Source organism: Ylistrum balloti, unplaced genomic scaffold (assembly GCF_031769215.1).
Source record: "Ylistrum balloti isolate Yb309-2 unplaced genomic scaffold, AGI_CSIRO_Ybal_v1 Utg370240, whole genome shotgun sequence".
NCBI classification, from domain to species: domain Eukaryota; kingdom Metazoa; phylum Mollusca; class Bivalvia; order Pectinida; family Pectinidae; genus Ylistrum; species Ylistrum balloti.
Window position 1 is genome coordinate 1,032,716 of NW_026782195.1, and position 72,089 is coordinate 1,104,804.

At 36.0% G+C, this 72,089-nt stretch overlaps 2 protein-coding genes across 3 annotated transcripts; one reads left to right on the forward strand and one right to left on the reverse strand.

Moving 5' to 3' along the window:
• The first annotated feature begins 1,000 nt into the window (after nt 1–1,000).
• LOC132552191 (tubulointerstitial nephritis antigen-like) lies at nt 1,001–31,908 on the forward strand. 2 transcript variants are annotated; one of them, XM_060216339.1, is made up of 10 exons: nt 1,001–1,569; nt 19,994–20,060; nt 20,569–20,679; nt 21,876–22,108; nt 22,336–22,489; nt 22,782–22,950; nt 24,296–24,341; nt 24,977–25,100; nt 25,429–25,477; nt 27,685–30,317. In XM_060216339.1, the coding sequence occupies exons 1-10, from the start codon at nt 1,254–1,256 to the stop codon at nt 27,952–27,954; spliced, it is 1,539 nt and encodes a 512-aa protein (XP_060072322.1). In that variant the 5' UTR covers nt 1,001–1,253; the 3' UTR covers nt 27,955–30,317. The 2 variants fall into 2 exon arrangements, with proteins under 2 accessions (XP_060072322.1, XP_060072323.1); XM_060216340.1 differs by having other exon boundaries at nt 1,004–1,569; nt 30,247–31,908.
• A 7,242-nt stretch (nt 31,909–39,150) lies between these two features.
• LOC132552159 (E3 ubiquitin-protein ligase HECTD3-like) lies at nt 39,151–62,961 on the reverse strand. The gene is made up of 18 exons (XM_060216301.1): nt 62,517–62,961; nt 61,212–61,357; nt 59,683–59,914; nt 58,805–58,923; nt 58,414–58,527; nt 57,607–57,695; nt 56,708–56,873; nt 56,194–56,275; nt 53,839–53,915; nt 53,190–53,348; nt 51,996–52,164; nt 51,324–51,446; nt 50,528–50,617; nt 47,729–47,932; nt 47,311–47,440; nt 46,267–46,420; nt 44,052–44,120; nt 39,151–42,754 (listed from the first exon to the last, which is right to left on the reverse strand). The coding sequence occupies exons 1-18, from the start codon at nt 62,805–62,807 to the stop codon at nt 42,670–42,672; spliced, it is 2,499 nt and encodes an 832-aa protein (XP_060072284.1). The 5' UTR covers nt 62,808–62,961; the 3' UTR covers nt 39,151–42,669.
• Nucleotides 62,962–72,089: the final 9,128 nt, after the last annotated feature.

Below are 72,089 nucleotides of genomic sequence, written 5' to 3' on the forward strand. Positions count from 1 at the left end.
ATGTACAGTATATATAACACAATGTAAACATTACTGTGTACAATATATATAACACAATGTAAACATTACTATGTACAATATAACACAATGTAATCATTACATATATATGTAAACATTGTACATATATATAACACAATGTAAACATTACTGTGTACAGTATATATAACACAATGTAAACATAATTATGTACAGTATATATAACACAATGTAAACATTATTATGTACAGTATATATAACACAATGTAAACATAATTATGTACAGTATATATAACACAATGTAAACATTACTGTGTACAGTATATATAACACAATGTAAACATTATTATGTACAATATATAACACAATGTAAACATTACTATGTACACTACATATAACACGTTATTATACAGTACACTTTGACTTATACATACTATACTGTAATTCCGTTATCTCGAATTTTATAATGATCTCGGCGACTGTATCGAGAGGAAACATCCAGGTATTGAGCTTCAGTACCCTATACCTGACCGAAAGTTTTACCATACAAATATTGACTTGTCCTCAGGCCGGAGTGATTAGAGTGTCATTTTAACCTTACTGGCCAATGTCCGGTGTCATTTCTTTCTTGACACAATTTATGATACACACACAGCGACAGTGACGTAATTAAGCTAAGGTATTAGTTATCAGAATGTCAACCTATAATTTTCACATGATCTAGTGTACCTGTGTGTTAGTGATTTAAATATTAGGTCAAAGGCATTTATAGCTAACGTGTTTGACATATATGAATAGGTGTTTAGAGTTACCTCAGGGCTACGCTACAAATATAACAAATATGATAAAATTTTTCATAAATCTTTTATGCATACACAGAGAACGAAATTCATTTTAGCATGTTCAGCGGTTTATGTGCGCCCTGTAATACACATGGCCATAGTACGCAAGTAGGTGACCCCCGGATTGTGTTAGTGTGTATGTACATACGTTGGGAACGGACTCAAGCTCCTACGTGCTTCAGGAATAAGCAATGGATCAGTGTACCTAACGTTAGGGATGACCACAGCATTGCGACAGTCAACTGTCCATAAGTGACCAGTGTCCTAGAACAGAGATTTCGCAATGGAAATTATTTATAAAAAATACGCACTAACATATGGAATTTATATTCTAGTCAACGTGAAAAATATTTAAATTGTGATTATCTAAGAAGTAATCGGATTCCTTTGGATTTACACGTATTTTAAGTTAATTATCACATGAATTTGTAAACGATGGAGCGCATGGTTTTGAAATGTTTTTTAGCGTGTGTTGTGACTATACTTATCTCCGATCCGACCCTAGCGGACGAAAGGGTGGGGCGGAAATTATCCCGGAGTAAGAGGTTTATTGAGATGGCTGATGATGTGAGTGGACCATTCTGCGCCACCCGCCCGGATGGTCAGTGTTGTCCAGGGAGGGACGACACGTGCACTGTTCCTATACTGGACTCGACCTGTTATTGTGATGTGTTTTGTAACGAAACAGCATCCGACTGCTGTCCGGATTTCTTCAGCTTCTGTCACGGTATCAATCCGGAGCCCATCACTCGTGAGTATACAAACAACAAATCCATTTAAACAACAGCCCTTTATTGTCAGAATAACTGCTCTATTTTCATGATTGTTCGAACGGATGAAAGTAACCCAAATTCAGAATGAAGTCCCTTACAAAGACTGCCTCTATCTCTCATAGATCAAGGTTAGGTACTCCTATGTCACTTAACATTGCCATCTCTTCACTCCATCTATATAGGACGCCATAACGTTTAAGTCTACATTGACGGCAAGGAGGACATTGTTCTGCTGTAGTATTCCCCAGCCTTTTTTACAAGAAATTTTCGTGTCCAATTTGAAATGTGAAACCCATAACACTTGATGGTAATCCGTCGACAAACATGGAGTGATCCACGAAACATTACAGACGTTTTATATGAGGTCAGATTATCAAGACCACCGATCATTGGCCACCATCTTAGAACACAGAAAAATTTTGATCAAGGAAATATTTATTAGGTATTAGTATGCCAGCGTAGCCTTGGATGAGAGCTCTAGAACAATTATTGCTCTAGAAGACTCATTATCAAATAACCTGTTCAGAAGTCACGTTCTAAACATTAGCTTCTTGCTATAAAAATTGATAGGTTGAGCACAGTAACACCATCTCTGAAGTGAATCCTGGTCTTACGGTTTTTCTATAGTAGAAAACAGTATAGCTGTGAAGATCATGTAGTAATGTTTGTTTTGCATCAAACATCGCTTTAATTTTAAATCAAACATTTAGATTCTCAAAGTTTGTATCTGGCGTTGGTGTATTTCTGATGATTTTAGATGTAGTATTGGTGTAATATGTGTCACAGCTATCATAGTATATCATCTGTGTTGTGATGTATTAGTGTTAGTATAATGTCTAGTATTGGCGCAGCATATTGTATCATAGCTAGTATAATCTCTAGTTCTGGCGCAGCATATTGCATTATAACTAGTATAGTTTCTAGTATTGGCGCAGCATATTGTATTATAGCTAGTATAATGTCCAGTATTGGCGCAGCATATTGTATTATAGCTAATATAATGTCCAGTATTGGCGCAGCATATTGCATTATAGCTAGTATAATGTCCAGTATTGGCGCAGCATATTGCATTATAGCTAGTATAATGTCCAGTATTGGCGCAGCATATTGTATTATAGCTAGTATAATGTCCTGTATTGGCGTAGCATAATGTATTATGGCTAGTATAATGTCCAGTATTGGCGCAGCATATTGTATTATAGCTAGTATAATGTCCAGTATTGGCGCAGCATATTGTATTATAGCTAGTATAATGTCCAGTATTGGCGCAGCATAATGTATTATAGCTAGTATAATGTCCTGTATTGGCGTAGCATATTGTATTACAGCTAGTATAATGTCCAGTATTGATGTAGTATAATGTATAACTACTAGAGCTGTGTCTTGTATTCGTGTAATATAATGCATTAAAGTTAGTATAGTATGCAGTATTTATGCAGAATAATGTATTATTTTTAGTTTACTATATAACATCAGCTAGTATAATGCATTATTCCTGGTATGATACATAATAATGGTGTAACATGATGCATTATGAACAGTTATTTTATCTATGTACATATAGACTGATGTAGTTTACTTAATCAAAATGCTGTCAGATTGGTTCAGCAACTTTACTTAAACACATAGTAATCTTAGATTTTATCACACAGTGTGTTAATTAAAGACGACGTGTAGAAAGGATATCAAATATGTGTTAAAAGGAACCAAGTTGAGTTGTACGATACAGGTTGCCACACACCTCTTTGTAAATGTACTGGTTCTGCGATAAAGCTGATTCTGCATGTGTCACGTTTTCTATTTTTGAACAAAGATTTGCATTACATAGAAATGGTGTGGTATCATTTTTGATATCAACGACTGAAAAATGAAATTTAAATTTAAACTATTTGTAATGTACATTTTATGAGTTCAACTGTATTTTATCGCCGTAACACGAATTTAATGTCCCCAACAACCCCAATCTTTTAAACGTAATTTAAAAGTAATCTTTTACAAGAAACATTACCATCGTAATTATTCCTACTAAGTAATCTAGAAATGTGTTCTGCATATAATATTTCTAGTGCTGTTTTGATATTAATATGGTTTACCTGATAATTCTTACCAGTTTTCACTATTCGGAGAGCGATTCCTTTATCAAAACTCAAGTTCTTGACATATGTCACTACTGAACCAACACAAAAGTATCTACTTGTCAACAGAACCTTAACTTAAGCTTAGTTTCGTCGAATATAGTACAGATAGTATGAATAAAGGACAGATTTACAAGAATAACCCTGAAATAGTACACGGAGAATAAAACACCAGGTGTTCCGAAAGAGTAAGCGTCATTCTTCTTCATTCGCTATTTCATCGTGGTCAATCGAAGTAAAGAATGTCACGTTCCCAAATGAGAACAAGATCAACAACAGCAGAACCACAACCATGAAACGCCCAATTTCACCTTGTACATGGAGTTATGTCCACTGTAAAATTTGAACACAATATTCATCAACCCGCATCTTTCGTCGAAACCCCATGTTGTAATTTAATCCGTCAGTTAGCGACACGATAACCGACATACTTGAAGCACTACTTAGAATATCGAAACAACTGTGACGTGTTAACAGCTTTGGTTAGGCAAGCGCGGTGGTTTTTATCCAGAAATGGAGAATTCACAAAAACGGGAAATTTGAATTTTTACCCTAATTATACAGCTTGCTGAAAATCAGTCGTTGTTAGTTTCGTTGTAGGAAAAGATCGTAGTAAATGGCCAACAACTGCAGGAGAGTCTGTCGTGTACTTGACTTCTAATTCTGGTGAAAATTACGATGGCCATAGTCATAAGTTTCGTTTGTTGTCCGAAAATGAAATTGAAGTACAGGGAAATGCTGAAATTTTTTGTGGTCTGCTTTGATAACCTCTTCAATAGATTCAGCCTCCAATGAAAACAAAATTCGAGAGAGAGAGAGAGAGAGAGAGAGAGAGAGAGAGAGAGAGAGAGAGAGAGAGAGAGAGAGAGAGAGAGAGAGAGAGAGAGAGAGAGAGAGATATCTCCCATATTTGTTTCAATGCTCTGTTGGGAGATCATGCTAATAAAACTTAACGAAGATATACTTCCTTAATCAGATCAGCTTTTGCTCTTTGTCAAGAGAATGTTTACGAATGCATTTTTGTGACATGACTGTTGGAAGCATTAGCACATCACGATTCACCACGTTTAAGACAAAATATTTTTATTATCGTAAGGCTACCTTTATTATAAATGCATAGCCACACAGTCGTCTATGAAAAAAGCATTAACATGTATCAAGTTCCTTTCGGAAAACGATAATTTATTAAGGACTAGGCGGGCCATTCTTTCTCCTTGCATTTGGTGGTCAGAATATGTTGTCAAAGACATCCTTATTTCTAAAGAAAATCATCTTAAGATGTAAGCAAGGGAAGAGCATTAGAAATTGAAAGATAATAACGTAAATGGCAGATTCATGTTCAAATTTAATCATCAATATTTAGTATATGTCATATATATATATATAAATCTGCGCAATACAGCAGTTTTTACGGCCTGGGAGTGTTCAAAAATATTGGGTGTCGTAAGAGCGGAGAGAAGAAAGTTTTGAAAATCAACCCAGACTAAACGAATTACAGCATACAGAAAGGGCATTTTACTTGCCCAATTGTTCAGTCAAAGTGATGTTTGTTTGATATAATGAATTTAGAAGAACATCAAATATGTGTGCATAATTACAATCGGTGCGTTTAATAATTCAGACGCGACATGCAAGGTTAAGAAAAACTTCTGGGTCTGAAAAACCAAAAGCGGGTCTAAATACCATATTTTCTTTAAAAGATTTTACAAAGAAAAATAAACTCACATACAAGGATCTAAAACATCCACAAAGTGTGTCCATAGAACTCAAACAATCGTTAGGCCTACGTGAAATAGTAAGGATGGTGTTTCATATCTAAATCTCATTACAATAGATAACTTAATAAGTACGTAATCATTAATCGGAATGATTTTAACGCCTATTTTTAAAAGTGATGCCACAAATTCTGACATATACTATCATTTCAGACTTTGATAAGAGGATGTACCTGATATGAACGAGTGAAATCCAACATATGTGATGTCAATCATTTTAAGATGCCGTTAATATGAATAAGCGACATGTAATATGAAAAGTGGCCCATCGTGTGGTTTCTCCCGTTTACACAACAGTGACAAGTAGATATCGTGGGAAGCTCTACAAAGTTTCGGGCATTACTCGTGTTTGGGTGGAGCGCTTTCGTCAATCTAAGCACGGGATAATTCCGATGTTCGCTGTTATAACACGCTCTCGACTTTAACAACTACTTAAAATAGATATTTAAAGGTTTCTGATGAGATCAGGTTCGGAAAAGTGATCAGTTAACAGAAATAGGAAATGGTCCATGACATGATTTATTGAAAGGTCTTATTTTAGACTGTGTTTCCCATAAATAAGCATTGGTAAACTCGGCGCTGGCCAGAACAGATATATCACACAGTGGCGTCTTCGTTCCGTCTGACAACAACTGTCTGTCAATAATAGCAATCCTTAGCAACATCAGAAAAGATATTGCATAGCAGCTAACGGGGATTGCTGTCAGCATCCGCTTGGTAACGTCTCAAATTGAAATCAATTGTACACCATGTAGGTCCTATTGTGAGACTCTAAACTCATTAGGGAAATGGAATCTCTTGTATGGACTACTTGATCTCGGGACAAAACTTAAAAGAGGCAAAACTGAACATGTATCTTATATACGGGTATCAGCATATATGCTAATTTTTTTTTGTTGGAAGAGGTTAAGAGTCACTTAAGTATTAAGATTGCTTGATCCTTCAGATCAGGGCAGTTACTGAGATACTTAGGTCAAACAACGCCATCATTTATAAGTATAGAGGGAAACTATGTCAGTGTACTTAACACTGGACAGCTTGTGATTTTAGCAAACTATTTCATCAGCTGCGGATAAACTAGACCGTCAGACGGTCACAGCCAAGTTAGACAATTTTAGGAATCCATGTACCTTCGATAATTCTTTAATCCTTATACAGACTTTACTGAAATCTTGCTATACAGCTATGTTGTACTAGTTATATCACTGTCAGGAGTTGAATATCCTATAGATATACAATGATATCGTATCTATGTGCTACCTAAATAACCGCATTGCTGAGTAACAAACATTGTCGGCGGTATTCAAACTTACGACATAATTGTCATATCTTCACCTTTTTACATACTTAACTCTAAGTATGTTACGAACCGTTTAAATGTCTATATCTGTGTTATAGATGATGTACACCGTAGCGTCTAAAGAATGTATACCCCCTTACTCGGGTAGCGATCACGACAGTTTACATTCTCTCAACGCTTTGTACAAAAGTAAATTTGCTGAACATCTTGTCTTTTATCCTTGTACTTTTCAAGGGTGTCAAAATAAATATGCCTTTTGTTAAAATTTTGCCCTCGGTTTTATAGATCTTGAGTAAGAATAAGGATATGTTTGCTCGTCGGTAGTCTCTTAGTTTATACCAATGGGTGAATGGGCTTCTTTAAAACAGTTTTGTCCTCAAAGACACTTTTCATCTTTTTGCGTGTAGCGTGATATGGCATCCAAGGACTAATTCCTAGCCACCTCTGCATAGACCGAATGACATATGTTTCAATGGAGATTGTATTACAGATGTAAGATCAGTGGATACGGCAGTGTTTCAATAAGATCAAGGCATGCGTGATAACCATAAAATTTAAAAACACTCTGTCCACTTTCTTACCATGACGAACAATGTGATCTGCAATTTGTATCAACATTCATCGACATCCGACTATTGTGTTAATAGTAAAGAAGGTTGAGGAAGCTGACGAGTAAATTTGTTATCATGGTATCATTTATAACTCATAAATATAATTTCTTATGAAGTTTGACGTGTTTGATGGTGGTTGTCATGACGTCGTTGTTGCTACTTTAAACTGATATTACTTTAAGATTTCGTGGAAACCTGTTTGATCCACCAAATTGAAGTATTTTTAATAATTATTCATTGATAAAACCGAATATGCATTGGTATTGATGATATCTTTCAAATATTGTACACAGCATATAATTTAAATACAGTAGAGAAAAAATGTATTTTAACCAAATAAAATCACGATGTTATGTGTCATCTTCGATCTTACTGTTTTAGATAAGTCTTAACTAGAATTCATTTTCACCTCTATTTCCTTATCAAATAAGGAACTTGTGATGAACAGGACAAAGCCAAGTGTTGATTCTTTGACATTATAATTTGATCACTGCACATAAACGTATCCAGGTCTATATTTTGATTACACGTTTAATTGTTATTAGTTTTTCAAATTCATTTATCAGTTTACTTCATTTAAGTTATTAATTTCAAAACGTTCCCATTCCTATTTTGGAGGATAAATTTTGCAATGTCATTTATTACAAACGAAAAATTAAGTTTAATTGTTCATAATTACATCGATATTGGTCGTTATTAGTGCCTATGACGTTGTTGTATGCTTAACTGAAGCAGATAAATGGCCGATTTAGAGAATTAAGGTAACTGCCATCACTGTGGTTTCTAATTCCTGGTGCGATGCTATTGTCGTTTATTGATTGTAATCCCAAATGTTTCACGTAAAATATTGATTCTGAAATCCCAATGAAAGCATGTTGCATTTACATCTTACCTGGTAGGTTTATCAAAGTCCAGGTGATGTAAACCATCTATTCACTTATTTAAAGATAGGTTAGTTTTCAAAGTATTTGTTTCATACCTTAGATATTGTTCTCTCTATTCTTATATTCTTACTTTCTGCCATTTCAATAATTCTAAAAAAAACTGTACTCAGTGTTAAAAAGAACAGCGTCTTCATCCCTAACTTTCGATATAAGATTGTTTTGTCCTTCGTCATTAGTTGCTAAGTACCCTCTTGTAAAATCATTGTCTCACCACTTGACAACTAACATTCGCTTCTATCGGGTCTGCCGGATGTGACCAAGTATAGTGATTACTCTAGGTCTCTATACAAACGCTTGTTAGTTTAGAATTTAATACCGGATGGCCTGCTGTTACAATACAAAGCTGTTTCATCACCAATACATCAGGGTTCTCTGTACATGGATTAACGGTCAACCTCTTAGTTAAAACATCCCCGGCGCCAAATTCTACTCAAACGGGTTGAATTTGTTTAAAGAGTCAGACCCACTCCGTTATATATATTTTTTCATATTTTATTGACTGGAAATGTTGTTGTATACTAATAGATAATATATAAATAAAGACTTGTATAAAGTTTCGAACTTGGAATTGAAAGTATACCGGAGATATCGGTGCCGGAATTAGTCTCATTAATCAACACCAGGATATGAATATTGATGAGAAAAGTCACGTGATACGTTCAGACGCGGTCAGAACGAAAACAAAAATGGAGGAAGAGGTGAGCAACACGTCCATGTGGCATCGCTTGTAAATAGATTTTACCGATAAATGCAATCAATACTCTATATGTCCTGTATTGAAATCATCTAGCGTATGTATAGGTCACATCTTTCAATGCTTAAGTATGACACAAAAACGTGCATATTACGAGAAAAACTACGATTAATTGCAAAGAGGCCCTCAAATGGGGGCTGCGATACGGCAACGAACATGTAGAACATCACGAAATGGATCTATCTAAGGCAAATATTCGATGATAAGAGTATTTGTGAATATTATTTTAGAGTGGAACTACACGAGAGAGCCAAACAGAGAGCGATACAGAGTATGAACCAGTCGGTCGGGGCGCGGAGCAAGAGGAAGAACGTCAATACACGTTTTCTTCCCCGCTTCTCTCGCATGCTTTCTGCTATGTTGGAAGACGGCATATTTATTTACAGTTCTTTGCGCATGCATCCGAGGTTAGGACTTCCCGCATAATTATGAATTAGCACTGAGTCGTTTAAAATTCTTTTTAAAAACTGTTTATTACGTTAGATTGGTAGCGATTTACTTTAAAATTGTGGTATTACAGTGTTAGAACTACCCGAGAAAATAGAAAATCAATGATTTTTTTAGATATGAAATAATATCGGTCGAGGAGTGGCTCTTTGACTCCCAGGTGACATATCTCAAGTCACGTGACACCTTGCTTAAATCAGGGTTAGGATTGTCAATCAGGGTAGTTCCACAGATGTTGACCTCAGACACTGACAGAACTTCAGATCATTAATCAGGATAATTATTGTATATATAATTCAGCATATTAACAGCCTACACAGGTGGTAACATATATCGTCTTTAAGTTATCACTTTGTATCGGACTACTCGACCTAAACGATATATTGGTGATTAGTATGTGTGTCTGTGACGAGTGAGCGTGATATATACTTGTACATCGGAGACATCTGTATGTGACAACTCAATTAGATATTCAGATGTTATCAGTGTTGTTTTGTGAATTCTGTAAAAGGATTAAGTAAACGCTAGATACTGAGCTCGGTAGACAAGTGAATTGAATCAGTGGCTTAAATTCTGATACACAGGAATAAGATACTGTATGAACAAGTAACTGAATTCCTATATTGAAGATCGTAAAATCCTTATTGCCAAACTTAAAGGTCTGCATTGAGATAAGCAGATTTTTGTGTTTCTGTTAAGTGCAGTGATATTAAAGAAATACATCTTCAACCAACTGCGTCCTGACGTTCTGTATACATAAGTATAGAATCGACAGCGGTAAATCACACGAGAGCACGCGAGGAGCACTGATAATGAAGTAGATAGGGACAAAGTAATAGAAAGTTATCAGTCGTGTTCAATAAACACGGTCTTTATATACATTTTAACATAAGTTGGCAGCAAAGGACCGGGCTAGTCCATCTAAAGCTACCAAGGTCAAACAGATGATAATGGAAAATGGAACAGTCCATATTTTCCGTAACGAATAGTTTAACTCATTTGTTTCACAATGAAAGGTTGAATTCAGTGTTTTCAGATGTTGTCATGCTTCCAAAAGGCGGTTTTATCGCGATATGACGATCATTAATATCTTATGATAGAATTATGGTGTATTTACATATTAATTATAGAGCGGCGTAATGTTGAACAGGACACTCCGAAGGTTAGTACAGGATACAGGGATTACAAAATTAAAAAATACACCAGCACCAGAAAATTTCGCTGGTAAAATGAAAACAAAGATAGATAATAAAATGTCCTTAATAAGAACAGCTACAACTAGGGCACTTACCTAACATATACAGCAAGTTTTACGAAATTGAGTCAAACAGTTTTAAAGTTATATCCCGGAAAAGCCCTCGGATGGACACACGCACGAAAGGACGGACGGAGCCTAAATTAATACCCTCCACAAACGCGTTTCGAGGGGGTAATTATGATATGGCATATCATTATTCCGTAGATATACATCTTTGTTTTGATCCCTGTGTGGTGCAGCCTTGTATATGGTAACAGTTCCTCATTTGTACTCCAATGGGAAATAATGATCGAAAGAAACTTAAAAAAATATTCATTTATAATCATTTTACCATGTCACGAGGGCCGATAATAAGATGTGAATCTTTTATTGAAGAAAAAAGGCAGGGATGTCCTATTTCATCACTACTTTTCAGTGATTATTTAAGGCTGTGTACCCGAAGACTGGTGTCATTTCGTCAGTTTATGTTTAAAGTAAACAAGTGAACTGACTTTTGCAAAATTGACAAAATTGTTGAATGAGCAGTGATTCTATATTTGCATAAGAAAGGTCTAGCACCTAAATATATTCGTACACTTTCATCAAAAATGCACAGGTAAATATTGCTAATTTAAATATCTCACAGGTAAAGAATAAAAAGAAATATTTCTTTTTGACAATATTGTTGGCGTGTTTCTGATTCTATATCTTTGTAAACAAAGGCGCAGAGATGTGAGCTATTTCTCTCTCGCTAGACTTATACTGTACATATATATCGGGTTTTATAGAAAGCATTATCACATTCAACAGCTCACAGTCATAGAGCGTCAACTTTTTAGTATGCATTAAATATTGTAATAATCTTATACATTCCTTGGAATGCAAATATCCATTAACCAGCCTCCAAAACCTGCATTTTATCTTCTTATGAAATCTGACTCGGTACAATGCTATCACTTTATCTGGACATCTACACGTAAAACCCCAAGTATTTCTGGTAATCATAATTAAAGCTATCAGAAATGTAAATTTTATCTGTAGACATACTTCTGGTATGTAATTAATGAAAAAAATGCATCAAATTTGATAATACGTATAAGATATATTTTACGGAACTTGAGTAATTTCTAATCTAAATAGTTCCGTCAGCTCACGTACACGATAAATTTCTGTATCTTCTGACAGCATCAACAACTCCCTTTTTGAGGTTAAATGAATTTGATTCATGATAAGTATATAATCTAAACGATAAAGTGACCAGGTTTGCATTGGTATAATGGTATAATGATTGTACGAATACCAGTTACCACATTGGAAGTACGACCCGGGTAATAATGGAAAAGGCGTTAGAGTACTGGGCACCATCGCATTGTAAGCTTTGTAAGGATATAAGTTACCATGGCGACAGCAAGCGTTGCAAGGTGCTAGTTAGCAAGGTGATAGAGTGAGCGTTGTAAGTTCAATAGTTTCCATGGTGACATTGTGAACGTTGTAAGAGTCCTAGTTACCATGGTGATGGTTTGGCCCTTATAAAGGTACCAGTTACCATAGAGACTGTGCGAGCGTTGTACAGATACTAGTTACCATGGTGACAGTGTAAGGATACTGGTTACTACTAGATACGAGCCTTGTTAAAAGGTTACGAAATTAAAAGTATTTATCATGTCTCCATGCTGTTGGTATGTCTTACATATTGTTCTCGTGAAATCGGCTATTTTATACAACTTGATGGGCATATCCTATAGTACATTGTTGCCATGTGTAGCAGGATTTACTAGAAAAATACCAGTGTGACACTTTTCAAATTCCGCTGCCATGTTATATGGGATTAACGTGTCGGACTTTTGCTCAGAAAAAATATGTGGTATTGTATCATGTCTGTCGGTGGCCTTGTGTCCTGTCATATCAGTTCTGCATTTGTCTTCTTCTGTTGTCGCATCATGTAACCCCAGTCTTGTCAGCCACGACCGACACTGGTCACATGACTGCTGACCCCTGCTGGTCACATGATAAATTAAAGAAAACACGGGGTTATATTCCACTTAATTATATGTTACAGACGTTCATAGAATTTAAATTTGTACCTTGCCAGCTGGACAAATAGATCGCATATCTGCTATTTCTGGAAGTTATTTTGGAGGTATGAGTAACACTTAGATAGATAAAGGGTTAATAAAACCGCGTATCTCCCTCAAATTATGCTGTTTTAGTGGATTACCTTCACATATCACTTACAATTCTTACATCTGTTTAAACACTCTCCATAATCCTTGCCTAAACGTTTACACACTTAAACATAAATGTTAGAATTTCTCGCAAGTTATCCTCTGAAATGTGTGCAGGGTCTTTTGTAGCTTAAATTGTAAGAAACATGTAAATGATATAATTAATCAATATTAGGTACATAATAATATAAATACATACAAAATGAAATAAGAATGAGTCACGTGCTCACTATTGTGGCATCACCGATTTCATGCTACGTTGCTGTCGCTTTCTATTAACACATTTGTCTGATCGATATGGGTTTCTCGTCCTCGCAGTAATTTACATGACATGAAGACATCGTACATTATGGCATTGCTCAAGAAAATCTTATAGCGCAATCATACTGAAATTTTGAGCAAAATGCTCTCGCCAGTGCTATGGATGGATGATGTAGCAATGGGTACATCATTCATATATTTGTTATGTATTGATACTAGATACAATTCTTAAATTATATTGTCATTGCGATTTATGAACTGTATTCTCTATCTTTAAAATACAACAAAAACAGACATAAAACAAACAAAAACGCAATATATTGACAATAAAACTGTTGTTTTCAAGACAATGACACTTTTGGGATATTTGGTAAATCGGCATTGTTCTTCAATTGGCATTGCTTCAAATTGCGAGCCAAATATCATATTTGGACTGTTGATTCCAGAATTCTAACAAGGGTTATTGTTTTGAAGGAGAACGTGTTTTATAGGACATCACAGCTAAACGTCTGTTGCTTGACCTTCAGTTTAAATAAAGTCAATTCCTTTCGCACTGAAGTTTTCATATAGAATAAAGGCAGCAAACTTACTGCCTAGTTACAAATCAAATCTGTACAAGGGAAAATTAATTCGATGTTTAATCAAGATTGTGATAATAACGTGTAAGAAGAGACACTATGCCTCCATGCTGTTTACTGTTTACTCCTAACAACAATAACAAAGACTTTATTACATACGCCTTTGTGGATTATGTTACATGATGGTGATAAGCACGTGTAACGAAGGTAATCAACCCATTAAAGAGCTTGATGACGTTAACCAAGCAAGACTAATTCATAAGTAATCATATTATCATTTAGAAGTCTGAAGTGGCAGACCAATTCTAAATCTGCCCTAAAACAATTTTACCTCGTGCTAAATTAGACTTGTATGTCTGTTGTCTCGTTCTACGCTTAAAGACCAGCATATTTTCAGTAGTCTGTTTATGTATGGTGTAAGATAAGGTAGATCAAGGCTTACGTAAAATAGTAAGTGTGGGGCAAGACGGAGCCATGTTTAACGTCAAGTGTCGTATCATTGTATTACGGTGTACCGCTGGGGTCACCAGGTGAATCCCATTAGTGCAACAACACGATTGGTGTTTAAGGATGGATCAATATTATCCCTTTTCTAAAGAATCACAGATGTCAGAGTCTACCCCTGTGGGCTAAATGATATATAATTACATAGTTTTAGGCAGATTATGAATATTCACAATTATCTTGTTGTTTACACTGATATATTTATCTTTTACTTAAACAGTCTCAGTTAGATTATGAATATTGATTAATTAATTACGTAATCTTATTTATCATTCAATTATGTACTGATATGTCATATCTAATCTCGTATATTTTTTATAATTATCTTAATATCACCGAATCTTCATTGAAGGGACATTTCTGTAAAACATTAATTTTATTATTTTTTTATATATACTTCCAGTTTCGTTTCAATTCTATCCCGTTATTCACAGTCGATCTCAAATGTCCAGCTTGAATACTTCTTTGGTTCGGGAAACTCCGATCAAACATAGCGCTGGTAAAGTCACGCGGTAGTTTAAAAACGAGACAGTTCATTTTGTAAACACGAACACATGATGGCGGGCAGAAATGACAGCGACAGTACAGACACAGTCAGTAAAATCCCGTTTTTCAGCAACGGATTTTTTTATGGGTATGGAAAATGTTATTTTATAACTCTAATTCAATTCTGAATTACGAACCAGATGTCATTAATCGCCATTTTCGGGACCGATTCAGACAGATAGCCATTTTAGCTTACAGGATACGGTTTTGTGCGCATGCGTTATCATATATGACGCAAAAAATTAACATATTCAGACTGTTGATCAAGAGATAAGGATTTTTTTTCTAGAAGTTTTAATTAATTTCTTTCTGTGTATATTTCAGTGAAAACTGTCATTGTTCTTAAGGCGATACACTTGATACAGATATGCAATGATAAAAAAAAAATAATTTAAAAAATCGTTTTACCGCGATGTTGCTTTCGTGTTTTCGTTTGATAAGCAAAATTACTCTGAGACATGAGCCCATTCATGTGGTAACATACTCATCATGGTTTGTGATATGTTAAAATTGACAGCGTTAAGAAGTCATAAAAACGGACCTTCACTTTCGAAATAAAGCAGATGATGGTGAAGGCGTGGAGTTGAGTTTATCAAACATGTAATACTTGATGATAAGTTACACAACCCATATTATGACACTTATGTCAAACTAAAGGTTATCTGCTCGACGTCATCGTTCATTTGGGGGAGTGGGAATTTTGTCGCGAGCTGGATGACGTATTGGGTAGAGGAGGAAAAGGATAAAGTAGAAAAAGACATTTCCAAACGATGGTTGAAACGGAGAATGAAATGACACGTGAAGGAGGAATAGGTACTTTAGGGAATGAAAATATTGAAAAAAAAATGTTATTAGAGAAAAGAATGAGAAAACGTTGGGTGTTGTATATGAGCGACTTATGCTAACATATCGATTCGAGACAGGATGCGCACAGGAGGGATGACATTCATTTCAGGGAAGAAGAGAAAATGGACTGAAAAGGCTTTACTATTTAGGAATTGAAATACTGTTTATTACAGAACTTGACAAAAAAGAAAAACAGATGTATACTACTTAAACTCACGCACGTGAAAAACAGGTTCACATCAGCGTTTATGTATTCGACGGCGACTAATCTTAAAATTTAATAGCATTGTACAAGAAATATTGTAATAACTGGGGTTTTTTTTCTGTGTCACATATGAAAACAGCTTTCTTTATCAACATTACAAAACCTCTTACATTACATAATGAATACAAACTGTAACCCGAGACCGTGATGTGAATTAACACACGCCGTCATACATATTTATAGACCTCCTAACGGTTCTTATCACACCACAGTAATATGTAACCATCTTAAACATACCTTTTTTGATGTTATCACCATAATGTCCTCAGTCTGCAAGACTTCACACGTAGTAAATAGAAAATGTCTGGTGACAGATGATGATGGAGAGGACGCAAGATGAGAGATGACTAATAGAGGATGTCTGATGAGAGATAATTATATAGAGAATGTCAGATGAGAGATGCCTATATAGAGGATGTCTGATGAGAGATTATTATATAGAGGATGTCTGAGGAGAGAGATTATATATGTATATGAGAGGTATAGAGAATGTCTGATGAGATGATTATATAGAGAATGTCTGATGAGAGATAATTATATAGAGAATGTCAGATGAGAGATGCCTATATAGAGGATGTCTGATGAGAGATTATTATATAGAGGATGTCTGAGGAGAGATGATTATATAGAGGATGTATGATGAGAGATGATTGTATAGAGAATGTCTGATGAGATGATTATATAGAGAATGTCTGATGAGATGATTATATAGAGAATGTCAGATGTGAGAGATGATTATATAGAAGATGTCTGAGAGATGGTTATATAGAGAATGTCTGAGGAGAGATGGTAATATAGAGGATGTCTAAGGAGAGATGATTATATAGGGGATGTCTGATGAGAGATGATTATATAAAGAATGTCTGAGGAGGGATGATAACATAGAGAATGTCTGAGGAGAGATGGTAATACAGAGGATGTCTAAGGAGAGATGATTATATAGGGGATGCCTGGTGAGAGATGGTAATATAGAGGATGTCTGATGAGAGATGATTATATAGAGGATGTCTGATGAGAGATGATTATATAGAGGATGTCTGATGAGAGATGATTATATAGAGGATGTCTGATGAGAGATGATTGTATAGAGAATGTCTGAGAGATGGTTATATAGAGAATGTCTGAGGAGAGATGATTATATAGAGGATGTCTGATGAGAGATGATTATATAGAGGATGTCTGAGGAGAGATGATTATATAGAGGATGTCTGATGAGAGATGATTATATAGAGGATGTCTGATGAGAGATGATTGTATAGAGAATGTCTGATGAGAGATGATTATATAGAGAGTGTCAGATGAGAGATGATTAAATAGAGAATATCTGATGAGAGATGGTTATATAGAGAATGTCTGAGGAGAGAAGGTTATATAGAGGATGTCTGATGAGAGATGATTATATAGAGGATGTCTAAGGAGAGATGATTATATAGAGAATGTCTGATGAGAGATGATTATATAGAGAATGTCTGATGAGAGATGATTATATAGAGAATGTCAGATGTGAGAGATGATTTTTAAGGAAATATCAGGTGAGATATACTTAAACGGAGAATGTCTGATGCTGCGACCGATGATTTTTAGAAAATGTCCGATGATATGTGATAATGTAGTCTAGACATGCGATTGTACTACAATATATGACAATGTGATCGGAGGTGTTATCTTAAGCCAATAAAGTTGGTACAAGCGGTATGGAGTCCGGGTGATTATTCCCGGAATTTAATGATGTCTCGCGTTTTCCACTCGTCTAGACACTGTCTCCTGTTACTTTCATCTCATTCTCAGGTAGATATTATAGAATGTGGAGTTTATTTACACGGGTACAAGAGCACCCGTCAAGTATTCTCCTCCACACAGGGACACAGAGGTTTACATGACAAGAAGATATCTCGTGTTATTAACATAACGTGACATTAACATAACGGGTATATGTTTCTGTCACATAAGGTAGGCATTATTCAACTCCCAAGGCATCAATTAATCATTCAGACTGTTACACAAACATGTAAGCTGTACCGCGTGTGATGTAACAGTAAGCATGTTTTGATTGGCTAACAGGATGAATTTTGACCGAATAGGACGCTTCACGCACTCATGCAGATTAAAACTAGCAAGATATAGTTCTCAATAATTTTTGTAACAATTAGATTTTTCTTGAAGATTCAAAGTAAATCGTTTCTCGTTGTAATTTGTAATGAGTTGCAATATTTCGATATGTTTCTGAAACTGTCAGTTTTGAATATGAATTAGCAGCATTTCACTAAAGATCATATTACTGCGCCCCAATTGATGAGGTAAACAAACCACACGTATTCATGGGTCCATTAAACTTCGTAATAGTTTTTTTATTGTCGTAGAAACAGGTGACACAAACTCGTGGTCGGGGTATATGGTATAGTTTCACTCTCGTGAGTTATGTTCCCAAAAGTTATAAAACACTTTCTAAAGCTCGTGTGTTTGGTAACTGGAGTGAAAGAAATATCACATACCACAACCATACGTTGTGTAACCACTGTTTATATCACGAGAAGTAGTATTTGACTGCTTGTAAAGATACGACTTTATTACCTAAGTTATGTAATAAATGCATGGCTAACAAATGTTTTTAACATAGAGACGACCAGCGACAAAGTTTGCAAGAACCGTATATTTTTATCGTAACTGTTTTTAAAATCCCAAAAAATACACCTGCTCGTCGCTATAATTCCAGGATATCCGCCAATCTCCATGTGCCAGCTGCAAATGTTTGCACGAAGACGCTGATTCAGCGACAATATTTGAATAATTAAACCTATAGTTGCTAAAATATGATACCAATAAATTGGAAGACCATCACCTAAATGTCAAAGGTCAACACAGAATGTATTCATTCTCAGCTACAGGGAACATAATTCTATATTTGGAAACGAGGCTATGTACCATTTCTTTTTAGAATTTGCATGATAAAATCATTCTGAATCCCAGCGAAAGGCTACATAAAATTTTCTGCCGTGGTCTATCTCCAACACCACTTATCACCTGTACTTCGTACTTTGGGCATGTGTCAAAAGTAGGTCACCCTGACCTACATTTTGACCTTTGACCTTTTTTCTTGGCTCGTTCTCCTACATTATAAGTCACTGGAACTTCAGATTTGGTGAATGGGTTCACCTCGCTGAGGCGGCGAGTGGTGTAATTCATCCAACTTGCAGTCTCTTGAATCAATAGAAATATATGTAATATAATTTCGAACAATTTTGATTTTGTCTGTGACGCCTTGCCTATATTGAGATGAACAGACACCAGTGCCCACCTAACCGTAGTCTGGGTGTACATCTAACCTACATCTCCTGCCGTGTAGAGATCCACTTGATAGCCATTGTAACCGTTTATGCTGTATCACACAAAAGCAATGCTGACATAGTTTACTGCGATTATCATAAATCTAAAAAGCAGCACTTTTTACCTTGTATATTACCCACAGGGAAATTACATAGTTGATACAGTACACAATACACACGTGTCAGTAAGGAATGTCGTCTAGTAGATGTTTTCATCGTCGTGATGATGAAGGTGATGTGATAGTATATGACAGCTGTCTCACCTTTCCGCCCTCCTTTTGTATCTATATTTATCTCTAGTTTTAAATTTGATAGTCATTAAAACTTTAAAGACACAAAATTTATATATATTTTTTTATATTTTATCATCCATAAATATGATATAAAATATATTGCCATTCTCACGTTCGTTCACATATGATTGAAGTACATGCACTTGTTTTCGTTTAAGAGCAACACAGAATTTTCTCTTTAATTAGTTTTGTAATTAGCCTAAATAAGTATACTCACTGTATCTTACTGATAAAATACATCTTAAAAATTGCAATTTAATCATATCAAATTTCTACTGCTTAAAATTACATTTTTTAACTTTCAAATATCTAGCCATTTATACTGAAACAATTGAGCTTTTTCTTATATATTGTACAGGTGGATGTCAGCGTGCTGGTCAAGAGTATCCCATCAACTACGTCATCACAGAAAACTGTAACTCCTGGTAAGGTCCAGTTCTGTTTATTGGTCGCTCCTGATATAGGTAAAATCAATTGCCCCGTTCTGCATCAGAGCGTATTTACATCGGGCAACTACATAATTCTTGGTGCGCTAACATGTAACATTACATTTAAATATCTTGCATGTCTCCTCACATTTAAACCATGTTTATGTAAAATTCAGGAATTAAAGCTAACATCCCGCATGCGCTATCACAATTGACATGCATCTTGATTGATAAATACAATCATTGGGGGTTGTAAGTTTCTGCCAGAGACTATACAACACAGGTGAAAATATTTACCTGAGATAATGAGCAAACAGATTCAGAAAATTTGAAAGTTTGGTATAAGAGTTGTCTTGCCGGGCATAGTTAAAGCAACCTAAAATAAGTTCCCAAAGGGTACGCCAGTTTATTCAAGTTTAGTATATTATGTGTGTGTGTATATATATATAGTAATTATATGTGAAACATTAACAGTTGGTCATTGACAATATGAGTTTATTCCCAGCACTTGTATTGTGGACCCAGCGTTCCAGAACCAGCAGAGATGGAACTGTACGAAACATGTTTGTCTCATACAAACCAAGTTGATCGGTCAGGTCAACAGCCACGATAGTGGGTAAGCCACACTTACAATAACTAGGTTGCAACGTCACAGCGTACACATTGTCCCATGTGTGCCCTGTCCTCTGTTACACCCAAACATGTCTGTTACACACCGCGTTGTGATAAGTAAACAAACAATTAAAGGTCACATTCCATTTACTTCATAGTCCGATAGTTTACATGTGACACCGTTAATGCAGCTTATAACCAGAGTAAACCATCTTATCAGTTCAAATTCGTCTTATGACATTTCTGTATTAAATAGATTTCCGAACCGGTTAAAATTTTCTTGTCGTCTGCATCAGGCATAATTTCCCTACCCATGTATTATGTTTCAAACTAAGTCATGTTCCTGTTCTGTATACCAGTCATCGTCTTTCTAACCAGGTATTATGGTCCTAACCAAGTCATAACCAGATTTTTTCCTGACCTTGATGTCAAAATTGATGATCCTAACTAAGTAATTTTCGTTTCATGTGTACGAGACATCATCTATCTAACCAGATTATTTCCTAACGTTGATCTCGAAATTTATGGTCCTCATTAAGTCGTTTTTCCCGTGGTTTACTCAAGCATGACTTCGCTAATTAGGTACTTACCCCGACATTGACATCGACTAAGTGCATCACGTGAGACATTCTCTTGATAACGATGTTTCCTGCACTGTAATACTGAATTTTCGGACATAATTGTTAAGAATATTAGACCATGCCTACCCCTATTCGCTGTCTGCATTCCAACTCTGTTATAAATGGTAACATGATAGGACATCGGTCATTGGTATGACGACTCACAAGATGAACAGTTCTAGCTAAAGAAACTAGAAAAGAGAGCTTTGAAATGATAAATCTATTCATATTTGCACCATTCGTTGACTGTATCAATCGTATATACCCGACAAAAACAAAATGTTTATTCGTGTAAATATTTCCCTGTTCATTCGTGTAAATATTTCCCTGTTCATAAATTGCTCTAAGTTGACCACTTTCTGAGTTGAAAGATTTTTGACCCTCGGTCTTTCAAGAGATGTCTTCTTCTTTCAAGACAAACTTACAATTTCAATTTATCTGTGTATCTAAACTGTTTTACATAACGCACTTTAGACTCTGACCATCAATACTCGATTCAATTCGAATGTTTCGTCCCTTTTTTTATTGTGGAGCCGATCTCTGTTGTTGCCATAACGAGTTTTTTTGTAACTGCCAATAGATGGCGCGCTGGAAACTACTCCGCTTTTTGGGGCATGACCCTTGACGAGGGTATCCGATACAGACTGGGGACCATTCCGCCTGACGCAGACGTCAGGAACATGAAGCCTGTCAGAGGTTATACCAACACTTACCTTCCGGACGATTTCGATTCCAGAATACAGTGGCCAGGTCGGATACATCCCATTCGCGACCAGGGCAACTGTGGAGCATCATGGGCGTTTTCCACAGTAGGTAAGACATTTAAACTGTTTCTTTGTAAGTGAAAGCTAAATTTAGTAAACTATGTTATGAACAAGGTACTTACTGATATCTTTCACCTGATCTATCAGTTTTTTTAATATGACTTTCTTGTACCATAGGGTGTAACGGGGTTGGCTTTTGCTGAAAGACCCCATTTTCGTTATTTTTTCATTAGTGACCTATCGTAGCATGAACTGTTACTATTCTGGCTATTTTAGCAACTGCTTCTGACCGATTGGCTATAGAATCAGACGGAATTCTTCAGGAGGAGTTATCTCCGCAACATCTACTTTCTTGTAATACCGCCAGAGGGCAGCTTGGTTGTGAAGGCGGATATCTTGATAAAGCATGGTGGTTTCTTCGCAAGAAAGGGTTAATATTTACACTTATTGATTTAAATAAACTAGAAGCAATTTGCAAAATATCTCTTTAACAGTTCTTCAATTTACATATCATAGCGCTTATTCAACATTCAGTAATCTGGTCACTTTTCGTACACGAGTATATAAACGCCTTACGTTGCTATATGATCTCGTCATCAAAAATATTTGCTATTTGCATAGTTGTAGAAATGGTGAAATCTGATATTTAAATGTGATGTAATCCCAGACATAATTTCAGACTTTCCACCAGTTTCTAATCAATCTTTCTGCATGCTGTTCAGGATAGTATCTGAGGATTGTTATCCATATGTCAGCGGTAGCGATAACGAGGCTGGAATGTGTATGCTGAGGAACAAAAAAGATGCTAATACAGCACCATGTCCAAACGGGCAAGCCAATAGTACGGGTCGGATTCTCTACTCCACACCACCGTACCGAATATCTGACGACGTGAGTCTTGAATGACCTTTAACCTTCCTGTCTTCATTATCATCTATCTACTAATGAGAGAGATCGGTAACGCAATAACTAAGCTCATATTAAGATCTATGTTTCTATGTACCAAATACTTATACATACTGTAATATCACATTGTTTTATCGGGCTAAAATTCCCGTCGTCTTTCTTTTTAAAAAATGACTATTACGTGGGCAGATAATTTCGTGGATACAGTATATTTGTGTACCTTCATATTACAAAAACAAAAATTAATAGCCCACGATACTAATGATTTTACAACAACCTGAACACTGTTAACCAAAGTTATACTGATAAAGGACAAGCTATTCCGCACTGGTCACTCATGCTGAATGACTGGTAGAGAGCCTTTGGTTTGTCTTTTTGTTATGGAAGAGAACTCGTTATCCTTCTTTATATTACAATACATTAAACATTAAATTAGTATCAGTTTACGTGTACATATTGTATGTCTACGCGCGTGATTCATTCTGAACGCCCACACTCCAACTGCACTGAAAAAACATTGGTGTATTTAACGGACACCTTTTCCGTCAATTTGTTTACGGTATCGATCTGTTTAGGGTATCAATTTGTTTACGGTATCGATCTGTTTAGGGTATCGATTTGTTTACGGTATCGATTTGTTTACGGTATCAATTTGTTTACGGTATCGATTTGTTTACGGTATCAATTTGTTTACGGTATCGACCTGTTTACAGTATCGATCTGTTTAGGTATCGATCTGTTTAGGGTATCGATTTGTTTACGGTATCGATTTGTTTACGGTATTGATCTGTTTACGGTATCGATTTGTTTAGGGTATCGATTTGTTTACGGTATCGATTTGTTTACGGTATCAATTTGTTTACGGTATCGATTTGTTTACGGTATCAATTTGTTTACGGTATCGACCTGTTTACAGTATCGATCTGTTTAGGTATCGATCTGTTTAGGGTATCGATTTGTTTACGGTATCGACCTGTTTAGGGTATCAATTTGTTTACGGTATCGATTTGTTTACGGTATTGATCTGTTTACGGTATCGATTTGTTTACGGTATCGATCTGTTTACGGTATCGATCTGTTTAGGGTATCAATTTGTTTACGGTATCGATTTGTTTAGGGTATCAATTTGTGTACGGTATCGATCTGTTTACGGTATCGACCTGTTTACAGTATCGATCTGTTTAGGGTATCGATTTGTTTACGGTATCGATTTGTTTACGGTATCGATCTGTTTACGGTTACGATCTGTTTAGGGTATCGATTTTATTACGGTATCAATTTGTTAGAAACTCATTAGTTATTGTATTATCATGGCTGATGTTCTTTACAGGAAAGGGATATCATGAATGAAATATACAAGAATGGGCCAGTACAAGGTAGGACATGAAAACTTCACGTACTGTATGTAGAATTAATGTTTATCGTGTTTTCTTACTTTATACCATAATTAACATAACTTCATAATTACAAAATCAAAACGGGACTTGAACAGGCCTTAAAGAACAACGTCAATATCGAATCAGCCCAATTGATTCCCTCATTAATCTGGAATACGTGGTACCCAGTGTAAACTTATTCCTGTTATCATTCCCTTTTACCCTTACGATACTTTCTAAAAATAGAAATAAGTCAACCATGGTACGTCTTGGTAGACTTAACATTTCACGAGAACATGAAAAGGTAGGGTGATCTTCATATAACGTTTTGCTCTGACATTCCTTGAACAAGCGCTATTCGTCCATGTGTTTTCGAAAATAATAAGTCTAAATGATAGTATTTTATCTTACAATATACTAGTATGTTTTAGGAAGAAGGATCTATGTGTAAGTAATGTATGGCATTTTGCTGTCTTTCTTGGAGTATCCTAAGTAGATTTATCGTTTGTTTAGTGACAAAAATCTTCAAACCGTCTTATTTTATCTTTGCCTTTTTCTTCAGTTCACATTCTTTATCTTAAAAGATATTTCTATTATGGTTTAAACTGGTGAACTAAAACTGATTTGTTTTACAGCTATAATGAGAGTAAAGGAAGATTTCTTTATGTATCAGTCCGGTATATACCAATACACGAACACGATTCCGGACTTACTTCCGGACGACGATGACAGGGGATATCACTCTGTCAGGATAATAGGGTATGTCAATATGATATCTATTAGACATTTATAGTCAACCTCAATCTCATCGTTTCATTTGCAAACTTACAATTTGCATTTTTTTTCTTGTTAATAATTCTGGTTTCTTATGATGGTTTTAATTAAACTGCTAAGGTCCTTGTCTATAACATACCTTTGTTAAAAAAGATATTGAAAGATAAATATACGACGTTTACATATTTTTTTAATACACGAAGAAATCGTAGTTATTATTAAACTAACTGACTGGCATTGTCTGCCGTCTAATGTTTACTTGTTAACACGCTGGCAATATTCAGACAATGTGTTTATCGTCTTTGTCCTACAGATGGGGTATAGAGACAGACACCACCAGTAATACATCCGTCAAGTATTGGGTAAGTATCATTTGGTCTTTGTATGGAAACCTTGATTATATATATTTGGGCATTTTTACCCAATGTTATAAAAAATATTAATTGTGCTAAAAACGACGGAACATTTCTTAGTGAATCGTGAAAAGCAGTATTTCATTTTTTATCCATATTACATCAAATAATTCATACTTGTTGATGATAATTGAATAATTTATAGCAAAGATCAATATATGTTTTTACAAGCAATTGGTTAACTGCCATGAAATTAATGCAACCTTTTTATATAGGTTTTCAGAGTATTATTGCTTTTTTATTTGAATGTGAGACATATGTATGGAACCCTTCTTTGCATGACCGTTTTGCCAGTGAATAGCTTACATACATATAATTCTGTAGAACGAGGTACAACGATCGACGACTGCCGTTTAACTCGGAGAGTATAAACAAGTTGTCCTTTTGAGATTTTTGTTGTGTTGTAGTTCTAAAACTTCGTGAAGGTCGATAAATGCCAATTTAAAGCCGATCGTTATATCTCATATTTTTCTACATTCATCTGTTGATATTTTCGTAAACTTTACATAGTTATCTTGAATGGTTTGACTGCTGCATTGCATACATGTATGTTCACTTTCCTTCTATCCAGACTGTTGCCTTGCTTTGCTATGCTTCGCTAAACGCTCTGTAGCTTTCGATGTTGACGTTGTCCCATTGTGCATTGCTGTGCACCTTGTGGGCGGGTTATACTGCATGCCATACAATCTCCATGTGAATGAATGATTTCACTTCTATACGTATAAAGGATCTATTCTACAGATAGTAGGAATTGGACCTAGAACCTTGTTCAAACCAAAATAGAATCTGTTGTTAATTTAGTCTCGGGTTGACTACTACAATATATACCATACAGGGAAGGGCGTGACAATAATATCATTGTCCCCTTACATTTGAGTCATGACAGATTATGCTGACCCCAAACCAATTTCAACAGGCAGGGAGTTGTTTCTGAGTAAACAAACACACACGTATAATGACCTAGAACTAAACGACATGTTAAAGATGGGACATTTTGTTGCGAATCTGATGTAAATTTGACACAATCAGAATACATAAACGGCATCAGGGTATACTTGAAATTGATCATCACGTCATCAAATTGATCAATTTAAAAAAAATGTTTCAACTGGTTTGAATCAGATTGGTTCGAGGGCGAATTTCCGTTGTTTGTAAAATATATTCTATATTTGCCAGAATGCACTAAACATTTATACATCGTTAATGCTAATCAGTTACATATGCGCTTTCCAATCTTATCGTGATGTTTTTTTTGTGAGCGATAGATGCATAGCTCTTAGTTTTAACTCACGTTTGTGGTCCACAGAAATGCACCAGCTGTATTTAGAAATATGTTTTTGCCCATAGAAAACGCTTCAACCTGATAAAACAGTATAGACAGATGTAATTAAGTACATTTCATAAGACCTTCACAGCCTCGTTCTGAATAACCTACTATCGCCGATACACCATTGCCGATGGTCTCGTACAAGTGGAATGTACTTTTAATATACCATAAACCATACTGAATCCTTGTTGAAAGTATGGTGATATATTCTGACCTCATAGCATAACTGATGCCTACTAGACTGGACAAGGAAATGTATATTGCCAGGCTGAAAACATTAATTGGCAAAAGTAGAGGACCTTGTTGATATATTCCAATTGGTCGTAAGATTGCTTGTACATACAGGGAATCACAGAGCAATGATATGCTTACCTCTGCTATACTTGTTATACTATCATATCATGTCTGTGGAAAATAGGGATTGATCTTATTTTTTAAGCATAAAATGATTGGCTGGTTTTGGAAAATAATAGAATCAAAATTATAGCATGCTAACCAAACCAGCTGCAAGAGTAGCAACAACACAAGCGATACAATTTATTCAAGTCCGGAATTTTAGTGAAAAATGAAGGATTGTTTTAATGGTTCTAAATGTATAGTCAGTTTGTTGTTTTTTATTCTTCTTGTGTTGTTGTTACGAAAGACTTGCCAGTAATAAAACTATCAAAACGAACCGCTCGGCTTTTGTTGTACCAAACAAATTGCAAAATACGTAGCTTTATATTTTGTATCTGGTGCTGGTTTGTGCTGTAACGGTGCTTATGAATACTACTTTCAAAATGGCATCATTATACCAGAGCTTATATGTTCAATCTGTGGGCGGTTTCAGCTTTGTGCAAACTCTTGGGGACATCTTTGGGGCGACAATGGTTACTTCCGGGTCAGGCGTGGGGTCAATGAATGCTCGGTGGAAGAGTTCGTTATTGCATCCTGTTGGAGTAGTCCTTCATTTCAAAGAGTTGTTCCTCCTAGTGCACGCTCAGGCGTATATCTGGAAATTCCATCTGAGCCAGGCCTGCTGCCGAGTCAACTTCGAACAATCGGGCCTATTAACCATCTAAGGGGAAGACGTCGGAGATGTATGTATAGAAAGTGCTGACCTGATTAATCAGACAGAAGTCAGACTGGTTTATCATTCGTACGGATTTATATTAGATATGTGAAGTACGAAACATGAAAACATCCAACTAATTACCAACAGATTTCTACCAATGTATGCTTTTAAACCACATTTTCAAATTAAATACCGGTTCGAATATACCTACCAGTTCCAATATACCTACCGGTTCCAATGAGTCTAGCGGTTCCAATGTGCCTATCGGTTCCAATGAGTATACCGGTTCCAACGTGCCTACCGGTTCCAATGAGTATACCGGTTCCAATGTGTCTACCGGTTCCAATGAGTATACCGGTTCCAATGAGTCTACCGGTTCCAATGTGCCTACCGGTTCCAGTGTATCGATCGGGTCCAATGTGCCTTCCGGTTCCAATGAGTCTACCGGTTCCAACGTGCCTACCGGTTCCAACGTGTCCTTATATACTGCATCCATGTACATACTAGATATGGTTGATAAAACATCTGTAACCGAGATCATTCATTATTTCAATGCCTCCGCTAAGATTCGAACAGTAACGTCTGGCTAACTAGCTGACGCCCATCGGGTCTCGCTCGAGAAATGCTCTCTTCAGTCGAGCAGCATATATTGCGGCTTATATCAACCATTGATACATACAATAGTTATGTATCATTCATACACGCTAGTATGAACATAAACACATTTGCTATCTACCAATTTATAAACAAATTTTGTATCGAGATGTATATACAAACTGCTTTATATAAAACATATTAATATCGACTGCACACATGAAGGAGAACCTACTGGATATATGTTTGCTGCACATGTGATTGTACATGTAATACACTTAATATCTATTACATATATATTTAACATATATCGTATCTTATGTAGTCATATGTTGTTCCTATTGTATATATAAACTCGTTTTGTACCTACTTATATATACAGCGAAAATCAAAACCACGACGCATGTCGTTTTCATCCTATTTAGTACCTTGTATCATTCATTACTTTTGTAATCTATTCAGTAAAGTGTATTGTTATTATTATTTAATGTAAATCTTACTATATGCAGATATTTTACAACTGTTTACGATGATATTCTTTCTCATTTAAACATTGTCACTGTTAAGATTCGTTTCGGGGAGATAATTCATTTTAATGAGTCGTTACAATGTTTAAAGGACAATTCAGGGGAGATAATTCATTGTACTGAGTCGTTGTAAAGTTTAAAGGATAATTCAGGGGAGCTAATTCTCTGTAATGAGTCGTTGTAAAGTTTATTGCATAATTCAGGGGAGATAATAAATGAAATATGTCGTTGTAAAGTAAATAGGGCAATTCAAGGGAGATAATGCATTGTGGTAAAAAAGATCGTTTTGACGCTCCAGATGACGCATGATCCCCATATGTGATATAAAATATCTACTGAAAATATGCCAAAGCATATTCTTTACATGGCTTATTTTTCCAGCAGTATTTTATTTCTAAAAACCAACCTTTGTATACGTTATGAAGGTGTTTGTTCGCCACGACACATACCCATAAGAAATCATTAAGTGATGTTCTCCACGGTACATTCCTTGTTTGGAATAGAGACACGCCGCTTTCCTCAGTCTTTGCTTGTATTACAACCCTCTAGAAGTAGAGAAATTCATTTGCCTGCGGTAGAACGTTCTTACCAGGTCTAGAAATCGACTGCTGCTAGCTTAAGTGGCCGATTCTACTGTGCAGATATCATCCTGTGTAGATAGGGCTCCTTTCTGTGGTTAGAGAGCTCCTTTCTGTTTTAAGAGAGCTCCTTTCTGTGGTTAGAGAGCTCCTTTCTGTGGTAAGAGAGCTCTTTTCTGTGGTAAGAGAGCTCTTTTCTGTGGTAAGAGAGCTCCTTTCTGTGGTAAGAGAGCTCCTTTATGTGGTTAGAGAGCTCCTTTCTGTGGTAAGAGAGCTCTTTTCTGTGGTAAGAAAGCTCATTTCCGTGGTTAGAGAGCTCCTTTCTGTGGTTAGAGATTTCCTTTCGATGGTTAGAGCCCATTTCTGTGGTAAGAGAGCTCCTAGTTGTTGTGATTGCAATTGTCATTTTTCTTGCTCTTTGCATGCCCCTTGCACCATTCCTTCTCCACTGCGCATGTCTTTTGTTGAAATCTGTGTTCCTTTATCTATCTTTAAATACTGAAAAGCATGTAATTTGTATGACTGAATCATACGGTCGCTGTTTCGATTTCTTTTCATAGTTAGATCTCATTAGACGTATCTATGAGGTTTCGAACCTTCTTCTTTAACAATGGATATGTGAATGTGCTAATTTTCAGCTGTGTATAAATTCGTGGGGAACTGATTGGGGAGAACATGGCCTGTTTCGTATCATGAGAGGAACAAATGAAAGGAGTATTGAGACTTTCGTACTAGGCGTTTGGGGTAGAAGGAGAGTAAATCTAGCGCCAGGAGGTCTTCGTGACGACGGTCTGTACAATGTTTATACTAACTACAGAATCAAGGGCAGACGACCCGTAACAACAAGACCACCCTAAACCTTAGGTCAATAGAATTTCGCCATAGATCTATCATAATACTGGCCATCGGGATAATGTCCTTCCGCACTGGAGAGATGTAGATATGGCAACGTGGAAGCAGTATCGAAAACAGTACGTGTGATCTATTGTCAGGGTAGCTTAAATGTTTTTATTTTCCCAGATTAATTTCAGGTGTGACTGTTACATTCTGTTCATATTCTTACAAATCTCTGTTGTTTATGAATTTTAATTATTAATTATTCTTACGAAGATTTTGCGTTATGTTGTCAGTCTAGTACCCGTTTTTCAGATTATTTATTTCATTTTCGTGTAAACCTCGCCACTCAGTAATAGTCCTGTGTTGTTTGTAGTCACCATAATACAAACGCCACATTGGTTACCTCATGCCTATGGTAGAAGTATTGGCCGATAATTGTATGTTTTTTATTTGCTATGTTTCGGATGAAGTAGTAACAAATGTATATCATTATACCTCATAACATGTCACCTCAATGTATATATATATATATACTGTATATTATAAACCCATACCTCACACACATAGTGTTTCTTCAGTGTTGTCCAGTGTATTTCTCTAAGTGATAGACTCCACGTTCAGGATAAAAAAAATGACAGGAATATCGTATTAAGGTGAACCTTGTTTGATATTTACCTCAATATTTTAGTACAACTATAACCAAATAGTCCCAATAGTCCTTGTAGATTTCTGTGAATTTGTCCATAGCCTACAACGGTCTAAAAGGTCACGTGATCTTCTGAATCATAGACTCAGGTTGAATAGTTAGAGACCCATATATTGATATTTTTTTTGTTGTATTTACACTTACGCATCGCAACATTTTACTTATTCATATCCCTCGTGGATTTTTTTTTTTTTTTTTTTGCATGTTTTAAAAGTTAAACACATGACTTAGTTGTTGACTTGGTCAAGGCCAAGGTAGATCGACTTCAGATATTTTTAAGGTATTCACGTATTATATTGGTTTCATTGATAAAATGACGGGGAAAAAGAAATCTAATCCATCTATTCTAAAAAAATTAATTACAAATGTATAAAATTATTGTTTCAGAAGAATAATTATTTAATATATATAATCTTATCCGATGGAATAAAATTGTATTGCGGTATTCAACAAAAGGAATGTTATTTGAAATCGCCTTTTCACCATTTAAAATATCTGCAGTCACATTTCCTCATAAAATTGCTTTAAAATACGACACACTTGACTGCACTATGCAGGGAAGAACGAGGATGTCATGTTGACTTTTCATCTACTCGAGACAAACCGTTATGGATGAAAGCATCAATATTTACTATTTACGTTTGTTTGTGTTTATATCGTGCTGTAGACAAGTAGTCATAGGATCGTATGTACATTTAACATTATGTATGTCAACATGTGTTCAAGCTTATTAACGTGCAATAAAAGTTTAATGGCTTGTCGTCTCCGCATTGATTACATTTTTATAGATGTCTGATGTTGAACAAAATAGACATTACTGAGTTATTGTGGAGAGAATAAAAAAAACAAAGTTTACCCTATTGATATAAGAAATACAAAACTGATACTGAACTTTAGTGGTGAAGTGTTCTTGGAATTAAATCTGTTCGTCCGTCCTACTCTCGGGAGTTGTGATATAGGTAAAAAGTGATGATTTCTATCCCAGATTTTCATGAGTCCGTACTGATATTGAAAATTTTCAATTCATATTTTTATAAACAATGGTTAGAGACATTAGAATTCCTCCTTGAAGATTTACTTTGAGTAGTACATTTTTATTAGAATTTCATAGAATATGCAGAATGTTTACAACGTCTATTGAATTCATTAGCAGTTCTTTTTAACATTGAAATATAAAACACATCAATGCCCTTTCTAATGGTTCGATACACTTTGTTTACATGTCACTGATATCGGTGTAAGTCCTTATTTATGATATATTCTGTGGTACATCGTTGAGGTGGGCCAAAAGATTTTCACAAGGTTAGGCTTTACCAGCCGTATAAGGTATGCATACTTGTTTAGCAGTGCATAAATATTTTATGTTTATTAACACCTGTTCGAATGCGCTGTAGTTTCACAACTGCTAAACATTAGGTCATAGTATTTCTGGGTTTTAGAGATTGCTAACAGCAAATCATGATGCGTTGCTCATTCGTGTTAAAATATATACTCTCTAACCATGTGTATTGCCATCAACTCGATCGCTTATATGGCTGATTATTATATGAAATGTACCTAATTATGTTCATGAGAGTGACGGTTAGTGACTCAAATAAAATCTCGGCAGCTACCTCAGCAACTACTAACAACAAAACGCAAAGCAAATAACAGGCTTCGCATGCTTCAGTTTTCAAATACATAACCCGCATAACAAAATATCATCCAACCAGTGTTTTAAAAAAAATCTGTGGCTTTTCAGAGATGTGCCAACTCATGGGGAGACAACTGGGGTGAAAATGGTTTCTTTAAAATCCAGCGAGGAGAGAATGAGTGCGGTATAGAAGACTTTGTTGTGACGTCACACATGCAGTTATTATTTTACGATGACGTGTCCCTAGACGATTACGTAACAGTTCCTTTCCCCACGTCAGACCCGCTCGGAACAGATGGCGTGGTTTACATGCCTGTGTACGGGGGGAGCAGAGGCTTAATATACAGTATATATAAACACATGAAAAACAGGAGACGAAAACAATGAGAAACATCACTAATGATGTAGATGCAATCAAACCATGTGACAGTCCGTTATATATTCTAAGGGTAACTATTTGTGTGGGAAATATATGGGTTTTTTTTTTACATTTAATCAGTTATTACCAGTAATTAGTTTGAATTTCAGTTATGCTCTACATTCTGTGAAGTTGGAGACGAGCTATTATCTAAGATATTATCAAATACTGAATTTAAACAATTTTGTTAATTACTACTAGTGATAATGATAATAATTTCCTGCCTAGGACTGTGAATATACTAGACTTGTATCATTAATGTACGTCATTTTTGTGTCCTTGATGTTGAAGTGGATTTAAATTTTCAAGTGAACTTTATCAAAATAAAGTGCACGAGAAGACTGAATTAGGCAAAGCTCGTGACGATCTCCAAGTATTTGTTCCCTGTAACGAGTAGAGCGTGTACATGTATGCAAGTTACACACACTCATCGAAATCACTTCGTTATCATCAGATCAAATGACGCTTTTGATGTTTCTATTCCATTTTATAATTATCAGAATAATATGATACTATAGGATGAGTATATAATCACTGCATTAAATTGAACACGTTATATAAGAAACGGGTTTTTAAACAGTTTTCGCTCTCTTATTTCTATCTAATGTATTCGGTTTAACAAGATCCGGCATGGGAGATTGACCATTATGAAATCGATTCAACATTGCATGTACGTGACTTGGATCAATTTACTTTATTGTAAGGTGTAAAGAATAGTTTTAAATTGTTGATTTTCTATGTGTTCTTGTAGGCGACGTTTCAGAACTTTGTTACGCTTGGTTTCAATGTCCTTTAAGCAGGCAGGATCGTATAAGGCTGAATTCTAAAGTGTCACAAATGGCGAAAACATGTTTCCTACTGTTGTTTTTCTTCGTATTTGTCTTTTTTTTGTCTTCTTTCTACTGTTTCCTAGACTCTCGTCCCAAGATAATTTTGTCAGCTTTGTCATAAAACAAAGACTTCCTGATGTTGTGTACCAAAGACTTCAAATTATAAGCACTGTCGATATTTACGGTAGCTTTTGCTGAAATGATTGTGCAATTGTTTTTACTAACATCGGCAATTAAACAACAGGAAAGATAAAGGTGAAAGCACCGGTATCTGATAGATACAGATATATACAACGGACAGTTTCACGATCATCACAGTCTTGTTGTGAAATAGTTCATTTTTGTGCGATGTAAAAGTACAGTATATCAGCGGTTTCGTATGCTTGGACGTTTCGTCAACTCTTTATTACTGTAAGAGGTGATTTTCGTGTCAATGTAGTTGCTTTTGTTCCCGTTTTGTACGGATTTCATCGATTTTGAATTCGGTTTGATACTATCTTATACTATCCTTTAACGATATTTAGATGAACACCTTCCTGTCTATTGATCAACCTTGGGTTTTTTCATCAATATGTTTAATAAAAGAAGTACACATTCTGATATCGTAATGTATAAAGGTGATTTTCGTGTCCTAGACTTTAGATAAATTGGAAATCCTGAAAAATAGCAAATTTTAGTAAACATGTTAGAACATCGGTATATTATATGCCATTTGTACGCGAGTCCCCGCAGATAATGAATTTTTTACCAACACGATATTGAAATCTACACCATGCTAAAAGAAATAAAATAAATTTTAATCTCGAATGCCTGGTCATTAAAAGTGTTATATAGTTTGAAATTGTATTGTAAACTCCAGACAACAAGTGTAACCCGTGTGAGAGATATGCTGGTGGTGTTTCTGTGATTTTAATGGAAGGTTTGAAAATTGTTGGAGATATTAGTTTCTGTGATATCGATATCCACTTCGAAAAGAGACAACTGGAGTTTGTAAATATGAAAACAGATTAATACAAGTTCTTATAACACAATCAGTAGGAGATTTGAGTGTGACGTTTCGATGACTACGCGGTCACCTCCATCAGACAAATGACCAGAGTGAAGCGTACTAACACTGACGTACGTAGTGTACGAGATGGTAAGGAATCGACCAACTTTTTCGGCTGTACTATAATTCTTTGTACACTATGGTCGAAAATAGTGTGACGAGAACGTAAACTACTAGTAAATTATTCCTCATGATCAATCACACGTGAGGACGAGGAGGAGAGAGCTCAGAAGTTGTCAGGTTTGCAGTTACAGTGCTGAGGTAGCCATCGTTTTCGTATGACTAGTATGAAAACTGACAGACCATTTAATTTATAATATTAGCTTACACATGACCGTTGACCGTTTCTGAAAAATAATGACTAAAATCATTGCAGGGGTATTCCAGGTGAAGTTAAACAAGTTTTAAATTTACAACACACGACGCCAGATAAAAGGTGAGCTCATCACGTCAGTATGAGATTTCTTATGTGACTTAAAAAATACATCCGATTTAAACGTTTATGTGACCAATATCAAATATATTTATAAGTCACTTTACTCTGAAGAGATCGTGCCGAACACCAAAAACTACTATCTAGGCTGGTCGTAGAGTGATCTATGAGATACAAAGCAAAGCAAGGCAACAGTTTCACGTAACGAGGATATGAAGACATTTCTGGACCAGCAATATTGCATTTATCATGACTGCTGTACACGAAATTTCAGACCTGTACAGCATCTATGTACTGACTTAGACAGACGATGGTTGTGCCATTCTTATTTCAGCTCTGTGCCAACTCCTGGGGTGACGGATGGGGTGAATCTGGTTATTTCCGGATCATTCGCGGTGAGAACCAGTGTAACATCGAATCAACTGTCGTTTCCGTCTGGAAAAACGTCCGGGGAAAGAACAGAAAAACGTTCCGGGACAGATTACGTTTTCAACGCTTACAAAAACTCGCGAGGAAGCACAAGAAAAAAAGCTACAAAATACGACATCTTGAAACCAAGTTGAACAAGCTCAAAATCAAAATGGGAAACACGTGATCTATTTTGTGTTTAATTTGGATAAGTGGTACTTACAAAAATACTTTCTTGAGATCAGTTGTGTTAAATACAGATTACAGTACAGGTTTCTCGTTCATTATTATATGCATGATCACTATTTTTTTTTTTTTTTTGTGCGAAACACCAATGAAAATGACAATTATGGGACTTGATTTAAATATAAATGTATTCAACAAATGTTAAATTCTAATGGTTTTTAAGAGATAATAAATTGAAATCGGCCAGGTACTGAAAAACAACCTAATTTGCATGAAGCTGATGTGTAATGAAGCAAATAAAGCACATTTAAATGTTCACGAGGTGTTATTGTGTTGAGAGAAAGTTGGTTGGTCAATGTGATTGTTTCACATCGTAACAACTAGTCACAGCGCACACATCTCGCCAGACTTTGACGATTCCGGCTTTAAATATCACGCCAAGCATTTTGTTCTCACAATATTTCATAATTAATTTTGTTCAGTGGGCGTGCCGAACCTTATTTCCCTTCATGAATTTGAAATGAGGAAAACGAATCCCAAGTTGTTAAAAATGTCTCGCTTGACGTTGGTAAGGAAAATGTACGACGCTTGACATAGGTAAGGAAAATGTACGACGCTTGAAATAGGTAAGGAAAATGTACGACGCTTGACGTAGGTAAGGACAATGTATGGCGCTTGACGTTGGTAAGGACAATGTACGACGCTTGACATAGGTAAGGAAAATGTACGACGCTTGACGAAGATAAGGACAATGTACGACGCTTCACGTAGGTAAGGACAATGTATGGCGCTTGACGTAGGTAAGGACAATGTATGGCGCTTGACGTTTGTAAGGAAAAGGTATGGCGCTGGACGTAGGTAAGGACAATTTAAGGCGCTAGAAGTTTGTAAGGACAATATACGGTGCTTGGTGTAGGTAAGGACAATGTATGGCGCTTAACTTAGGTAAGGACAATGTATGGCGCTTGACGTAAGTTTGGACAATGTATGGCGCTTGACGTAAGTTTGGACAATATATGGCGCTTGACGTAGGTAAGGACAATATATGGCGCTTGACGTTAGTTAGGACAATGTATGGCGCTTGACGTAGGTAAGGACAATATATGGCGCTTGACGTTAGTTAGGACAATGTATGGCGCTTGACGCAGGTAAGGACAATGTATGGCGCTTGACGTAGGTAAGGACACTGTACAGCGCTTGACGAAGATAAGAACAATGTATGGTGCTTGACGTAAGTTAGGAAAATGTATGGCGCTTGACGCAGGTAAGGACAAAGTATGGCGCTTGACGTAGGTAAGGATACTGTACAGCGCTTGACGTAAGTAAGGACAATTTATGGCGCTTGACGTAAGTAAGGACAATGTACAGCGCTTGACGTAAGTAAGGACAAAGCATGGCGCTTGACGTAGGTAAGGACAATGTACAGCGCTTGACGTAAGTAAGGACAATGTATGGCGCTTGACGTAGGTAAGGACAATGTACAGCGCTTGACGTAAGTAAGGACAAAGCATGGCGCTTGACGTAGGTAAGGACAATGTACAGCGCTTGACGTAAGTAAGGACAATGTATGGCGCTTGACGTAGGTAAGGACAATGTACAGCGCTTGACGTAAGTAAGGACAAAGCATGAAGCTTGACGTAGGTAAGGACAATGTATGGCGCTTGACGTAAGTAAGGAAAATGTACAGCGCTTGACGTAAGCAAGGACAAAGCATGGCGCTTGACGTAGGTAAGGACAATGTACAGCGCTTGACGTAAGTTAGGACAATGTATTGCGCTTGACGCAGGTAAGGACAATGTATGGCGCTTGACGTAAGTAAGGACAATGTACAGCGCTTGACGAAGATAAGAACAATGTATGGTGCTTGACGTAAGTTAGGAAAATGTATGGCGCTTGACGCAGGTAAGGACAAAGTATGGCGCTTGACGTAGGTAAGGATACTGTACAGCGCTTGACGTAAGTAAGGACAAAGCATGGCGCTTGACGTAGGTAAGGACAATGTACAGCGCTTGACGTAAGTTAGGACAATGTATGGCGCTTGACGCAGGTAAGGACAATGTATGGCGTTTGACGTAAGTAAGGACAATGTACAGCGCCTGACGTAAGGACAAAGCATGAAGCTTGACGTAGGTAAGGACAATGTACAGCGCTTGACGTAAGTAAGGTATGTTTGGCGCTTGACGTAAGTAAGGACAATGTATGGCGCTTGACGTAAGTAAGGACAAAGCATGGCGCTTGACGTTGGTAAGGACAATGTACAGCGCTTGACGCAAGTTTGGACAATGTACAGCGCTTGACGTAAGTAAGGACAAAGCATGGCGCTTGACGTTGGTAAGGACAATGTACAGCGCTTGACTTAAGTTAGGACAATGTATGGCGCTTGACGTAAGCAAGGACAAAGCATGGCGCTTGACGTAGGTAAGGACAATGTACAGCGCTTGACGTAAGTTAGGACAATGTATTGCGCTTGACGCAGGTAAGGACAAAGCATGGCGCTTGACGTTGGTAAGGACAATGTACAGCGCTTGACTTAAGTTAGGACAATGTATGGCGCTTGACGTAAGCAAGGACAAAGCATGGCGCTTGACGTAGGTAAGGACAATGTACAGCGCTTGACGTAAGTTAGGACAATGTATTGCGCTTGACGCAGGTAAGGACAATGTATGGCGCTTGACGTAAGTTAGGACAATATATGGCGCTCTGGTGGATAAAAAAGTAAGCATTTATACGGATGTGGGTTATTGTAGTATTTGATAACTACGCGGATGATAACAACTTTTATCCTTTTTTCCTTCTTTTACAAAACAATGTAGTTGCTTTTGTTCCCGTTTTGTACGGATTTCATCGATTTTGAATTCGGTTTGATACTATTTTATACTATCCTTTAACAATATTTATATGAACACCTTCCTGTCTATTGATCAACCCTGGGTTTTTTCATCAATATGTTTAATAAAAGAAGTACACATTCTGATATCGTAATGTATACTATCTTTATCACAAAAACAGAACTCTTAAAAAAATTCCCCTTTTTTATTGAATATATTCAATAAAATTTACGTCATTTTACTATATTTCTTATATAAACACATATATTATTGTTTAGAGCTCGTATGTCCTGCTGTTAGACAGAAACATGTATCCCACATTATTTATGCTTTCTGACATTCCATCAACTTTGTTTTCAAATGTCTAAAGTCGTCTCCTGACTGATATAAAAAAAAATCGATAGAATGTTAGAATGGACAATTATTGTGAGAGGGTCAGGAATTCTATATCTTGTTTTGTCCTGTATAATATCAGGATACATTTAGTAAATGGAATATTTCTGAATTAGGATATTTCTGTTTTTAACATGAAATAGACTAAATGATGGTTCTACTTGGTGTAATTGTACAATCTCAATCAAGATAGTAATATCAAAATCAGATTTTTATCAAAGTGTGCTGATATCTATATATTGAGTAGAGTATATTCTTGTTTGAATTTAGTTACCATAATCATGATCTTATCACCTTAATACATATGTAACTACATAAATAAGTTATATATATTCTAAAATGAAAGCATACCCAATCAAGCAAATACACCAATTCCAAATATGGTGTAACTGAATTCAAATATCTGTGCCTATAACGAGAGCACGGAATGAAAAGATGTAGCAAAATTCTTAAACATATATAGAACTTTTCAGTTCTGGGGGTATTTTGTAGGAAAAAAAAGACTCTCTGGCAAATTTAGCACCTTATCATGTTTACAAAGTTGATGTTAGTATCTTATGTGCATTTGAATTTTTAACTAATATTATGGACTCTTTCATGTGTGAATTTTCCTCAAAGTCATAAAAAAAGATAATAATGATTTTTTTTACGACTACAATGATCTATCAGTATTAAATGGACAAACATTCTTACATATTAAATACCATTTTTTGCTATAAAGCATCCACTCTACTGAGGTTACATTGGGATTTGATAAAAATCTTGGTTTGGATTATTTTTTGATGCAATACATGAACACTAACTCAGTGTTAACAGCTGGATATAATGAAGAGCTAATGAATAAGCTCTGGTGTATTTACCCTTATTTACTGTGTAGGAATATTAATTTTTTTTTTATCAAAACCTAATATCTGACCACACTTTACTCTACTGCACATCTTTTTTCGTAAAGAAAAGTCATCAGTTACAAAAATAGACTCTTTAGTATATATGTAAAAAGTCCTGGGCCGGTATTCTTGAAACGGTTCTCATGCTCAAACATGAATGTTGTGCTCTAGCTTGTTTAAGTGAAAAATTAATAAATAAGGCTGATTTTGCCAAAGATTTTTAAAAAAAAAATTTAGAAAAGGACTTCAAGTCAAAGTTATATTCCATGTTTATATTTGACATTTGTATTATTTTATATAATTTAGGCGAATTATAAAAAAAAAGTCAAAATCTATGCTTGAGCATGAGAATGGTTTCATGAATATACAGGCCCTGTTTTCAGCATTGGTTAAAAAAGCACTGAACAAGTAGAGGTTCTATCAAGAAACTTATGTTGAGTAATTAGGTATGGAATGGCGGTTCAGTATCATATATTTCCCAACTTTGCAATATTACTGCATACAGGACTTATTGCCACAGCTTTTTTCTTCGGCCTTATAAAAAATTGTCATTTTTGCCAAACTTTCAATTCTTAAGAGACATAAAATCACATATATTTTTGGCATAGTTTACAGTACAAAGTTTTTTAACACTGCAATTGGCAAAATTAAAACTACAGCAGGTATTTTTGTTATGTAAGCAGCTTCATTTCTTGCAAACACAGTAAGCTAGCATGCATACATATATATTTGGAAATTCATCCTACCCTAGAGGGTTGTTTTTTTTCGGCAGAATGAGAAATGTTTAACAGCCATGGGTATGACATTATGACTGACTGGTCCTTCTTGAAATATTTTGATAATGAATCAGCAGTTTTAAAAATGACAGGAATATTTCCACGTCTTTATTTCTCCATATACCTCAAAACACTTTAATGGAAATTCATTTCTCCTGTTGACTACAACTTCGTTCCTAATTTTATATTAGTAAGAAAAATGAGCAAAAATACGCAATATCATGCCTACAACTGTGATAGCTCTACAATACCTGGAAGGTGTTATGGTTTAAAAAAATATTGGTTAGACATGCTATGGTCCAGGCCAACAATAACACCATTTGTGGTCACAAAATGACAAGAGCTGGATCATTTATCAACTGAAAAAGTTGCTGACCTCTATGTAAAGCAGTCAGGTTATATGTAAGCTGGTTTCTCTGTTTTAAGTTAATTAGTGTAGAACTGTTTATCTTTGCGGTTAGGTTTCTTTTTTTACAGATAAACAGAGGACTTCAAAAGTTCACAAAGATCAGTGTTTGACAAGCTTCATGATGGAGTCTCCTTTGTCTTGTGTTATCTGTGGGAGATTGAGAGAATTAAGAGTGTTCTAAAATACTGAAACTACAAAATGAAACAATACACAAAATCAGTCACTGTTTTGGTGGAGGTAGGGACAGGGGTGGAGGCTGTGTGTTAATATATATCATCAACTAATACAGTGGTATAAAACAGCTTTCCACAGGTTGGGTAGCTGTATTTTCATCTTTTTTCTTTTTCTGGAAGTAGTAAAAAAAAACAAGAACGGTACTGTAAAGGACAATAGGTTGTGTTCATTAGATACTGAAACATTATAGTCTACCATTGATTGGTGTGATTTGAGTTGTTTTTTTTATTATTATTTGAGTATATCCTTTCCTAAGAATATTACTTGTGGATGCATTGTGGGTTTATATTCTGATTTGGAATTTCAATTCTATTCATTATCTTCTGATAGATAGAATAATCGGAGGAATAGCAGAGAGATGAAAGATTATTATTCACAAGGAGATTACATGTAAGACTACCGATACTGCGATATCAGTCTTCTAAAATATTCCTCCTTACTGAATCAACCTTCCTTTAACACAATAGTAGCTATTAAGTCCTTCTGTCTTCCTTTTTATATCAATTCCTTCTGTCTTCCTTTTTATATTAAGTCCTTCTGTCTTCCTTTTTATATTAAGTCCTTCTGTCTTCCTTTATATCAGTAATATTTGAATTATCTACATACAAAATTAAACGGTTGCGGAATTTTTCTTGATGAGATATTGTAAATAGCTCTATAATTATGCCAAGCTACAAATCAAATTTTCACCTGTAGTTCTGGTCAATCTTCTAGCAAACCAGTGTGGTAATAAGCAAACTGTGCAAAGCTTAGTTTTTTTATAACTCATCACATCATAGTTTTGTAACCAACATGGTCGTCAAACCCTCCATCTCCGATATTCTTTAGGGATCACCTCCGTTTCAATGAATCACAGTTTGTAAGTGTTATTGAAAACTTACAATGAATATGCCCATTTCAATGAATCACAGAGAGTTATAAAAATGTACAATGAACATGTCTGTTTCAATGAATCACAGAGTTTGTATGAGTTTTTATTGGTTGAAAGTCACTAATGAACAGATGAAGACATCACAGATTGGTGGTCACCGATAATCACTCGTCCCATGGATTTACGTCAGCATCCATATCCATACAATTATATGATGCATATCTCAACTTCTCCTCGGCAATCTTGGCACTTCAAACAAAAAAAAATACCACAATATATAGGTACAGTTTTGAGTTTCCTACTTGAAAATTTTCTACAGCAACAATCCAACCCAAAATAGAAGTAATCTACAAAGTTAATTTATTTAAAAGCTGACTCGGTACAAACAATGTTAAAAAAATTCTCAGTTGAAGGATTTAAGCCTACTAAGCTGACCATAACCTAATACTTCTCATGATACAACTACACATCAAATGTTAGCTTAGTAGCTCTATTCAGCCATGTGATAATCAGCAGGAACTGATAACATACAGAAATTTTTCACAGTTCAAGGGCAATAACTCTTGAAATAAGGAGTTGATCAGATAGAACCAAACAAAAACTTGACCTCAATCATTTTTTGAGGAAGAGGAAGAAGAAAAAATATGCTTACCATTAATATGATCTTCAAAAGTGAGTGAAGTTTTCTTTTTTGATAATGTTTTTGTATTCAAGAATGCAGTGCAACTAACAGTTAAGTCTTATTTCACAAGTCATGCTGCTAACATTGTATATAATTATTAAAAAATTAAGTGGAAGGCATGGGGATATACTGCTTTCTGTCTGACTAGGAAATCTCGTGGTAGAGGTTTAACAGAACACAGTTAGATTATGGTCTATGTCTCACCTCAAATATCTCTGAGCATTTTATCAGTTAAAATAAGGGAAGGACTCTCAACATTATCAGACAATTTTATTTTTTGATGGGGGCCTATGAGAGATATATATGGTATGCTGGTCATCTGTAAGGTTTGTTAACAAAATGTTGTAACTATTATGGACTCAAGGTACTGTCAAATTACAGAAATAAACCCTACTCACAAGCTATGATATTTGTAATCAATACAACTAGTGGTAGTTATCACGGAATGCCATTTCTGTAATGCATGCTAACAAACTAACTTACCAGATATAAGATCATAATTGTTTTTTCAATGAAACTGACACAATAAAAACATTCCAAAACATAAAGATGACATTTATATTTTTACAATAAATATTATACAAAAGTGAAAATAACCACAAAACCAATAATGTCTTATCTCATCTTATACCTTAGTTTGTGTAGTATGATTAATGTCAACAGATTCAAGGCATTTGTGGATATTGAATAATTGACAAACTACCCTAAATTACTTTATAGAAAATGTGATTTTCTCTCTCCCTCTGCGGCAGTAACTTGCTGAAATTCATGTATTAACATACCGAGAATTTAATGTCCCTTAACTCTTCATGCATGAGTGATTTTCTATTCCTTTTACACCTCTCACAACAAACATACACTTACCTTGTGTAGTTAGGTAAATACAGAGTGTTTGCACACGTGGATGACTCCGGTAAACAGTCAACAGAATCCCTGTAATATATTGATGTTGTTAATACATGTTTTAGGTCAAAGTAATTAGAGCAGCTTCACATAAACCATACATTTGCTATGTTACTTCAAAAATATCAACATGACTGTCCTGATAGAGTTATTAAATAAATGCATCAAACATTCAGTGAAGTTTTCCATTTACGGCATGTGGGACTTGATTTGAAAGTGCCATAAAACCAGTAGACAATCTTGGTAACCTGCTGGTGTAATATCCTCCATACTCATTTATTTGTGTGGAAGATTGTTCAAAAAACACACAAGTGAATATCTTCTAACACTAAGAGTTAGATACAGTACAGCCAAACAATGAATCTAACTGTATCATACCATTAATTTTTCCTTGTAGGACTCGTCAGTGAAGTCAAGGAAGTCAATGAACAAATCCAAAGTTATCGAAAGAATTGTCGAAATCTTGTTGAGGCACTAGCCTCATAATTCAATGAAATTTCATAATTTTTATTTATCTGATAATTTTAGAAAATTCTCAAGTACATGATTTGAAAGATGACATTCAGGTTACTATTCAAGTTTCAATCTTCTCTTACATATATCTTTTATTCTTGTGTATATCTCACAATTAACTTGTTTCTTATAATTTCGTTACATATCTATACCAGGACAGAGGTAACACTGATAATTTGGACTATAAAATAGTAAATTTTTCATGAATTCTGCCTCTTTAGTAAAAAACCAAGAACACAAAATATTGATATTTAATTAAAGATGCATGAAATGTATAATTTTTTATAATATATCATTATCGCTCTCTGCAGACCTGGAACATGTCATGGTAAAATTGAAGGTTTCATGTGCAACACCTTGTGGGCAAGACTAGTTTGATTCTTTTCAAATGAATCTCTGGGTTGCAATTTTGAACTTGGGTGTTGCCCTTTGTGAAAAAAGCATATCAGCCTGTGGATGGTCAGTTATTGTTTTTCCTGGAACTTGCTCTGGACCAATCAAATTACTTTGTTTGTGCATTCAATTTTACCATGAAGTGTTCTGGGGATGCAAAGAATGATAGTATCCCCTGGAGTATCAAGGATGACTGGACATCAGCTACAAGTTACCTCAAGATTTCCAAAAGTAATTAACTGACAACCGTGGACATCAGCTACAAGCTATCTCAAGGTTTACACAAGTAATTAACTGACAACAGTGGACATCAGCTATAAGCTATCTCAAGGTTTACACAAGTAATTAACTGACAACAGTGGACATCAGCTACATGCTAATTCAAGGTTTACACAAGTAATTAACTGACAACAGTGGACATCAGCTACATGCTAATCAAGGTTTACACAAGTAATTAACTGACAACAGTGGACATCAGCTACATGCTAACTCAAGGTTTACACAAGTAATTAACGGACAACAGTGGACATCAGCTACAAGCTATCTCAAGGTTTACACAAGTAATTAACTGACAACAGTGGACATCAGCTTCATGCTAACTCAAGGTTTACAAAGTAATTAACTGACAACAGTGGACATCAGCTACATGCTAACTCAAGGTTTACACAAGTAATTAACGGACAACAGTGGACATCAGCATCATGCTAACTCAAGGTTTACAAAGTAATTAACTGACAACAGTGGACATCAGCTACATGCTAATCAAGGTTTACACAAGTAATTAACTGACAACAGTGGACATCAGCTACATGCTAACTCAAGGTTTACACAAGTAATTAACGGACAACAGTGGACATCAGCTACAAGCTATCTCAAGGTTTACAAAGTAATTAACAGACAACAGTGGACTTCAGCTACATGCTATCTCAAGGTTTACACAAGTAATTAACTGACAACAGTGGACATCAGCTACATGCTAACTCAAGGTTTACACAAGTAATTAACTGACAACAGTGGACATCAGCTACATGCTAACTCAAGGTTTACACAAGTAATTAACGGACAACAGTGGACATCAGCTACATGCTAACTCAAGGTTTACACAAGTAATTAACGGACAACAGTGGACATCAGCTACAAGCTATCTCAAGGTTTTCAAAAGGAATTAACTGACTTTCTAAAACTTAGTAGTACTTTCACTGATACTGAATCAGTATTTGACTACCCTGATCGAAACCTTATTAACAGTCTGGTGTGCTGTGATACTCACCCTTTCCCAGAAGATATGTGTACTGGAGCAGGAAGGCGCCGTCTACCTGTCACAAAGCGGAGAAAGCGACTTCGATCTTCATTAGAAAAGTTTTTCAAAGCTTCCCACATGTACTTGACTCGGGTGTCTGTCTCTTCCACGTCATCATAACGAACTGTACAACAAGGATAATCAACTTCATTTATTACAAGAATATTGTTTGTTGTTACTTCTGAAACGTCACTTCATCAATAAAACAAACAAACATTTTAGGGTTTTTGTTCAGCTGATATCTTGACATACGGGTAAACAAAAGGGCCATGGCCAGTAACGGTCATCTGACAATCGATAGACTGACAGACCTTGGACAAAAGGCAATTTGAACAGCCCACCATTTTCTGATTGTGGTATAACAAATCTGATGATTTCAAATTTTGAACATCACTAGAAAGTATTAGAAACTCATAAATGGCAGGTGGTGTTCAAGAAAAGCAGATGCACAACCATGTAACAAAATGGCTACTGTGACTACCATATCGAAGTTTAGACTAGGTTCTGGAGAAGTAGTTAAGAATATTTGTTCAAGATGAGTTATCTTAGACCAAACTCAAGATAAGATTTGGTCAGGACAATCTCAGGATCACTTTGTTTGATACCATTGTCTCTTCTGCCTGATAGTGTTCCAGATCAAATGTCATCAAAATCCATTCAAGCATTAAGGAAGAGTGGCATTTTAAACCAAAATGTTAACCGGCTTCCACTATAGGGTCCCATCTCAAGGTCTGTCTATTGGGGTTGAATCAACTTTCTGAACCAACCCCCAATAACGTTTCAGATCAAATTTGGTTGAATACTGCCAAGACATTAAATAGGAGTAATGTCTTCAAGGAAAATAAAACACTATTTACGATGGGATTTTTTCACAATATTTTAAAATCATTTAAATTGTAATTTTTACGACATCTTAACTATATTTAAAGTGTGGCTCTACATTATAACACTATTTACAGTGGGACTTTATATAAGAACAATATTTACTGATCATGGAAGGTCAATAGAACTTACTGGAGCGTTTTAGATCCTCTATTGAGATGTCAGGGTCACCACTGACTCGGTGTTCCAGTTCTTGCCAAGTCATCAGATCGAGCACAGCCTGAGGTACCACCTTAAGTAAGCCTTTCCTTATGGCCTCCAGCTACAACATATATCTCATCATGAAAAAAAAGATTACAGAAAAAGTAAACACAACAGGCCTACTCAATTCATGCAGTTCCTGGTCTGTCTATTCAAATCAAACTAAACGACTGCCAAGACATCAAATCTGGCCTTATATGGACTCTTTCAGCTTTGCTTTCTCTGATATCACACAATCTGTGTTGTTTAACTTTTTACCAGGACTCCTCAGTCAAACATTTGATATACAAATTGCAGAAATATTGCTCTAAATTCATCATTAATCATGAATATATTTCATATTGTTTACCTGTTCATCAGATTCAGCCATGCGTATCATTCTCACTTTATCACAGTATTCTTTGCGGTCTTCAAACATCAAGTCTAACGGATTTCCTTTGTCATCGGTTTTCATCAGGATCATAGTTCCATCACTTAGCACCGTGCTCCAAGTACGACCCAAGATAAGGAAATTTTCCTTGTCTGTAGTCTCCATATCGTCTATCAGTGTCACCTATATAACACAGCATACATACAAAACAAAGTTGTTCAAAACTCCAAGGACAACATACACTATCAACATTACCTACACAATTACACATATAACAAGAGATCCCAGAGGGATCTTGGCGCCCACCATTTGAGGATCTGTTTTCAGTTCTTGAAGATTTGTTTTATTTTTTTTTGTGTGTTACAGGTTTTGTACATGTTCATGAACTGGTCTTCATTGAATGTACTCAATGATGGCACAAGATATTTTTATTAAGCACCTATTAGCAAATATCATTTGAAAAAGATCCCAAAGTATTATTAGATAGCAGTCAGTTACAGGTGGATAATGGACAATATGCTTGTGCTGTATTACTGTCGACATCCAAGATGGCTGCCTGTGGGCCACCTTGATTTCAAATCAGTCCAAAAAAGGTACAATGCACAACTAGGGACCACGGGAAACCAATATATCTGTGAAATATCAAGAAATAGGATCCAAAATCCAGTACTTACTTTCAGATATAGCAGTAACAAACTTTTACATTCAAAATCCAAGATGGCCACCTGTCTGCCATCTTGAATTCGAATCAGTCCAAAAAAGTACAATGCACAACTAGGGATCAAGGGGAAACTGCATATGAAATTTAAGAAAGATCCATCCAGTACTTTCCAAGAAATAGCAGTAACAAACTTTTACTTCCAAAATCCAATATGGCTGCCTGTCGGCCATCTTGAACTTTCCAAGAAATAGCAGTAACAAACTTTTACTTCCAAAATCAAGATCAGTCCAAAAAAGGTACAATGCACAACTAGGGACAAGGGGAACCTGAAATTTATGAAATTTGAGAAAAGTAACAAACTTTTACTTCCAAAATCCAAGATGGCCACCTGTCCGCCATCTTGAATTCGAATCAGTCCAAAAAAGGTACAATGCACAACTAGGGACTAACGGGGAACTGCATATGAAATTTGAGAAAGATCCATCCAGTACTTTCCAAGAAATAGTTGTAACAAACTTTTACTTCCAAAATCCAAGATGGCTGCCTGTCGGCCATCTTGAATTCGAATCAGTCCAAAAAAGGTACAATGCACAACTAGGGACTAACGGGGAACTGCATATGAAATTTGAGAAAGATCCATCCAGTACTTTCCAAGAAATAGCAGTAACAAACTTTTACTTCCAAAATCCAAGATGGCTGCCTGTCGGCCATCTTGAATTCGAATCAGTCCAAAAAAGGTACAATGCACAACTAGGGACTAAGGGGAAACTGCATATGAAATTTGAGGAAGATCCATCCAGTACTTTCCAAGAAATAGCGGTAACAAACTTTTACATCCAAAATCCAAGATGGCCATGGCCACCTCCAAAAAAGGTACAATGCACAACTAGGGACTAACGGGGAACTGCATATGAAATTTGAGAAAGATCCATCCTGTACTTTCCAAGAAATAGTTGTAACAAACTTTTACTTCCAAAATCCAAGATGGCTGCCTGTCGGCCATCTTGAATTCGAATCAGTCCAAAAAAGGTACAATGCACAACTAGGGACTAACGGGGAACTGCATATGAAATTTGAGAAAGATCCATCCAGTACTTTCCAAGAAATAGCAGTAACAAACTTTTACTTCCAAAATCCAAGATGGCTGCCTGTCGGCCATCTTGAATTCGAATCAGTCCAAAAAAGGTACAATGCACAACTAGGGACCAAGGGGAACCTGCATATGAAATTTGAGAAAGATCCATCCAGTACTTTCCAAGAAATAGCGGTAACAAGAATTGTTTACGGACGGATGGACGGACGGACGGAAGGATGGACGGACCACGGACCACGGACGCAGGGCGATTTGAATAACCCACCATCTATTTGAATAGATGGTGGGCTAAAAAGAGGCCTATAGGGTATTTATTGCTCAACTGGCTTTGCTTGACTGAAATGGCTTTACTCAAAAGAAAGGAAAAAGGAGAATCCCTCTGTGTCAAGGGGATCAGTCAAGTCATTTATATGAAAGTCACTTTCACCCTAGGATGCTTCAAACTACATTGGGACAAAACCCTGGTTTTCCTAAGACAGAAGAAGAATTTTAATGAATTTGTTCTATTTCCCTCATTCAGCCCGACCTCTCTGCCCCCACCCTCTGCCCCCAGGAACCATATCCCTTGTTTATAAAAAAATGGAGTCTCTCTAAAGTGGGTTTAAATCCTTTCATTAACACAAAAGGAGAAGTAATGTGAAGGTTTAACCTGGTTTTTTTTTCTTATGTCCTACTTTCCCCAAATTTGGTTAACATTTTCTATATAGTTCATGACTAATAGCGATTTGCAGTTAAAATTGACTGATGGACAACAGATCCAGGCTTGAGAAATTAAGAGTGAAATATGTTGGATTTTTTTTTCCTTTTCATTTTTTTTTATCATAGCAAAACTCAACCATAAAAAGGATATTTGCATTCTATAGAACTGACTGCCTAAGAAACTGACCAAACTGCAAATCTAAAGTATACAGAACTAATGCTATCAGTTTTCACTCAATCAAAGCAGTAAAGTGTGACCTTTAACATTTCATTTTCATTGAAGACCTCATAATTATAGGAAATATAGGAAAGATGTGATTTTTACCTCTGCAGCATCAACGCTGTTGAAGTTTCTTGACCAAGACACTGTTTCTCCAGCTAACCTTTTCCATACAAAGGATGGGAAAGCTAGGATCTGTAAAATACAAGCAATTGCTCACAGTCTTTCCTTTTAACTTCTATCTTAATCACAACTACATTTTATCTCAGCTTCAGATCAAAATGTCATCAAACTGTTGTGTTATACTTAACACAAGATAAGACACAAGACTCAGTGGGCATTTTCATGATAACTAAAATATAATCTATAAAACAGAAATTCAGTTTTCTAAAACAGTTTAGATTTTTCAAAGAAACAGTACAATAAACCTGGTATGACTGATAATGTTTTATCAAAATTCATCCCCATGATCCGACATATGGTAAACTTTTACTTCATTCAAAATATAATTTATAATGTGACCTCCATGACCTTAAACAAAGGTCAAGGTAATTTCTTTTGACACACTTTGTAGAGCCTGATATCAGCAACCCACTTACTCAGAATCCAGAATCTAAGCTTTGTCTATTAGTTCATCAAATGATGATTGATTGGTTTAGACAATCTTACTTCTGATCAGATGCTTTTTATTGCATTTACCAATCTATCACATCCAGGATCTTCTTTATCTGTTCTGCTGAAAAACTGGATTTGTATTTCTTGCTCCAAATATGGAAGTTCAGTAGATGAAATGGGCAACACATTTATCATGAGGTTAACACTTCACACAATACAAATGGTACCAGATTCTCTTTGCCATGAAGACATGCTCCCATCTACTGGCCAATCCACTCATACTCACCAGATTCTCTTTGCCACGAAGACATGCTCCCATCAGCTGGCCAATCCACTCATACTTGGCAAACTCCTTACAGGCAGGGTTTGGGATATACACATCCTTGTTTACGTTTGAGTCATCTCGCAACTTAAATAGCACACACAAATCATCTCTTAAAATGAGCCTTCACATTGACATCATCAAACTAAAATCAAAAACTCATAAACACAAATCTGATAAACCAGGAAGAAGATTGATACGGCTGGTGATTGATGTACATAGAAATGTAAGATAATATTTTACTGTAATGACAACAGTCTAACCATTCGCCATCATTTTCAAACAAGATATCCCAGAGGGATCTCGGCAACCATCATTGTTTGATTTTGATTTGTTCTTTAAAAGTTGAATCTTCTTCCTTCTTTCCTCTGTTTTTGCTTTTGTTTTGCTCATGATTATATGAAATTTGAAAATTCCTCTCAAGAAAAAATGATAAACTTTTAAAAATCAAATTCAAGATTGTTGTTTCTCTACCACTTTGGATAGGACAAGTCCTGTTGACATGGCATAACCTCACTTGACCTTCAAACATGCAACTAAAAATAATCTACAGCAAAAAAAAAGAAGGACTTCTGTGTATTTTCACATTGATAATAGATACCTGATTAGGACCTCTTTGAATTCAAGGACATTTACCTGATTTGGAGCTCGAATGAAGAAAGGCAAAGGGAGAGGTTTATCAGCTGACATGGGACAAAGTTCCTCGGCCAGGTCAGATAGGCTGTCCCTGAATCCTCCTCCCTGGTCAATCACTCCCTCTGACATAAACTTACACTCCCACCACTGTTCATACCTTGACGTCCATCTAAATAAATAAATTAGAAAAATACAATTCAGACAATTTCTGAAATACAGCAGCTCCATATTACTTCTCAAAGATTTTCAACAACTTTCCTTATTCAATGTTAAGGCTGATAGACAGAAGCCATAGAAGCCATCTAAGATTACAAGATCCTGAATAAAGGATGAACAGACAGACAAAATTTACAACTGAAGCAAACGAGTCTAAAGAGCTATACACAATGCAACAATATTACACAGTAAGTCCAGTCGATCACTAAATATGTTGTTGATAAACAACTTGATCACTGACCACTCCTTATCTTGTATTATTGGGATACAAGTAAAATGTTATTCCCTTTTTGTGGCACTAACATAGCCTTTTTTGTGGCACTAACATAGCCTTTTTGTGGCACTAACATAGCCTTTTTTGTGGCACTAACATAGCCTTTTTTGTGGCACTAACATAGCCTTTTTTGTGGCACTAACATAGCCTTTTTTGTGGCACTAACATAGCCTTTTTTGTGGCACTAACATAGCCTTTTTGAGGCACAAACTTAGCATTTTTTGTGCTAGTCGGTAAATTCGCTTATATACAGGGATAAAAAACAGTTGAATTTTCTATGTCCAATTAATGAATTCAAAAACAAATTCATAAGAAATGTCCTAATAAAACAATAAAATTATCTTGCAAATGGCACCAGGGATGTAGTCATATTAATTCCATAATTATCTGCTGTTCTGCTAGACACCTGTATAAACATTAGGTTGTGATCAAAACCGTTTCTATAAAGTTGGATGTAGTCATGCATGATACAGGTAAATTTGGCAAGTGTGACAGCTGTCCAATGAATAAAGGAAGGAAATACCATGATTGTGAAACAGCAGGAATATAAATTAATTCAAGGAATGTGGGGCATTGGAGGAATAATGGTTCAAAGAATCTGAGGTTATACAAAAGGTAACATATAAGGACACAGTCAACAGCGAGCAAACCGTTTGACAAATAGGTGGTATTCGAGAAATACAGGTTCTAGTGGTGGGTTTTACCTATAATTTAAAGGTTTTGATGTTCTGTCTCTAGGCTTAAGACCCTCATAAATTTGCATAAAAATTGTGTTTTTGAAGTCAGAATCCTGAGCCGCACTACATCGGTGCTCCATGGCTGCTCGGCGATTTATAAATAGTTTCGGAATCTCCACTGGTCGTCTGTAATAACAAAAACATTTTGTTTTAATAACAATTTGTGTGAATAATCACCTTTCAAATTTACCTTTATCTTTCACGACCAAGAAGCTTTTAGCTTAGCATTATTGTTATTAATATCCCTCATGAATCCTTAGACGTAGTAAAGAAACAATACATTCTCAACAGACACACTAACATGGCCTTTTGTAAAGCTTGTCTTGTACTGTTTAATACGTTTTTTTTTTCAGTTTTCAAAGTAACAGAAAGAATATCTAGGTGTGGTTAGAGGCTATCTTCACTAGTTTGACAGGTGAAGTTAAAGGAAAGGTAAAAAATTAGGCTACAAGTAAAAGAATAGGCTTTCATTTACACCTGTATGTTCATATATATGAACCATATATGTTAGTTAAACACAGTACTTGTCACAAGCTAAAAGTACAATCTGAAATCATGTTCATATAAAAGGACTAAAAAATGGTTTGGAGATGTTTGATGAATGTCAGTTACTTACTCCGATGAAGATTCCTTGATGAAAGTTTCTATGAGATTAAGGCGTTTTTTTGATAATGGCAAAAGCTGTCTCACCAGCTGTAAAGAAAACAGATCACAATTACTACAAACACATAATTAAATGACTTTTGTTGTACTGACATCTAAGGTACCAACATACAAACTTAGATAGTTTGGTCATAACATGTAACAATACAAAAAGTAAAGTCTGAATATTTAGCACATTAACCACTATTTCAGCTCTTCTGTGTCTCTACAGAGCCATACAGTACTCTTGTGATGATTTTACATAACCCTTCTATGTCTCTACAGAGCCATACAGTACTCTTGTGATGATTTTACATAATCCTTCTGTGTCTCTACAAAGCCATACAGTACTCTAGCAGTACTTTTACAGATCAATGCCGTGTCTCTACAGAGCCATACAGTACTCTTGTGAAGATTTTACATACTGTATACCAGGAAATTAATTCTAAAATATTGATCAATGCATAAGTGCAGTTTGTATAAGAATTTGGGTATGCTGGATTTCAACCTATTACTACGATAACAAGAACCGGATACTCTGCTATCACAGTACAGTTGTCACAATCACCATTACAATTTTCACCAAACAAGCTGAAGCAGGTTACAAGCAGTATACATGTATATAAATTTGTCAGCTAATTTCACACAAATATCGAGTTGCAAACTTACCTATATTGGATCAAGTACAATACCAGCAATGGTATGTAAAATCTCATCAATCCTGGAATACTTCATAATAAATACTGCCAAAAGTCTAACACGTGATAAGGTAGTAAAAAGAACTCTGTCGAAAATTAGGTTCCATTTCTTGTATAGTAACTCTAGTACATTCTTTGCTTACAACAATGTCTACTGACCAATACCATCCCATATTTAGTCACATTCCAGCATAAAAAAATCTACTTCATTCTGTCAATCTGCCTAATCTTCGTAAATACCAACAACCTTTCTTCACAACCAGGTTTTAGATCTCAGAGACAGACCCAATAATGGAGATCACACAAGGACATAGTCTTATACAGCAAAAGTCATAGACACATCAATAGGCTAGATATATAACAAAGAAATTAAGGTATTATAAAAAGCTGGTGTAAAAAATACCATTGTATACCTTCTAAGCTAAGCTTTCCATTTTCCCAAATAAAAACACTAAACACAAGTACACACACTGTAACCTCTACACTGACTACTACTGAGTTATAAGAGCCTAGGGTATTCCCTGTACACACATACTGTGACCTCTACACTGACTACTATTGAGTTATAAGAGCCTAGGGTATTCCCTGTACACACATACTGTGACCTCTACACTGACTACTATTGAGTTATAAGAGCCTAGGGTATTCCCTGTACACACATACTGTGACCTCTACACTGACTACTATTGAGTTATAAGAGCCTAGAGTATTCCTGTACACACATACTGTGACCTCTACACTGACTACTATTGAGTTATAAGAGCCTAGGGTATTCCCTGTACACACATACTGTGACCTCTACACTGACTACTATTGAGTTATAAGAGCCTAGGGTATTCCCTGTACACACATACTGTGACCTCTACACTGACTACTACTGAGTTATAAGAGCCTAGGGTATTCCCTGTACACACATACTGTGACCTCTACACTGACTACTATTGAGTTATAAGAGCCTAGCGTATTCCCTGTACACACACACTGTGACCTCTACACTGACTACTATTGAGTTATAAGAGCCTAGGGTATTCCCTGTACACACATACTGTGACCTCTACACTGACTACTATTGAGTTATAAGAGCCTAGAGTATTCCTGTACACACATACTGTGACCTCTACACTGACTACTATTGAGTTATAAGAGCCTAGGGTATTCCCTGTACACACATACTGTGACCTCTACACTCGCCTCTAATGGATTGAAAGATCCAGTATTCCTTGTACACAAATTGTGACCTCTATATTGACCTCTAATGAGTTGTCAGATTCAGTATTCTCTGTACACACAGTGTGGCCTCTACACTGACCTAGATTCAGTATTCTCTGTACACATAGTGTGGCCTCTACACTGACCTAGATTCAGTATTCTCCGTACACACAGTGTAGCCTCTTCACTGACCTAGATTCAGTATTCTTTGTACACACATTGTGACCTCTACACTGACCTAGATTCAGTATTCCCTGTACACACATTGTGACCTCTACACTGACCTAGATTCAGTATTCCCTGTACACACAGTGTGGCCTCTACACTGACCTAGATTCAGTATTCTCTGTACACACAGTGTGGCCTCTACACTGACCTAGATTGAGTATTCCCTGTACACACATTGTGACCTCTATACTGACCTCTAATGAATTGTAAGATCCTATAGAGTATTCCCAGGCAGGTACTATATATGGTAAAACACTGTCTAATATCACCATCAGCCTGCAACATAAAAAAGTCCTTATGTAAGGTTCTATACAGAATAAATCTATGTCTTTACAACCAGATCTACATGTATACATAGCAACTGACTGTAATTACTCTGTGTAGTGTAGAATCTGCTGTATATCATGAATTATCAATCATGGAGATATGGCATGGAGATATAACATAGAGACATAATGAAACTTATTCCAGTTTAAAAAGCTGACAATAAAGTATAGTAAATCCCATTCTCAACCCTACCCTCCCCCACCTGAGAGAGTGAAATGAAGACAAGTCATTGTTGGAGATCAGATTCACCATTGTCACAAATATGTAGTCTTCAGTATTCAAATAATCTTGTTCCTGCCAATCCATGAAGGAAACAGCAAACATCTTTCCTTACTACTTACCCCAAAATATCACATTGCAAGTTTTTGATTTGCATATTACCTTTGTAGAAGTAATGACCGTCTGTACAGCTGATCTGGAGGATAGGGTTCCAGTTTTGGATACCTAACTAAGTTCTCTCCCTTGAAGAAGTCTCTATCAAATCCGAGATAACGACCTTCTGATGAAGATATCTTGATGCCACGTATTCTTGTGTCAATACCTCCAGCTGAATTCAAGAATAACTATTGAAAATCTTCACAGAATATCAAAGAAATACAGAATACCAAAATATCACAACTTGTAAAGTATGGTGACCTATGTAGTCTATTAAATGTGATGTTGATTGAGATTTTAAGAGTGGTTGAAACATTATCTGAGGCAAGAGGATAAGTTTTGAATGTTATTTAAAGATCTCTGACAATCAAATTTGAAATAAAATCATAGTTAATCTGATACATAGAAGCACCCATGATTTTTTTACCACAGAAACCTCTATTTCACATCATATTCCAAGTTTCATTCACAGTTCTTCCAGCAATATATTTATCCTTTTCATATATTCCCAATTAAGAGCAATTCAAATGATATATTAACCCCACTCATGTTTTCCAAGTTAAGGGTTATTATCCCAGTAATTTATCTATCCCACTTCAGAACTCCACATTTTGTGAAGGCTATTTCAGTAATATATTTATCCCTTTCATATATTCCCAGTTAAGGGCTATTCTTAGGATACATCAATCCCACGTAAGTATTCCAAATTAAGGGTTATCCCAGTAATATATTTATCCAACTCATATACCCGCAGTTTTATTGAAAGCTAATCAAGTAATATATCTATCCCACTCTAGGAATACAATTTTCAATTTAGGTAAAACTCTCTAAAGTCACAGGTAGGAAACCATGTAACGAGGAGGACCTTAAACTGAGTGAACTTTTAAGCTGAAATTTCTTCTCACCTTTACACTCTTTGATGAGGATCATAATGACGGGGAAATGTTCGGTCATATTCTCTAATACAGTTATATCCTCTACATCTTTCACTTCCCTGGAATAAAAAAAGTCTCAAATTAAACATAAATGTTTTAGCATATCACCCAAAACCAAAAATACCCGAAATAGCATACTGGGTAGAGTCCTATGACCACAGTTAGAGATTTGAAACTGAGCTATAACACAATATAAATATGCAGTAGTTTTTTCCGACTAAAATTTACAGCATCCAGTACCTGAATAAATTGGCAAAGATTGTGTTCTGAAATACTGGAAAAACACTTCTTCATTTTCAGGGAAAAAAAATCACTTTTTACACACTAATAAAAAGTATTTTTTTGGTCAAAACTATATAGTATACTGAATTGTTCACCTGCCATAGAAGTTTATACTGAAGTCTATAATTTTGGGTAGTGTTGGGGTCAAGATTGCAGACGTGCCATACTTTTTCAGAAACCATCAAAAGGGAAGTGATCTCTTTAATAAATATTGGCCTTTGAACTTTTTTATTCTTTTCAAATGAAAAGTATCTTTTTTCATCTTAATGAAATCTTTCTGTACATTGCTGTTAACCAACTGAAGCTTAACATACAAAAATGCTGAATTAGTCACAATGTAGAATTTGAAAAGAATTATTACTAACACATGTAAGTACAAAAGTTATCATACTAGCACTCTCCATATCATAAACTGACCAGTGGTCACTGTTGTATTGTATTTACACAGACATTGAGGACTAAGGGTAAACCTATTAACAAATTAGTAAAACTGACCAATCAATGACCAGTGACCGCAGCACAGACAGGTTTTCGTGTTCGCCTCCCTGTACTGTCACTCGGGCTGGAAGGTAGTTGTCATCAGAACCATCCAGAGTTAACTGTAGTTTTCTGTTGTACATAAACAGGTACATGCATTATACAATATCCAACTATCGCGAATATGTCATAAGTTCAACATCAGAGCATTCTATAACCTGAAAGTATGGGAAGTTATGTGTTCTTTTTACATGTATAATTGAACTCAAAACATAATAATTCAAAGATCATTGATACTTCATCGGTAAATGATTTTATTGTACCGGTAAGTTTTGCCTTTAAGAATATTTCTTTAAAACTTTACAAATATATTGGTGTGGACATAAACTGACATGTGATTACAACTTACAAAATTACAGTTCCTTTTTTCATCTTGAGAAGGATCCAGTGGTTACCTTGACTACCATCACTCTCCCAGTAGGTATCAGGGTCAGCATCAGTCAGACAAGATGGACCAGCCTCATCATCCTAAAGTTTAAGGTTTATTACTGAACACTTCATCAATTCAGCAGTTAAAAATGATCATTTTTCTATCTCTTCCATAAAAAGATAAAATAAGACCGTAACACAAGTCTCCCCTTGTGTTTAGTACCTGGTATTACACAACAGATATAATTGACATACATTACATCCTGTCTGTGGAAGGCACAGACCAATGAAACAATTTGAAAAGTATACCATTTTGATGAAATGTAGTAATTATTCATTAAAATGGTTTTCATTGAATTCATAGAGTTCAGTGGCAATCCAATACTATGTGTAGAAGATTATGGTTTTTATGAGAGAACACCTCATCGAGTTCAGTTTCTCACCAAGTAAATATAAACATAAACAAAAAAGGAAATTTAAACCCAAATATTCAATAATGACATGGCCATCTTTATTTGTTTGGTCTACAAGGTACAATGTTTCAGCTGGCAAAGCCAGCCATCACTACGACTAAATGAAAGACAATCAAATTATCTGGAGTGCTACAGGCCTATTTATACCTGAAATGATGTATATATTTACTGTAAAGGACTCTGTAATTGTTGTTCTGCCTGATGACCTACCAGACATATGTTTTATTATCAACAAGTGTCAGGTGAAGTTATCTTCAGTTATTTTTCACAAGATGAGAATCAGAGAGTAAAGAAATCTGAAGATCTTCATAGTAAACATATAAAGATGTCTGAACACGATTTATTACAGATATGGTAGTAAATCTATTCAGTAACCAATACTTACACAACAGGATGACACGTCTACTGATTCAACAAAACTTTTGATGCTGCCCAAGTGGTCATTGTCAGGTGGGATGTGCTGAGACATAAGTCTGACCAGCTCTTCGTCTCCCTCCAGTGTCCAGCCAGCTGGAATTTCCATCAGACGTGACATGGCTGACTGATCACTGTCGGTGAGTTGCACTCGATGAGTAAGGAACTGGCCTGCAAAGTGCTGCTCAACTGCATCTTCCCAGCTAAATATGATATACATTATTGATGAAATTAAGACTGAAGCAGGAAGGGAATAAGATTTGTTACTAAAAATGACTGATGCAAGAGTAAAACATGTATTGGAAAAAAAATGTTAATAAATATGAACTAATTCAGGTTGTAAATGTATACACAGGCACTACATGTACAGTTACTCAAAAATGGTAATTTAATGCAGTTTATTTCTTAACTTGCTAAATCAAGACCGGTCCAATTTCAATACACTGTTATTACATTTAAGCACACAATTTGTGTACCTGAATGACTAGGTCTATTTCCTCTAATCAAGCATGACACATACAAATGTACTAATGTCCCTGAATGACTAGGTCTATTTCCTCTAATCAAGCATGACACATACAAATGTACTAATGTCCCTGAATGACTTTGTATATTTCCTATAATCAAGCATGAGACAAACAAAATGTATTTGTGTACCTCCTTCTTTGTCTTTGTGTCCCTGAAACAACTGGAACACCTTTACAGAGATATTGTGTATTAAGGGATGATTTTCATTGTCCTGTTCAAGAACCCAATCAACTTTACCTATATATAATGAATTTTCATACAGGTACTCACTTAGGCTTTCTTAACATGGTGACATGGTACAAGTTACTTGTGTAAGAGAGTATATATAAAACTTACAGCTACAGAATATTAACTATGATTTCAACTCAAAGAAAGAGGAAATTGAAAAGGGATTGAGAGTGATAGATATTATAGCAATAGAATATGGATATAACCTCTAGACTAGTACTTTAAGTACTATTGCAAAACCCCTGAATTTTAAAAAGAAAATCAGAAATTGAGGATGGCATAATTGATTATATTGTTGGATTCCTTGATTTAAAAGCCAAAGCATAAGAATTTGCCATTGGATTAGGGTTTAAAAATTTTGGTGCTTTCAATGGTTTGGTTTTATCAGATTTTCCAACAATAATTTATTTTATTGTGCCTAAGTGCAAAAACACATCAGTTAAACAGATTCCTGACTTCCTTGTATTTATTTTTTGATATCTCTACTATAAAGTGTTAGTTGGTATTGTCTCCCTTGATGTGTTGGGTTCAATCCTCTATACCAAGAAACTGATATACAAGAAAAAATGATGGTCAACTCCATCTCATGTGGAGTTCACTGTACATTTATTGTGAATCAGCTACAGGTACAAATTATGATATTAAATGTACTGTAACCATGATTATTTTTTCATCATACATATAACAACAAAAACTATCATGTATATGTAAGCTTGAAGACTATAAGATATATCTTTTTCTCACCTGTCTGATCGTTTTCGGCTATGATCAAGGTTATTGCAGGGGATGATTTGTAGAGCTGGATCATCTGTGGCCGACTTACTGCTGTACTGGAGCAGCCAGGCATCATTTTCATAAGTCACAAACTCACTGGACGGACAACTTTTGAACTGCAAAAATAGCATATGGTGTAATTGTGAACATAATTACATATAGGAAAAATATTCTATTTCAGAATCCCTTAATTGATTATTTGGCATAAATTGATTAATTAATTGAAATTGATCGAAGAAAATATACAAGTACATGGATCAGTTGTCACAGTATTACAGATAATTATTTAAGAATGAATTTGTTTAACTGAAGGCAGAAAAAATGATATGTGTTTCCTGTAACATATTTGAAAATATTAAGGTAGGTAGGCAGGCAAAAAAAAAAAAATCATTTTTAATAATTAGCTTAATGTGGATTAGATAGGAGAGAGATGTTCACTGAGCGCTTCTTTGAAAATTGCATTGAAAATTAAAATTGGGCTGTTTCCAGGTAGTACTGGGAAGTGCCATTCTGTTATTAGTACAGCTGGTAATGGCGATGCAATTGAATTCCTAAGCAGAGACTTACAGATCAAAAGAAAATAGAGAAAAAAAAATCACACTGCAACGGCTTAAAATAAGCAAACTATAAGGTCTGAAAAGATTGGTAGGCAAATAAACTTGCTTTTCTTTTGATTTCTATGTACAATTCAGGAATAATTGTTAGATTCACCACATCCATGGTGGATGCATTTCTACAACTTTTATCTATGAACATCTCCATTCTGTCTCTAAAATGAGCACATAGTCAATAAAATTTAAATATCAATAACAGCATAATAAACATGAATACTGACACTGAATTATCATTTTAGAGACATAAATTTTCAGTCAAAGGTACCTACATCACATCACTCACTATTGACCTAAGTTTCATGAACAAAGTTTATGACTCTCAAAAAATAAAAACAAGCAAACAAAACACATCTGTCCCTTTACCACCTTTCATGCACAATACTGAATACCAAAAACAGTATAAGATGAAGACTATGAACTCCATGTACAGGTATGAAATACCTGGACAGGTATGCAATTTACAGCAAATATGGTCACCAACTAACAATCTGATCCAACATAGATTACAAGCTTTATCTGCTAAGATCATGATAAGGTGACATTCGATATCAAACAACTTTTTTTTCCTTTACTGATATACGTGTTACCTTTACAGGTACACCACTGTTCAAATCCTATCATTCTTCGATTGTTTATTCAATTGTTTAACAATTCGAGTTACCTTTCTCACTTTCAGCCATTTCCCTTGAGAATTACAATACTCTTCACCACTAACTACTAATCTAGATTCATTAGTCAATACAATTTCTCCCACTTTTTTGCTGCTTTTTTGCACATCTTGATACAGCTTTACAACACTTCTATGTTGAGTCTGGTATTCAACTTCGGCTGGAATGTAACACAAACATTCTGGAAGAGGCTTGCCTTCACTGAAACATCGAATAGATTCGAATAAACATCGAATTCGCGCTAAGCGCTTCCTAGAATTCCATGCACTATTATTATTAGTCATGTCTCTCACTGCGTCACTCTATCGACAACTCCCAGGTCGGCTATCACAAACAATTCCTCGGTCATTATTATTCCTTCACATCAAATGTGATCATGAAATACACTGATTTTATCAGATTGAATGCAGTTGCATCATGAAATCATTGCAACGTAATTTATGGACTGGAAAGGAACTTTCACTGACAACTTCACATTTTCGACTGTCTTTGCTCCGGAAGTAGCTTTCACATGTAAAGTTGGTTTATTTTCAAAGTTCCGCTGTTTCGTAATTACCTCGAAAATCAGGTTGCCTCCCTTGGACCATTACCAAATGAAAATGCTTGCAAAGAACACTGGTACAAATGGAATATAACAAGTTTTTTTAGTTACTAAAAAAAGATATTTGACATTATTTTTTATTGAGATAAAACATGTGAATACTATTGGAGTCAGTTAAATCTCTGTAACCCAGATGTAAAAAACAAAAAACAAAAAAAAAAAAACACACACACACACAAAAGTTTTTTTTTATCGATACGCACAACGAAATAACCGAGACAAATATACATATTTTAATTTTTCAGCATATATTTACATCTATTTAATCAAAAATAAAAGTATGACAAGAATGCAACATACCGACTTCAGGAAAAACAATAAAACGTGTTTTATAGGAATCTCGTAAATTACATACATAACAAGACTCAACTTTAAATAAATTCAAGAAGATTTAGTTAATATGTAGAAAATATTATACCGTCGATATATAGTATTAAAAAAGATTGTGTTGGTTACGTGTTGAAAGGGGTGATTGAACAGGATAAACTACCACGAAATTCCTACTCTTTAAGGACTATCTTTTCAGGTAATTTCCGTATAGTTTTCATCATTCAAATGGAGATTCAGAACTAGGACACGGTTACCGTATCGAAATCCACTCAGAGTGACTTAAACCACTCTACAATCAGAGATGTAACTAGAGGACCTCCAGCACGTATTCTGTTTTGGAAAATCTATAATTGCCGGGATTTCCGGTAGGAAATTGGCCTTTGAGTTTCTACTTTACATAGACAATGTCTGACCTAGTATTTCCCCTTTTATCAGTCATGTTTTTTTAAATACTTCCTTGCTGAGAGAAGGGACAGCTATTTAAAACACACCAATCAAATGTGCCAGTTTGTTATAACTTGCAAATTTACTGCAACTCAACCTCCGCCATTATGAGACTTAAAAATGATAGGGGTAAACTGAAATTAGTTTGACCGTCCGTCCTCTTTGTCTGTTTGTCCGTCTGTAGAGAGGATTTATTTTGCTATTCACTTGTTTGTCATCAAATCTTCTCAAACTTTCTCTGTAACAGTGTGACCTAATGCACTTGAATGAGGTTTCCTTTCGGCCCATTTTATGGAAGTTATGGCCATTTACTGAAGTTATTCCAGATTGTCCGACTATGCCCTCAGTTATTTTTAGCAAAGGAGGAGTGCCAATTTGGGCCTTCTGGCGGCCATGACCGATATTTTTTATTTCTTGTGTAGGAATTCCTTGGGGTTAGGCGGTCATGATATGACATAAAATTAAGGTCAGATCTGAGCCATTCATTAGCTATGGGGGGGGGGGGGGGTAAAGTGGGGGTTAAAATTCATAAACAGCTCCATTATGACAAACCTACATTATATTTTTGGATTTTTTCTTCTTAATTTTCATGTAATAATCCATATCAAAACATTCATTAGTAAAATTGATTGAAAAAAATATTCCATTGTTGAAAAGTAGGTCATGGTAATTAAGCTCATTAATTGCTAATTATATTAAAGATGAACTTAATTTTCTGCCTTAATGTACATAAAAACAACACCTTTATCATGTACCATGTTTTAATAAGAAATATTTTTGCATACTTTAAAGAAAACAAAGAAGAGGCGGTGCTTTGAATTTTAGTTCGACAACTTTGACCATATGTCTGTATCTAGTGGTTTTACCGAAGTATTAACACAGAAATGGCTAATGAAAGATATCAATGTTAACCTCTAGTGTTGCATTTCACTCCACTATACATACAATGGTCGTACACATAGTTAGTTACTCATTGTCACTGTCAGACTCAGACCAGTCCTCAATCATCATTGCGTCATCAGCACAGCTGAGGTAGCTTGATGAGGCAGTTGGGTGTGCTATCCTAGGCTGGTGTCGCTCATAAGAAAGGTACCAGAGAACAGATGCAATATGGGCACAGCAGCCCACTACCCTGGCACCAACCTTACACTGCCAATACCAACCAGATATAGGAGTCAAACCAGGGAAATACTCAATCCACAGGTTGTACAGTTTCGAAGCAACATGTCTGGAACGAATCTGAACTTTAATTAAGCCAGGCTTTTCCCTGCATGCCATTAATTAATACTGGCCATCTTCAGACAAGTGCTCCATGGTATATGACTTTGCCTGCTTCAACTGATATACTCCCATGGTAAGATCTCTCAACTCCGGTTCTGTCAGCTGAGGAAAGTCAGGCAAACTGGCCTCATCAAGCTTGACCCATATGGCTCTTTTCCTAGCCAAACCTTCTTTTTCAACTTGAATTTGCAATTTATTGGGACATTTTGACAGAGCCAACATTCGCTCAGCAATGATGAGGTCATTGGGAGAATCAGAGGCAAGTGGGGGGGGGGGGGGGGGGGGGGGGGGGCGAAAAGCATTACAAATTGCACACACAATTCTCACAAAATCACCTACAACTGGAATGAGAGTGTTGGGCAAAACATTTCCCAAGGTCTTCCACTGCTTAATCCGCCCATTTGCCGACTCCACAACCCACCTTACCTTTGTTACAAGACAAGATTCGTTTGCCTCAGTATGTGTGTGTGTTGTTTCTGCCCCTTTGGCAAGAAAAATGGCATTTCTGTTTTGATGCCAGCATCATTCAACAGTTCTGTCACATCTCTGAAGCCTCTGTCAACGACAAGAATATCATCATCTTGAAACCAATCCTTGATGTTCTCAGTGTTAGTTTGCAACATGTGTTTTGTAATGTTGGCGTCATTATTTCGACCGTCTGCTAAATATGGGCCTAGGACAGACAGTATATAGCCATCTGAGGCCACAAGAAGCATTGGTTTCAGGAGAGGGCGTCCTTTGTGCATCGAAAAAGAGCGTCGTTGGAAAGTATAGTTGCTGGACTTTTCAACATAAATATATGTGCCATCAGCAACAGCTATAGCGACATCTTCACCAGAGGCAAACATCTTCCTTGCAAATACCGTTGTATGGTTTTGAATTACTTGTTCTCTAGTGATGTGTTGCAGGCCAAGGTGTGAAGGAACGAAGTGGGTCATCAATGCTTGGCGAGCTGAATGAATACATTTTCCACATATTCTCTTTGTCATGTTGAACAGAGAAGCTAATATTGATAAAGACATGCCAGTCCTCAACTTTACAAGCAGGATGGCTAATGCAGTCCTTGCGCTTCTGTTCAGTGTAGAGTAAAGAGAGGGATTAACTGATCGTAAAAGGTCAGAAAATTGATTTTTATACAGACCTGTGAGACGGTAGTAATCTTGATCAGTTAATCCATCTGAGGAATCAAAGTGTAAACAACTTTTCTTTGAAGCAGCTGCCCTAAGTGTCAAAAGGATCTCTGATATTTCAGAAGAATCCAGTTCAGTGTCTTTGCTGGAATATGCGAGTGAAGATAGACTATCAGATGGGAAATCACCATTCACTATGTGGGAAGAACAACATCTGCAGGTGTTTGGGACAAGGATACCTGTCTTAATAAAAATCTTTACTCGCATTTCTGTTGAGAGCATTACCATTTTACTTTTACATTCCTCTCTTAACATTTTACAAATGAAACATCGAGATTCACCTAATGTAGCCCGTGGAATGTCAAGTTTGATTTTTTTTGTTTTCAGGTGACTCAAGCTGGTGCTCTACATCGCTACTAGGATGTTCAGTAGATGAATGGTGATTGTAGTATCTTCCCCTGCATTTTTTACATACGGGGTCACCAAACCTTAAGGCATCATTAATATTTGCTTTCAAGTAAGACAGAATGTCTGTTTTATTCAGACAACAGAGCCTTACTTTATATTGTGCTTTACAACAAGCGCACTGCCTGTGCACTGGCATATTGATAAAAGAAAAGAAAACAGGGCATAAACTTAGAAAACACTCCTTATTAAAACCTTAATTTGGATGAACAAAATTATGAACAACAGTTGAATTACAATTATATGTCTAAATTATATGTACAATATCAGTGACAGTCAAACCAAGAAAGTATACTAAAATCGCTGAGGTTGTGAAGTGTAGTTGCCACGTATTAATTGTATATATAAGGGTATATGAACTGTCTGAGACAATGTGCACATGTATACTCACCGGTAGACACAAAGATCCTTAACAAGGTATATGTCAGGGGATGGCATTATATCCCGCCATTTTAGCTTAAAGCTCAACCAGCCGTACCAAACTGGTTTAAATATCTCTACATTTATCAAGCAATTTATTTTAAACAGTTCTTAATGCAGTACAATTTAACATTTATTTATTAGATATTTATTATCTAATATAATTACATAAGACAACTCTGATATCAATCAAAAGTTGTCAAAAGTGTGAACCCGCCCCCTCCCATTAATTAATTCTCCATTTTCTATAAAGTATTCAAAAATAAATCTTACTAAAGCATGACACATGATAAAGGTATTGTTTTTATGTGCATTAAGGCAGAAAATTAAGTTCATCTTTAATATAATTAGCAATTAATGAGCTTAATTACCATGACCTACTTTTCAACAATGGAATATTTTTTTCAATCAATTTTACTAATGAATGTTTTGATATGGATTATTACATGAAAATTAAGAAGAAAAAATCCAAAAATATAATGTAGGTTTGTCATAATGGAGCTGTTTATGAATTTTACCCCCCACTTTACCCCCCCCCCCCATAACTAATTAATGGCTCAGATCTGACCTTAATTTTATGTCATATCATGACCGCCTAACCCCAAGGAATTCCTACACAAGAAATAAAAAATATCGGTCATGGCCGCCAGAAGGCCCAAATTGGCACTCCTCCTTTGTTTCAGATTTTTTGGTACGAGGGCTGATTGATAAGTTGTGAGCCTTGTATTGAAGAAGTTCAGCAGGGATGTTTTTTTTCAGTTCTACTATTCCCTGGCCATTTAAGGTTGTGTACCCGAAGACAGGAATCGTTTGGTCAGTTAATGTCGAAGAGGCAGCACTATAAAGTAATCAAGGTGACTTTTGCAAAATGGACAAAATTGCTGAAGGAGCAGTGATTCAATATTTGCATAAGAAAGGTCTAGCACCTAAGGATATTCATACTGATATGGTAGCAACACTAGGGAATGATGTCCATTCATATCCTAAAATGAAAAAGACGGGTGGCGGAAATTAAGCGTGGCAGGGAGAGTCTTGAGGATGACGCACGTCCTTCTACAACCCCAGAAATGGCCAATAGAGTCCATGATATTGTTATGACTGACAGGCAGGATACAGAGAGTTATATAGCTAGTACAATTAGGATTTTACAGGGAAGAGTACATTCCATTCTTACGGAAGATCTTGCAATGAGAAAGCTCAAAGCCCGTTGGGTTCCAAGATTTCTGACATTGACCAGAAGTACACGAGGCGGACTTTGTAGCGTGCTAATCTGAACCTTTTAGAGGTACATCCTGCTTACTTTCTACAGAGGTTCGTGGCTTTTGATGAAACGTGGGTTCATCATTTTACCCCATAGGCCAAACAACAGCCTAAACAATGGAGACATCTTGGGTCGCCCCGCCAAAGAAGTCAAAGACTGTTCAAACAGCTGAAAAGCTTATAACATCGGTTTTCTAGGATGCTGATGGTATTCTATTGGCAGATTATCTGCAGAAGGGAAAAACAATCAACGACACATATTATGCATCATCTCTTAGGAAGAAAATATCAAACTCAAGCGCCACGGAAAACTCAGTAAACATGTGTTGTTCCACCAGGACAATGCCACTGTTCACAAGACTGTCATTGCCATGGTTGCCATTAACGACTGTGGCTTTGAATTGATTGAGCATCTCCCTTTTCTCCTGATCTTGCTCCATCACACTTTCATATATTTCCAAAATTGAAAAAGGTCATTGCCGGTACCACCAACCTTCGGTCAGATGATGACGTTATATATGCAGTGGAGGACTTTCTGAACGGTCAAGAAAAGGACTTCTTTCAAAGTGCAGCTGAGGCCCTTATACATCGCTGCCAAAGTGTATAGATACTGAAGGGGATTAAAAAATAATGCAAGATGTCCGCCAAACTTCAAACCCTTAAATATGGGGCTCACAACTTATCATTCAGCTCTCATGTGTCTTTTTAATGCAATTCATCGTAAGATGGTGCTCTAGACGACAGGTATTAGATTTCCAACCTGTTGCTCAGTGATATATTTCCTTAAACGATACACGGGACAACTTCAAAATGCCTCAAAATTAATGTATTTATATTTTCTTGCATAAGAAAAATGGTCAAAAGCTTTCATTCAAACAATCTCATGTTTTGAAGATTAACATGGTTACCTATATCAGTGTGTTGCGAAGGTTTTGACTTTTACCTGTTGTTTGGTGAACTTTTCTCTATACTTCCTAATACAGTATCCCATGCTATTTTTAAGTGGAAAGGAAGTTGGTCAGAGTTAGTGGTGGATTCAGTCACCCTGGCAACAATTCGACTTTCTTCGCTCTGTTCAAAATACACTGTGTCCTTGGTCCTACGTCATGAACTGTTCCTGGAAAAGTACTGAAAACTGAAAACGAAATGGCTGCCAGACAGCCATCTTGGATTTTGACAATGAAAGTTTGTTATTGCACTTTCTTGAGAAGAACGTGGTGGTTCTTTCTTAATATATATGTGTATATATATGAATATGTATATTTCCTTTGGTCCCTAGTTGTACTCTTTTGATATTGGGACTGATTAGAGAAATAAAATGGCTGTCTAGTGGGCATCTTAAATTTTGACATGGAAAGTTTTTTTATCGCTATTTCTTGAAAAAGGACAGGATTGATGTTTATAAGATTTTATATGTCAACTGAACTTTGTCACTGCTCTTTTTAAAACATAAATGCTAACAGACGACAGGTTTTTATTTGAGATATATTATTGCTATTTCTTAAGAGGAATTCTCAAAGTGCATATGAAGTAATTAAGAGTCAATGCTCATTTGGATGGCATACAGGTATGAACACATTTGATGGGATACAGGGGTAAACTCCCTTGTCAGACAGTATGAACACCTTAGATGGGATACAGGGGTAAACTCCCTCGTTTTACAGTATGAACACCATTGATGGGATACAGGTGTAAACTCCTTTGTCAGACAGCGTGAACACCTTTGATGGGATACCGGGGTAAACTCCCTTGTCAGACAGCGTGAACACCTTTGATGGGATACAGGGGTAAACTCCCTTGTCAGACAGTATGAACACCTTTGATGGGATACAGGGGTAAACTCCCTTGTCAGACAGCGTGAACACCTTTGATGGGATACAGGGGTAAACTCCCTTGTCAGACAGTATGAACACCTTTGATGGGATACAGGGGTAAACTCCCTTGTCAGACAGCGTGAACACCTTTGATGGGATACAGGGGTAAACTCCCTCGTTTTACAGTATGAACACCTTTGATGGGATACCGGGGTAAACTCTCTTGTCAGACAGCGTGAACACCTTTGATGGGATACAGGGGTAAACTCCCTTGTTTTACAGTATGAACACCTTTGGGATACCGGGGTAAACTCTCTTGTCAGACAGCGTGAACACCTTTGATGGGATACAGGGGTAAACTCCCTTGTCAGACAGTATGAACACCTTTGATGGGATACCGGGGTAAACTCCCTTGTCAGACAGCGTGAACACCTTTGATGGGATACAGGGGTAAACTCCCTTGTCAGACAGTATGAACACCTTTGATGGGATAAGGGGTAAACTCCCTTGTCAGACAGCGTGAACACCTTTGATGGGATACAGGGGTAAACTCCCTCGTTTTACAGCGTGAACATATTTGTTGGGATACCGGGGTAAACTCCCTTGTCACACATCATGAACACCTTTGATGGGTACAGGGGTAAACTCCCTTGTCAGACAATATGGACACCTATGACTAAGATACCGGGGTGCACTCCCTTGTAACAGGTTTATCTAAGTCCAGGTATGAATAAATGATCCCTAACAACAATACATCACTTGCTGATTTTATATATTTGGAAAACTGACGGTCGCTAGGGGCAATAACTCTGTCGTCTCTGCATTTTTTGGCAAGTTCTTGGTTCGTGGATGGTACATCATGTAGCTTAAGCGGATACAATTACTGCAAACAATCGATTGTCCTCGTGCACAGATATCCGGTTTTGTCATCTCCACATCTAGATCAACGGAAGCCCATTGTCCAGTTACCTAGAGTCTGCCTATATCTAGATAGCCAGACTGCCTCCATACCCGGTTACCGAATGTCGTAATTCAATAACATAGAATAAAGCTTCCTATTCAGTTTTTTCATTTTTACTAAGTGTCGAATTTAAACATTTGCTTATTATCTAAACAATTCCTATTTCTTAATTTTATTGAGAAAACATAATTTTAGTGGATTGGAGGGATGAAAAAAAAAATTTCAAAAGCGGATTCAAACAGATTAAAATGACAACAAGATTATGAGTTTACTATTTAATTAATTAGAAAGTTAGATTCTGCCAATAACTGGGAAATGGTAACTAACTTCTGAATGACATGGTATGTGATGACCATCAGCACAAGCAGAATGGTTGTCGTGGTTACATAATCATAATATTATAAGGTGTGTAATGCTGGTTTACCTTGACTTATCTAACGGAGTACACTCAATGTTGACCTTGACTCTACATTTGTGACCTCCAACAGGTAAGGGGTGTTTGTTCTTCCTTAACGTGAACTGTAGCTCCTATCAGGACCATAGAATGGGGAGATTAAATGACAAAACAGAACAAACTTGGCACCATACGTCCTAGCGGTCAGTGATTCACTGACCAGGATATGGTCATTAACAGACGAAATATTTATGTTGTGGAGTTTGGTGACAAATTTTTATCTCAGAATTTGGACGGTAATAATAAGAATGATTGATACAGGTGATGGTATAAAATCTGTCGATAAGACCAACACTGCCACATACAAGTTGTTCGGCTGCCTTACAGATGACACGTGCAAGGTAAGACTTTAAGGTAGATCTAGTGTTCTCATTACCAAACCATTGGTCGGTAATCGTAAGTTCGA

Bases quoted from the DNA above. Each gene is read 5' to 3' on its own strand.
- LOC132552191 (XM_060216339.1), top strand. From the start codon at position 1,254: ATGGAGCGCATGGTTTTGAAATGTTTTTTAGCGTGTGTTGTGACTATA. The intron at 20,680-21,875 runs GTAAGCCACACT...AACTGCCAATAG, and splicing joins GTCAACAGCCACGATAGTGG to ATGGCGCGCTGGAAACTACT. The intron at 22,109-22,335 runs GTAAGACATTTA...TGGCTATTTTAG, and splicing joins ATGGGCGTTTTCCACAGTAG to CAACTGCTTCTGACCGATTG.
- LOC132552159 (XM_060216301.1), bottom strand. From the start codon at position 62,807: ATGACTAATAATAATAGTGCATGGAATTCTAGGAAGCGCTTAGCGCGA. The intron at 46,421-47,310 runs GTAAGTTCTATT...CTTGTTGTACAG, and splicing joins AGAGGATCTAAAACGCTCCA to TTCGTTATGATGACGTGGAA. The intron at 44,121-46,266 runs GTGAGTATCACA...AATATATTACAG, and splicing joins CACATATCTTCTGGGAAAGG to GGATTCTGTTGACTGTTTAC.